This window comes from Borostomias antarcticus, assembly GCF_949987555.1.
Source record: "Borostomias antarcticus genome assembly, chromosome: 21".
Lineage (NCBI taxonomy): Eukaryota > Metazoa > Chordata > Actinopteri > Stomiiformes > Stomiidae > Borostomias > Borostomias antarcticus.
This window is the reverse complement of record NC_140254.1, coordinates 12,080,714-12,152,802: the sequence shown is the minus strand read 5'-3', so window position 1 is coordinate 12,152,802 and position 72,089 is coordinate 12,080,714. Positions and strand designations below refer to the sequence as shown.

Here is a 72,089-nt window from a genome sequence, read left to right as displayed (position 1 = left end):
CTAGTATGTTTAGAGCAGGTCCAGTATGTTTAGAGCAGGTCTAGTATGTTGAGTGCAGGTCTAGTATGTTTAGTGCAGGTCTTGTATGTTTAGTGCAGGTCTAGTATGTTTAGATGCAGGTCTAGTATGTTTAGAGCAGGTCCAGAATGTTTAGAGCAGGTCTAGTATGTTTAGTGCAGGTCTAGTATGTTTAGATGCAGGTCTAGTATGTTTAGTGCAGGTCTAGTATGTTTAGAGCAGGTCTGGTATGTTTAGATGCAGGTCTAGTATGTTTAGTGCAGGTCTAGTATGTTTAGATGCAGGTCTAGGATGTTTAGTGCAGGTCTAGTATGTTTAGATGCAGGTCTAGTATGTTTACATGCAGGTCTAGTATGTTTAGTGCAGGTCTAGTATGTTTCGATGCAGGTCTAGTACCTGTAGATGCAGGTCTAGTATGTTAAGATGCAGGTCTGGTATGTTTTTAGTGATTTTAGCACGGTGCGATGTTAGACATGTTTCCTGCCCTGGCTGTGAGCTTGGCTTCATAATGCAGTCCATAATAAACCCCCCTCACCAGCCTTTCTACCCCATCCATCCCTCCAGCCTCCCTCCTTCCTCCCCACTCCACCCTCAACCTCTTCCTTCTCCTCCCCTCCTCCCCCCTCCACCCCTCCCCTCCTACCCCTTCAACACTGCCACCTCCGTTCCATCCTCCCTCCATGTCCTACCCTCCTCCTCCTCCCCCCTCAACCCCTCCCCTCCTCCCCCCTCAACCCCTCCCCTCCTACCCCTTCAACACCCCCACCTCCTACCTCTTCAACGCCCCCCTCTCCATTCCATCCTCCCTCCATGTCCTACCCTCCTCCTCCTCCCCCCTCAACCCCTCCCCTCCTCCCCCCTCAACCCCTCCCCTCCTACCCCTTCAACACCCCCACCTCCTACCTCTTCAACGCCCCCCTCTCCATTCCATCCTCCCTCCATGTCCTACCCTCCTCCTCCTCCCTCCTCCCCCCTCAACCCCTCCTCTCCTCCCCTCTCAACCCCTCCCCTCCTACCCCCTCAACTCCTCCCCCCCTACCCCTTCAACACCCCCACCTCCTACCCCTTCAACACCCCCACCTCCTACCCCTTCAACGCCCCCCTCTCCGTTCCATCCTCCCTCCATGGCCTACCCTCCTCCTCCTCCCCCCTCAACCCCTCCCCTCCTACCCCCTCAACCCCTCCCCTCCTACCCCTTCAACACCCCCACCTCCTACCCCTTCAACACCCCCACCTCCTACCCCTTCAACGCCCCCCTCTCCGTTCCATCCTCCCTCCATGGCCTACCCTCCTCCTCCTCCCCCCTCAACCCCTCCCCTCCTACCCCCTCAACCCCTCCCCTCCTACCCCTTCAACACCCCCACCTCCTACCCCTTCAACGCCCCCTCTCCGTTCCATCCTCCCTCCATGTCCTACCCTCCTCCTCCTCCGAGAGCTCCTCTTCTCCCTCTTCTGTTTCAACCTCCGTCTCCTCTCGTTCTTTCTCTGGGTTCAGAGGTCAGAGTCACTGTTTATTCAACTACATCATTACATCATCATCATCATTATGCAACCCCCCCCTAACTTCTACTACTACTACATCATAGTAAATAACAGATTAACTTCATAGGCTTTAAAGATCATTCCTACCTTCAACAGGGGCAGTCGAAGCTGTTGTTGCCAGAAAGACAACCACAGAGGCAATTAAAAGATTTCTGGGGATAAGAGATAACATCATACAATATACAATGATGATATCAAGCACTTTTATCTAATATATTTGTTGATTGTTCTAAAAACTAGTGTAGCAAAACGGACGGTATCTTGTCATTGGTCTAATTCAGGGAATCCTAGCCATCAGTCAGATCTAATCCTAGCCATCAGTCAGATCTAATCCTAGCCATCAATCAGATCTAATCCTAGTCATCAATCAGATCTAATCCTAGTCATCAGTCAGATCTAATCCTAGTCATCAGTCAGATCTAATCCTAACCATCAGTCAGATCTAATCCTAGCCATGTGAGTCCCTGCTGTACATGACTGTATGGGCTACACTGGACCGGACACATTCCTGCCACCATAGGTTATACAATCATATCAAGTGTGAAAGGTCAGGATGGTGAATTATGAATAGCACCTAGCACCTATTATACCCAACACCATGTTTTCAAAATACTGTAACAATCATTTCAAAATTGAGATTCAAAGTGAATATCAAGATCCAGGAATCATAAGTCCAGGAGGTCTAACACCAACCCCGACCCTAGTAGGCATCTTCACACAGGACTAGTATATTCTGCATAGCAACATCTGGGACTAGTTGAGCTACAGTATAGACCTGAATTCCAACCTACATAGTCAGACAACATTCCCGATTCAGAGAATCATCTCCCCCCAGCTCTGGGAGACAATCTCAATAATCACACCAGCACCGGACACAAATAATTACAAAAAAACAATGGTAACATTAGAGACAACCCAACTGAAGCCTTCTGCCTCAGCCATGTAGAGCAGCCCCCCAACAGCAGCAGACGAGCCAGCAGTGTAGACTTACCGTGACAGCATGTTTTAAAGGTCTATGTGGGGGAACTGAGGCACAGACATCAAGCAGCTAGCACACAGGGTTGGGACGTCCTTCTGCTCCAGTGGGCATGGCTATATGTTTTATACTCTCTCTGCCCCCCATGTTGGGAGGGGGCAGGACCAATCCTAACCCAGCCCCTGCTGTTTCTGCTCCAGCCAAAGCCCCAGCTCCAGACCCTGCCCAGATCCTAACCCCAGCTCTGGACCCCGCCGTCAGCCTAACCCCAGACCAGACCCTGACGACCCCCTAACCCCAGACCAGACCCTGACGACCCCCTAACCCCAGACCAGACCAGGACACAGACTCAGTTGCCAATCCTGCCCAGCCCCTAAACCTAGCTCTTAAAGGAATTCCACCTCACCATAACAGACCAGCTAGGAGAGACTCACCATAACAGACCAGCTAGGAGAGACTCACCATAACAGACCAGCTAGGAGAGACTCGCCATAACAGACCAGCTAGGAGAGACTCGCCATAACAGACCAGCTAGGAGAGACTCACCATAACAGACCAGCTAGGAGAGACTCACCATAACAGACCAGCTAGGAGAGACTCGCCATAACAGACCAGCTAGGAGAGACTCACCATAACAGACCAGACTGGTAGACAAATATTTGTCTACCAGTCCGTTTTTAAGTAGCCTACCACTAGTGCTGGTGTCGCCATTGAACACAATGAAAGTACTGCAAAATAACAAAAAAAACAACTAAATGCTAGTTAAATCTTAGTTAAATTTGGTGGAATTCCCATGTAAACCAAGTCCCAGTCCCCAGTTCAGCCTCAGTTTCAGCCTCAGCCCCAATCCCGACCTTCTCCCCAGCCCCAGTTCCAGCTCCAGCCTCAACCTCAGCTCCAGCATGAGACCTGTAGTTCTTGTTAAATACAAAAACGAGTTTTCTTCATGTATCTACATAAGCACAATAACCAAGTTAAATCTGCAGGGTGAATATTTGTGAAAGTATCTCATGACCACGTATGCTATGATTGGTGATGATATTGCATGTTGCATGCAAGGGGGAAATCTAACATAAACCAACCCTTGGACTGTGTTCTTGGTGTTTCTCCAGTTTTTAAAGTAGAATGACATAGGGAGGTGATTTCTGGGGGGATGATTTGTAAATCCAAAATTGTGACTTTGTTCACAGTGAACACTAACCTGATCAATTGTATAGTGATCAATCGTGTGTCTCCTATTATAAAATAAGTACACTATGAGTCCAGGAGTTCTAAGGTGTTCCCAGTATGCGTGTGTAATACATTCTAGCCTCAGCCCCGTGCCCTTCATTCAAATACTCCTGCATATCAGGGCCTGGATGTATCTAGACATTACCCCAAGGATGGTTACAATATGAATATTGGATGAACCAATCTGGAGGCAGTGCTGAGAGTGTGTGTGACTGCTCTACCAGTGGAGGGCACAGCCAGCCTTCTAATGACACACACCACGGCTAGCACCTGCTCACGGACTAACCCACAGACACAAGATGACAGACCACGCTTCTCTGACGAGTGGACTGTTTTCTGTGGTCTGAGAGAGAAACACACACACACACACAGACAGACAGACAGACAGACAGACAGAGGACAGCATAACACTACAGACAGTGCACTGGTATTAGTACAGTCTGGTAAGTGTATAAGAATAGTATAGTAGCAGTGTTAGTATTAGTCCAGTCTAGTAATAGTGAGGCAGTAGTATTAATCCAGTCTGGTTGCAGTATTGATACAGTAGGCAAGGTTGGTTCAGAGCTGGTGCTTCTGTGTTTGACAGCTGCATTCCTGCTGTGTCTGCCAGCTCTGGCCTCTGTTTTACACTGTAATGAATCCCTCTAGACTCTCAGACTTATTGGTCTAATAAATGATCCCTGATGAGCTGGAATGGAGATCTTCCATAACAGAAGTAATTAGCTCTACCATTAAACAGACTCTTATTGTGGTCTCTGGAAACTCGACACTCTGTCTACCTGATGAACCCCAGCACTGGCTTGTACTCGAACTAACGTTGTCCTCAATACTGAACTAACTCTGTCCTCAACACTGGGGAAGTAATGCTGTCCTCAACACTGGAGAACTAACTCTGTCCTCAACACTGGGGAACTAACTCTGTCCTCAACACTGGGGAAGTAACGCTGTCCTCAACACTGGAGAACTAACTGTCCTCAACACTGGAGAACTAACTGTCCTCAACACTGGAGAACTAACTCTGTCCTCAACACTGGAGAACTAACTCTGTCCTCAACACTGGGGAACTAACTCTGTCCTCAACACTGGAGAACTAACTCTGTCCTCAACACTGGAGAACTAACTCTGTCCTCAACACTGGAGAACTAACTGTCCTCAACACTGGGGAAGTAACACTGTTCCTCAACACTGGAGAACTAACTCTGTCCTCAACACTGGAGAACTAACTCTGTCCTCAACACTGGGGAAGTAACACTGTTCCTCAACACTGGAGAACTAACTCTGTCCTCAACACTGGGGAAGTAACACTGTTCCTGAAAACTGGAGAACTAACTGTCCTGAACACTGGAGAACGCTGTCCTGAACACTGGGGAATTAACATTGTCCTGAACACTGGGGAACTAACACTGTCCTTAACACTGAGGCACCACCACAGTCTGGGATACTGGAGACTGGTGCCTCTTATGTGACTGAAACCCTCTGGCTCTGTGAGGCCGGTGCTCTTGGCTCGGAGCCTGTTTTTCAGGACCCCTCTATGTGTGTTTTAGAATGACTAGTGTTAGTGGCCTCAAAGCCATTGCAAAGCCAAAGCTGCCTTTAAAGAAGGGTTCATTCAGAGTAGAGGGGTGGACAGTGCCATTAATGGCAGCTATCTAGTATTGTCAGTGTGTAGTCAACAGAACCATGCTGTTTACATGTGCTGCACTCGTAGGCAAGAGTACTCTGCTGCCCCTCCTCCTCTCCTGTAGATCGCAGTAACAAAGCTGACACACAGCCTATCATGGGGTTGAGCGTAGCGCTGGAGGACATATAGAAAGAAGGTCTTATTATGTGTTATGGAGACTGTTAGCCATTTGCCAAGATAGCTCTTAGCCAGATCCGTGTCCCTCTCCTCCCCCTGTATGACGGCTCTCTGGCCGGGGACAAAGGCTTCCTGTTGAGCTGAAACCACCTCAGAGCCAAGCTCAGATTAGAGGCTGCTGGTCTGCTCAGGTTGACCAGGCACCTCCTCTCTCCCTCTCTACTCAACCCAAACCTTCCATCAAATGAGCTAGAGTAGAACAGAATAGAATAATATTGAACTTTATTTGATAGTTGAGAGTTGAGAGTCACAGTAAGTCTCCCCTTTCTTCAAATGAGCTTTGGGTATCCTTTCAGATACCAGCCATGGTCTTACTGTACCTCAGGAGGTACTGCCCCTGGAGATGTCAACACTAACCCTGACCTCAGGAGGTACTGCCCCTGGAGATGTCAACACTAAACCTGACCTCAGCAGGTACTGCCCCTGGAGATGTCAACACTAACCCTGACCTCAGGAGGTACTGCCCCTGGAGATGTCAACACTAACCCTGACCTCAGCAGGTACTGCCCCTGGAGATGTCAACACTAACCCTGACCTCAGGAGGTACTGCCCCTGGAGATGTCAACACTAAACCTGACCTCAGCAGGTACTGCCCCTGGAGATGTCAACACTAACCCTGACCTCAGCAGGTACTGCCCCTGGATATGTCAACACTAACCCTGACCTCAGGAGGTACTGCCCCTGGAGATGTCAACACTAACCCTGACCTCAGCAGGTACTGCCCCTGGAGATGTCAACACTAACCCTGACCTCAGGAGAGGTACTTCCCCGGTGACGTCAACAGAGTAGGCTACTAACAGCCCCTGGAGTCAACGCTAAGTTTGTAGGCCAATGTCAACCAATATGACGCATCAGCAACAAAAGCTCTCCAGTTTGATGTAGTGTTTATATGCTCTTACCAACCTCAGCCTGCCTGGCTGTGAGAGTGTGATTCCATTGGGGAACTCCTCAACCTCTGGCTGATCCGTCCAGTGCATCCTAAAACTAAGGCTGCATGTCCACCGGTGAGCTGTATACTAGCTGAACAGCGCCAAGCTTCTTAGAGCGCATGAGAGCTGGAGTTTAGATCTGGCTAAGCTACCGATTAGTGATGGGCATTCCGGCTCTTTTTAGTGAGCCAGATCATTTGGCTCAGCTCAGCAGTAAGAGCCGGCTCTTTCGGCTCCCAAACGACTCTTAATTTTATAAATTGTGCCTTTCATATTTAAGCCAAATTTAACACTGCTTTGACCTATATCACTTAAATTATTAGATATAATTATACTAAACCCTAAAATTTCCAGAATACCATAATTTTACATCATGTTTGGTATAAAAAGATTGCATGTGAAAACATCAAACACTATTACACATGTTTATTAAACGTTTTATTTATACAAATCACTCAATCAAATGGAACACACTCAATCAAACGGAACACATTTCCCAGCACAATGTGGGAACCTACTGCCTCCTCCTTTACAGCAGTAGCTTTCTAAAGAGACACCACTTTCCACTTTAACAGAAAAAGCAGGTAGAGATGTCTTAAAACCTGGATAAATAAAACCAAAACAACCTGCATCAAGAGATAACACTAGTGGAACTATATATTTTTGTCTTTGATCTATCCATAACAGTCAAATAACATAAATAACAAATAATAAATGAATAAAATAAAAAATGACAACATGCAAAACAGCAGCATCCATCTGTTTTAGTTGTATCTATCAACTAACAAGTATCTATTTATCAGCTACCTTGTGAAGCGCTTTTTGCATTCGTGCTGTGAAAGGCGCTATATAAATAAAGTTTACTTACTTACTTACTTACCTACAGTCTTGTATTAATTTAAAAAAAAAAAAAATCGTCTCTCAGTCGGGACTCGGGAGCCGGCTACCATCGTTCACTTAAAAGAGCTGTAGAGCACATAGAGCCGTACTGTCACTTAAAAGAGCCAGCACATAGAGCCGTATCGTTCACTTAAAAGAGCCAGCACATAGAGCCGTATCGTTTACTTAAAAGAGCCGGCACATAGAGCCGTATCGTTCACTTAAAAGAGCCAGCACATAGAGCTGTATCGTTCACTTAAAAGAGCCAGCACATAGAGCCGTATCGTTCACTTAAAAGAGCCGGCACATAGAGCCGTATCGTTCACTTAAAAGAGCCAGCACATAGAGCCGTATCGTTCACAAGAGCCGGCACATAGAGCCGTATCGTTCACTTAAAAGAGCCAGCACATAGAGCCGTATCGTTCACTTAAAAGAGCCAGCACATAGAGCCGTATCGTTCACTTAAAAGAGCCAGCACATAGAGCCGTATTGTTCACTTAAAAGAGCTGGCACATAGAGCCGTATCGTTCGCTACCGACTATTGTTCTATTAATACATCCATGCGACCGACCCATCACTACTACCGATGTTTAACACGTTAGCAACAAGTGTCATGTTTTGGGAGACTGCAGGTTAAGTTAAGATAGCTAGCTAATGTTAGCTAGTGCTAATGTTCGCTGTCTCTGCAGTTACGCCAAAAAACAACCGTCCTCGTCGTCACAACAGCCTTTTACAGCCTGGGCTCTAGCCCAAACAGTTCAACTTTTTTCAGATGCAAAAAAGCCTAGAGATCATGGCACTATAGCTCTTAGAACACACCTCTCATTACCTATTTTACAACAAATAGGTCCGATGTCGCAATCTGATTGGTTAAAGCTATATGAGATATCTCAGCACTTTGGCGGCCCCCCTGGTCGTCATAAAATCGGCACTGTGTTTTAAGAACCACACTTCCCACAATTCCCCAGTCACTCGCTGTAACGATGGGAAAAAAATATGATAACATGGAGCAGACTGGATTGGAAGATTGTAGCTACTTCAATGGACTTTCTGGAAGGATGGCTTCAATGCAGGTAAATACCGGTCTTCTTTCTTTTATGTGCCTATGACCGCAGCACGACCCGTGGTATATTGGCCATATACCACACCCTCTCATGAGTTATTGCTTCATTTTAAACGAGAAAACAGCGCCAGCTCGAAAATACAGCTTGCCGGTGGACACACACCCTAACTCTAGCACACTCAGTGGAGAGTGCTAACGGTGCTAACGTTTACACGCTTCCCACAACGTTCTTCCTGGGCCAAGAATGACAGCGTCGTGACTGGGCTGGATGTGCCACTTTCCACTTAAAGGTAGCGCCCTTCTCACAGCTATCATAGCAGCCATCAGAGCGCAAAGTTTGAAACCTCCTGCAAATTAAAGTCTAATATTTCTGCAACGGGTCTGGGACTCTTCCGGCGTCCTCCTGAGTCTTTGGGAAATAACGGGGGGGGGGGGTTACTAATGCACCAGGATGGGGTCAGGCTTCAGTGCGTGGTTGGGGTGGATCAGACATGGTTGTGGGGGGGTTGCTCCTGTGAGGGTGGGGGGTGTTAGGTGGGGGTGGTGGGAAGATGTGAGAGGGGTCAGAAGGAGTGTGGGGGGGAAGTCAGGCTCCAGTGACCGTCTCTTTTTTTTTGGCCGCACCACTCCGGGCTCCATAAACCTGTGGAGGTCACCTGGGTCAAGGCTGAGCAGTCAATCCCAGGCCTTCTCCCTGGCAGTCTACAGGCCTTTGTCCTGGGCTGTTTGGAGGCTTTGTCTCGGGTTGCCCCCCACCCCCTCTCCTCCCCATCCTGCCTGCCTTGCTGGGCCTCCATGCTGGATCCGGACCACCAGGTGTAGTGGGTGTGTAACACGAGAGGTAGCTGAGCTCCAGGGACCCTTTGCGGGCAGGCGTGGAAACTTAAGAGCCTCTAAACAGCTTTTCTGGGGTTGGGTCAAACGATCTACTTCACTGGGTCACTTCAAACCCCCAAAGCTGAGAACACGATAGCCTCACCTCAATATCCCTCTCTCAGTCTCCCTGTCTCTACTCCCCTAAATACCCCCTCTCTATCTGCCTGTCTGTCTCTCTATCTGCCTGTCTGTCTGTCTGCCTGCCTGTCTGTCTGTAGAATACAATAGAACATTTATTTTACTATATGTAACAAAAAGTACAGGTACATTGGAATTCTTGTTATCGCTTGTCCTTGTTGTCCTTGACCAATATTTTATCAGCACTCATTTATTTATTTTATTTTATTTAACCTTTATTTATCCAGGCAAGCAATTAAGAACAAATTATTATATACAAAAGCAGCCTGAGGAAGGGGGGAATGGGAGGCTGAAAATAAACATGTTATGTACACATCATTTACATCAACAATAATATACAGTAATATACAAAAATAATGATACGAGAGGTTAAGTATAAATAGCATCATAATAGGTGTGTGTGTGTGTGTGTGTGTGAGAGAGAGAGAGAGAGAGAGAGAGAGAGAGAAAGGGGAGAGACAGAGAGTGAGAGAGAGAGGGAGACAGTTTCTCATTCCAGTCCTAGGTATGCAGCTAGACATTATAAGGTTCCCAATCTGGAATTTTACTATCTGTATCCAATCTACTATCTGTAGTCTAGCAGGTTTATTAAATTGTCTGCCTGCCTCCCTCCCTCCCTGTCTGTCTGTCTGCCTCCCTCCCTGTCTGTCTGCCTGTCTGTCTGCCTGCCTCCCTCCCTCCCTCCCTCTCTCCCTCCCTCCCTGTCTGTCTGTCTGTCTGTCTGTCTGTCTGTCTGTCTGTCTGTCTGTCTGTCTGCCTGTCTGTCTCAGAGTGTGACCTCACAGATGTCAGTATACCAGGTCTAGTTGTTCTGTAATCTGTTGGAGCAGGAGTCTCTGTGGTTAAGGGTCTGTCTGGTTAAGGGTTTGTCTGTGTCCGGGCTAGCCTGTCTGGGTTAGGGCTAGCTTGTCTGGGTTAGGGCTAGCTTGTCTGTGTCAGGGCTAGCCTGTCTGGGTTAGGGCTAGCTTGTCTGGGTTAGGGCTAGCGTGTCTGGGTTAGGGCTAGCTTGTCTGGGTTAGGGCTAGTCTGTCTGGGTTAGGGCTACTCTGGGGTGAGAGCTAGGCTATCTGGGTTAAGTGTGTTAGGGCTAGTCTGGGGTTTGGACTAGCCTGTAAATTAGTAAGTACATTTTATTTATATAGCACTTCTCACAAAGAGGACTCACAAAGTGATTCACACAGGTTAAAATACATACAAAGAATCAATAAACACAGGAAACAGTCATAGACATACAGTCAAATTAATTTATACAATTCCTGTCTAAACAAAAGCGTTTTTAGCTGCTTCTTAACAATGTCCACAGAGGCCGCAGCTCCCAAGTCCCGAGGAAGAGCGTTCCACAATCTAGGCGCCACAGACTCAAAGTCACCTCTGGTCTAGTCTAGGACTAGCCTGTCTGTCTCTCCTCTGTACAGATCACATGAGGCAAAGCAAGCCCAGCAGGAAAGACCGCTGTTCACTTGAAATGAAAGTGAAAAAAGCCCTCACCTCATCTTTACCAGAAATGGGAGTGACAAATTGTTATTGCATTACTGGAAGTCTTTAAAAATGTGTGGGGGTTGGTGATTCATCTTACCCAGCGACCCGACAGCGGATATTTATGGGTGTCATTCATGCCTAATGCTTCTGGAAGATGTACAGTTGTATGTGTCCCTTGTATGTTTGTTCGTTTAATAAGAAATAGAGCTTTTGAATTATTGGGGGCCAAGCAGCGAAGCTGCGTAGGCCACCACTAAGTTTCTACCTTTTCTTATTTCTTTCTTTCTTTCTTATTATTCCTCTGCCATTGTAGTCTATGGAAGCCCATAGAAGCGTATGGTAGAAAGTTATGAAAATTGGCACACTCATTCGGGACAGTGCCCTGACCGTCCTCACCAAGTCTCATGTCCAGACCTCACCCTCTCTAGCGCCACCAACGTGTCAAAGTTGGAGGTGCATTTATGCATGTAGCTTTTCTTCAGCAAGTCCAATTTTCAAACTTCAGGTGTCCGTCAATTCCTTGGCTCAAGCCGGATTCAACGCACTCTATGACGTCATTGTGGCCATCTTGACTTCTCCGCCATTTTGAATGATGTGCAAATCTTTTAAAATGTATCTCCTCCTAGGAACTTTCACCAATCTGCACGAAAATCGGTGGATGTCATCTATACAACAATATCTACAAAGGATGTACAGGGATTTTTGATTATCCATTGCGTTCGCTCGTGACAGCCAATCAAAATTGGCAGAAAAGCTGCAAAACAGGAACTGGGGTCATATCTCAGTAATGTTTTAATCTATCAAAACCACATTTGGCACACTCATCCGGGACACACCCATGACATCTGTCACCAAGCCTCATGTTGACATCTCGTGCACTCTAGCGCCACCAGCGTGTCAAAGTTGGAGTTGCGTTTATGCCAGTAACTTTTGAACTGTATGTCCAATCTTCTAAATTATAGTAGCAATGGATTCCCTGGCTCATGCTGAGTTCAAAACACCCCATGGTTTCATTATTACTTCATTTGTTTGATTGCAGAATGAAAGGACACTTTTTGTCTTCTGCACAATTTCACCAGTTTCAGAGTGGTGAAAGGCGCATTTTGGAAAAAGTCACACATTTTCTAAACTGCCATCCCTCTTCTAATTCTCACAGCTCATACACATTTTATATATCAAAACGTTCACACGACTCTTGGGATTCATAAAATCAAAAAAGCTAAGCTCTTCGATGTATATTTTTCACTCTGTGACAGTTCGAATAATGACTCCCCCCCCCTCCATTGAAATCCATGGATCCACACTCTAGAAAATGACAGAATCAGTTTTAATTTTTCTAACTCGTCACCTCTCCTACACTTCTGAAGACCGAACGACATATTATACATGGAAATGTTCACATGATTGTCTGGATTCTGAAGAAGTAAATAGTTGAGCTATGCTATGTATACTTTTCGATGTGTGCCAATTTAAACGACGACACCCCCCCCCCCCCCTCTCACTCAACCGAGAGGAAGCGACCCTTCCAGCTGACATTAATTAAGTGCTCAGGACTCAGACTCAGATTGGGATTCAGCTAATAGGTTAGCGAAGGCTAACATGCCTTGTGGACTAGGGTGATTCACCTTCGTAACATCCGGCGTAGCACAGTGGTTAGCAGGTTGGCCTTGCAAGCAGCAGGTACAGAGATCGAAACCGGTTCAACCATATGTCTGACTTTCGAAAATCTCAGGCCCATTCTTGACCCTTGTCAAACATGTCACCACGTCAGTCTAGCTGATTCCTTGTCTGCTTGCAGTTAAAATGCTTGGCCCCCACATTCCTGCTTGCAGGTATATTTACTTATATGTTTGATGCTTTGATTTATTCAATCATTCTTGCTTCAGCTTGCTTCATCAAACCTGTGTTAGTCAGAGACTGATTGGGGCGATCATGTACAGTAGGATCCTCATTACATTTTCTGATAGAAAAAAAAGACCCGGAAATGTGGACAAAGCACAAACTACAAATTGGCAGACTTTAGTTCTCTATAAGAAAAGATACATTTTTGTTGTCCCCAAGGGGAAAATTGGAGATGATTATGCAGTAGGCTATAGCGTTCCAGTATACATTTGTGCATAGTGTTCAATTGTTTGAGTGTTGTGAAGTGTTGGTTCAAGTGTACATTAGTGCAGAGTCTGTTGTTGTCTATTGTATATGTGATGTGTTATCTATGTGTCATCTAGATGTGCCATAGGTGATTATGGAGCAAGCTATCCTTTAACAGATGTGAGTGGGAGACCCCAACACTATCATCAACACAGCAGTGATAGGCCTGATCACCAACAATGATGAGAGGGTCTACCTGGAGGTGAGGCTCCTGACCCAGTGGTGTCAGGAAAACAACCTCCATCTGAATGTCAGCAGGACGTTCAGGAGAGGAACTACACCCCTCTAATCATCAACGGCACCCCTGTAGAGAGAGTGGACAGCTTCAAGTACCTTGGCGTCCAGATCACCAAGGACCTGTCATGGTCAACACACATAGACACTTTGGTGAGGAAAGCACGTCAGAGACTGTACCACTGAGAAAATTCAGAGCATCCCACCAGATCTGACAGAGTTTCTACTCATGTACGATTGAGAGCTATAGCATTTACATAACACACCCATGCCCCCCCATTCCAAGTTTATTTATTTATTCATATCCATATATAGCATGTACATAATCCATCCAGAGCGGTATCTATCTTATCTTACCCCTATCTTTATACTGTATAGAAATGGTACTTTGTGTAAGTCGTACATTTGTAACTTATAGATGTGTAATTTGTAAGTAGAGTATTAGAGTGTATCTGTATTGAGCATAATCTTGGAGCCGGCAGCAACATTTCACTGTGACTGTACACCGTACATTACATGTGACAAGTAAGGAAATCTTGAATCTTGAGATGATTATGAAGTGGTCTATCCTTTGGCATACGGTAGATGTGTTATAGATTTGTTATAGATGATGATTGAGTGGAACTGTTGTAGATGATTATGGAGTAGGCTATCCTTTAGCCACACACACACACACACATAAAATTTAACTGACAACTCAATTTTATTCTTTTTTCTGTGTACATAAAAATGAAATTAGCATTGTCTATACAATTGTTATTTCACAATTTCCCACCAAATGTAGATCTTTTACATTATTTTCTACAGAATTCAATTTTTTAATCAATGACATAAGGCATGAGAATTGTCACAACCTAGAATGTAATGTATGTACACTTTGTTGGAAAAATTACCTTGTGCTTCTCATAACTTAACCAATGAAGAGCTGAGAGTCAATTAAGTTATTGTCAGTGAAGTTATCGTCAATGTAGCAGCTGCTAGGATGACAAAGTGCCAACTGAGCTTTGAGTTGAAGACTGAAATAGCAGTACAGTAAATCATGTAACAGCAAGAGAAAACCTAGAAACCTACAACCTGTGAGACCGCTGTGAAACTACCTTTCTAAGATCGATCTAACCCTAACCCTCTCTATCTAACCCTAACCCCCTCCAGAAGCTATGATATCTTAGTGCTAGCTTCAGCCTGCCGAGCGAGGTCCCCCAGGCCTTTGGGAGAGAACACACAGACCATGTTATCAACTCACTGGCTCATAAGCCGTGGCAATATGGACAGAACAACGTGCTTCATGATGAAATATCAAATTAGTCTTGGAACAATGTTGCAACACAGAGCGGTGAGAGTTTTAATATACACCAAATAGAAGAATAATTTAATCTGAACCCCACAGCCCTAGACAGACCATCACCGTTCAGGAATAGATATGGCTGGGAAATTAAAAGAACAACTTAAGTTTGAAGTTTTGATGCAGTTAGTTATTTTGGTTGGCCTTCCACTGTGGCGGTCACCATGATGGCTCTGCAAAAGAGACCAGAGTCAGATCACACACTTTGTGTACAGGTGGAAACAATCACAGGTGCATATAGTCACAGGTGCAGCTCTAGTCACAGGTGGTGGATGTATTGACAGGTGATGGATGTATTGATAGGTGTATGAATGTACTGAGAGGTCAAACCAAATCAAACTTTATTTGTATAGCGCATTTCATACACAGATGCAACACAATGCGCTTTACAGAGAGCGATGGGGGGATGGACATTGGTCCTACCCTATATATTCTAGAGGGACGCAGGTGATGGATGTATTGACAGGTGATGTATTGACAGGTGAGGTACAGGTGTAAGGATGTACTTGCATGTGCATGGCTGTAATTATTACCTATAGAACTCTCTGATTTCCCAGTGGGCTCCTCCCATATGGCTAGGACAGGGTGCCAGCATCAGAGTCTAGAGATCAGATTGGTTAGGTTTAGCTTGTGATGAGATGAATATTGAGTAGAACAGAAAATATAAAATGTGTGAATAGTCAGACAGGCTAGCTGCGTGTAGTAACAGGCTAGTTGTGTAAAGTAACAGGCTAGTTGTGTGTAGTGACGGGCTAGCTGTGTGAAGTAACAGGCTAGTTGTGTGTAGTAACAGGCTAGCTGCATGTAGTAACAGGCTAGTTGTGTGAAGTAACAGGCTAGTTGTGTCTAGTGACGGGCTAGCTGTGTGTGGTAACAGGCTAGTTGTATGACAGGCTAGTTATGTGTAGTGTAGGGTATCTGTGTGTAGTAACAGGCCAGTTGTGTGAAGTGACAGGCTAGCTGTGTGAAGTGACAGGCTAGTTTAGGTAGTGTAGGGTATCTGTGTGTAGTAACAGGCTAGTTGTGTGTAGTGTAGGGTATCTGTGTGTAGTAACAGGCTAGTTGTGTGTAGTGTAGGGTATCTGTGTTTAGTAACAGGCTAGTTGTGTGTAGTGACGGGCTAGCTGTGTGTAGTAACAGGCTAGTTGTGTGTAGTGACAGGCTATGTGTTTGTAGTGTAGGGTAGTTGTGTGTAGTGTAGGGTATCTGTGTGTAGTAACAGGGTAGTTGTGTGTAGTGATGGGCTAGCTGTGTGTGGTGACAGGCTAGCTGTGTGTGGTGACAGGCTATGTGTTTGTAGTGTAGGGTAGTTGTGTGTAGTGTAGGGTATCTGTGTGTAGTAACAGGCTAGTTGTGTGTAGTGACGGGCTAGCTGTGTGTAGTAACAGGCTAGCTGTGTGTAGTAACAGGCTAGCTGTGTGTGGTGACAGACTAGCTGTGTGCCCAGTGGCAGGGTGGACGTGATCTGGACCTTACCCTGTGAGGCGCCCTGAGTTTTGTCATCTGCTTGGTCTGGTTGGTCAGGGACATCAGGTACGACAGCTATGGAAGGGAAGTGACACGGTTCTTTCTCTACCAGGCATATAGCATCACATCTATATCCTGCTCTACTGCATTCCACTAGTCTGCTGTTCCATCTCACTGTCTTCCTCATAGTTTAAATGTTCTCCTCCTCATACTCATCATTCCTCAAGCTGTGTTTCTTTTAAAATGAAAGGAGCTTCCTGGAACGTTCGTGTCAGACTGGACTTTTCACATACCATCCATCTTGTCATTTCCATCCATCTCATCAGACTTCACCATCTCTGTTCAGACAAACAAAACACTTCGTCAGAGGACCCACAGAGAATAATCTGATCAACAAGATCAGCCCAACTAGAACCAACTCAACTAAGAACACCCGCCCAAAGACAAAACTAACTCTGTACGTGCCCTCCTAGACAAAACCAACCATGTTCCTGTCCCCCAGCTATCTGGTGGTGCACCTTACCGTCTGAGTCTAGAACTGTCTCCTGCTCCTTGTCGTCATCCTCATCTGAGAAGGGAAACCGAGAGGCCAGCGTCAGTAGCGTAGCCAGAAATTACCCACCATGCCTCAGGGAGAGGGTTCTCACAGGCACACTTCACTCAAAATACAAATGATCTTGTTGTGGAAACAGGGTATCTGGTCATCATTCTGCTCCTGTACAGAGACACCTGTCTGAGTGGACTGGACTGAGAGGCTAACCGCTAGCCGGTGTGTTGGAGCTGGACACAATCCTACCTGTGTTTGAGTCTGAGTCTTGTGAGTTGGACTCTTCCTCAAGGTCTGGGGAAAAAAAGATGTGGAAAACATTACTCCAGTGTCAGGGACTGTCTTACAGGTGACCAAGACAGGATTGATTCTGACCCCTCTCTCCTACTAGAGAGACGCTAATTCACTAAGCCAAAACCTAGACATTGGGTTGGTGAGCCAATGTTTGGTCTCAGTGCTGGTGGTCACCAAACAGCTCCATTGGGTGAGGTAGATAGTGTTCTAAATGGCAGTCAGCAGTAAACTGAGGTGACATACCTCAGGCCACTCCCTCCTGTGTGTGAGTGTTTGTCTGAGTGAGTGTGAGTGTGCCTGAGTCTGTCACACTGTGAGTGTGTCTCTGTCAGGAGGCACCATAGTCACAAGACGTTTGGTAAACAAGGCTGAGCCATTCCCGGACAAACACACTACCTATGGTGTAGTGAGAGCTATGAGGTCATACCTTCAGACTCCTCTGATTGGCCATTGCTGTCCTGGTCCTGGTCAGGAGAATCACTGTCCTTGTTGGCTGTGCTCTCATCATCATCCTCATCCATGCTCATGCTATTGCTATCTGAGTCTGCCTCTGACTTGCTCTCATCCTCACTGTCATCCTTACTGTCATCCTTGCTGTCTGACTCTCTGAGCTCTACTTCGCTCATTTCCTCCATGCCATCCATCCTGTCTGAATCTGCTTCACTCACCTCCCCAGTGGAGTCGTCACTATCCTGCTTACTGTCGTCTTTGCTGTCTGACTCTGCTTCACTCTCCTCCCCAGTGGAGTCGTCACTGTCCTCCTTACTGGCGTCTTTACTGTCTGACCCAGAGTCGCTCTCTTCTCCCTGCTCCTCCGGCTCCTGGCTGCCTGTCTCATCTCCTTCCTCTGGGTCCCCCTCCTCCTGCTTCCGCCCTGATACCCCCTGATCTTCACCACTATCTTTAGGCTCCTCCTCTTTCTCTGGCTCCCCCTCTTTCTCTTGGTCCTCCTCTGAATTAGACTCCTCCTCTTTCACTGACGCCTCCTCTCTATCTGGCTCCTCCTCTGAGTTAGGCTCCTCCTCTTTCATTGGCTCCTCCTCTTTCACTGACTCCTCCTCTGGGTTAGGCTCCTCCTCTCTCTCTGGCTCCTCCTCTTTCTCTGGCCCCTCCTCTGAGTTAGACTCCTCCTCTTCCCCCTTCATTGCTGCTGCATCCTCGTCTTCTTCGCCGCTTTTGCTCTCCTCGTTTTCCTCCCCGCTTTTGCTCTCCTCGCTCTCCTCCCCGCTTTTGCTCTCCAGAGTCTTGTCAGCGTCTGCGTCTTCTTTGCTCTTGCTTTCTGCGCTGTCTGCATCCTGGTCACTGCTGTTGCTAGAGTCACTGGCTGCAGACAGAAGAACAGGTTAGGAATACTGTAGTGTTGTCATATAGAGTGGCAGCCTCGTGAGACCATCCGGATCTACAGTAGCGAGCTCCAGTAGCGTAATTTGCATAGGGTGGGTATTGCAGCGGGAAAAAAAACGGACGGGTTGAGTTGAAGCACATAAAACGTTGAAGTCCGCCAGTCAATGACTTTTCCTAAAAAGGTGTTCTGTTGCACCCCCTAATAAATATATTCAAGATCATTCAAATAAAAAATGATCGTGTATGTTTTTTAATTTATACTTATATTGGCCGCCAGCCGTTCAATGAACGACTATAAGGAATGCGCAGTTTCGCGCTATGTATAGCCTATTATATGCACAGTTTCGCGCTATGTAGGCTATTATAAATAAGTATTATTCATTGGGGGAGCTTGGACTCGCTGGGGACTGGTGGAGAGACGTATAGTCTACAGAGCCTCCCCAGACACGACATCCTCCAGTTGGCTGAAGAGCTGCGCGCCGAGTGGATGGCATCCAAACAGCCACTGGCGGCGCCCCTTGCTATGTCCACAGAAGACTACCCAAAAAAAAAAACCTGCATGGTGAAGACAAGCTGCAGCAAGAACAGAACTGTCTACCAATGCACGAAGTGCACCAAAGCTGTCTGTGGCAATTGCACTGCCAAGGTGCAAAGGATGTGCGAAGTGTATTTGAGCTGCCGCCTCAACCGCGCGTAAGAGAAGAGCGCATCAACTCGTGTATAGCCTACAACTAGTAGCCCATAGCCAATAAAACAGCTTATTGTTTTATTCATATATCAACTAGATAATTAGATAATTATTAATTTTATTAGATAATTATTAAACATTGAAGTTCTATGCTGCATCTGTAATCACAAGACGCATAGGCCTAGCCTACCGTAAAAAGGGATGAGTTCTCATATATTAACTTAGATCATTATTAATTAGATAATTATTATGTATCTACGTTCTATGCTGCATCTGTACAGTAGGCTACTGTTTTATTAAGATCCTTGGCCAAAATGCTGTTCTTGTAGCCGTTTCATTTATTTTTTTCCTTTTGTGAAGTGTAGGCTATATTTTTGTTAAAGTGCGAAAATAACATTTTTTTGTGTTATTTTAATGCCATATAGTAATTTCCTGAGTAGTATGAAAGGACAACATTAAGCCTTGAGTTGTACAGTACAATCCTAAGACCGTATACCGTAAAATACGATGTGTTCTTATGCTACGTCCATTGAATGGCTACTGGACGATATAGTGAGCTGCAACGGTTCTAGTGTTAAGGAACACGTCTTTTGTGGAAAATCGTCTTATGTAGAAATATGTGTATATAGCTCCAGTATACCACAGCTATATGTTTCAGTTGGTACAAATTAAGATAAATTCAATAGGCTATTTTAATGAATATATTATTAGAAACATATTTTTGATTGACAGACAGGCTAGGGGCCCCTTTGAGGTGAAAACCCCCCCCATGGGAATAAAAGTGAATCTACGCCCCTGGCGAGCTCACATTCTGTTTCTGTCTGGCATTCTACCCATCTACAACTTTTATTGTGGGCGGGAGCACTTGCCTTGACAGACTAATTCCTTCAGCCAATCACGTCACAAAACAAATTTGCCAAATCTAGTCGGAAGAATGGCACAAATGTATTTTCCTCTGAGAAACTGTGCATACTCTTGTTCTGTTTAATTTTTATTATTGAGTCTATTTACAGCTAGAGATGCACCGATCCACTTTTTTTCAGTTCCGACCCGATTCCGATACCAGAATTTGTATACCTGCCGATACCGATCCAATACCGATACCAGCGGTCTTTTTTCTTGAATTATTATTTATCATTAACTTAATTATTATCATTAACATACACTTTATACATTTTGCACACACCATATTATTACTGTATTGCTACTGTACTGCAGTGAACTGTTTTTATTAGGATATCTTGTATCTTGTTGATGAGGAGCCAAAACATAATTTTACTCATCAATTTTACCTACTTAACATATGGCTACTTGTATATTGAAATATTGCCAAATAGGTGCATTTTGGAAATCCTCCACCACTGTCTAGTGTAACCAACTCAAGCAGCCATGCAACTATTTTTTTAATATTCAGCATAACGTTTGTTTCGCACAAAACGTTTGCGAACATACGCAAACAGTCTGAAAACTAGGTAGCTTGTTGAGCTAGACACTGTAGGGAAATGTGAATTATATCCTGATTGAATTAATGAATACCGGATCTTGAGATGTTCGATTAAGTTAGTTGTGTTGTAACTCGAAGTTTTATCACCACCCCTCAATACATTGACTTTGCAAATAGTCAGTATAGGGAGGGAAAGTAATCTCATCGCCCCCTAGTGGTAGTGTTCCTAATGCCGAGAGAATGAATGGGATTTCTCATAGCACATTTCCTGAAAAATTATATCTCGGTCTACATCGAAAAGTTAGTAGAATGCATTAAATATGATATACTTGGAGACACTTTATTTATTCTGGTCATCATAGTTAATTTTCAATCACAATCCGAATTATGTATATATTTTTTGTAACGAGGTGGTAAAGAACTACATGCGAGCTTGCTGACTCTACCAGCTAACATCTAACACGATACAACCAAATTACAAATCAGTACACCTACGAAAATGCCGATATGCATTGCATGGCTGGCAGAATACTTCAGCAATAACAAGTGCATCCCACGTGCTGACAATCATTTTAGATTTGGCCATGTAGAAAAATGCCGCTATTCGCAGGGGGAGCCGTTGGGTGTCGCCAGGGCTAGCATGAAGGGTCATATCATGTTCCGGTGAGTTAGCATCATAAGTGAGCCTATTACGGTTAGGTGTTAAGGTTATGGTTACGGACCAGTAAGAATAGCCACCTGCGGATCAGACCAGCTAAAACCAGTCTGACCAGCTAATACCATCCTAACCAGCTCACGTTAATAGGAGGCTTTGGTTATGACATTTCACAACGTAACACTGTCCATATGCAATTCAACTCAACTTATTATTCGTATCCATCTTTCTAGCTCTTTGGGATCTCTTGGAAATGAGTAGAATTTGCAACCATTCGTCTCATACCGATGGGAGCAATCTGGCGCAAAGCACAGCATTTTGCTCATGAGTGGCATATTTAAGCGCGCCCGGCTTTGAAGTCCATTTATGAAACGAATGGAGCAATTTCAAAAAAATTGGAAAGAAGGCGAAATACTGTTTGAAATTCTCACAGTTAGTATGTTATTACTGTAAAGACACTCACAAGTATTTGTTTTGATAACTTCACCGAAATGGCTTCGTAGTAATTATTAGAAAATCCGGTCTATGGGAGTTTACATTGAAACTGCTCTCCGATAGGAACAAATCCGCTAGGGGCGCACGTTTTCACTTTGCCTCCATATAGTTAGCGTGAAAAATCTCACAATGGGTGATCCTTTGGCTCGCTCCCTGTTTGCTCCATGCATAGCTTGTTGTGTTTACCGCAGAGTGAGCAAGTTGGTTGCGCATGATGTCACATGCTATGCACAGCATAGAAATGGATAGAATAGATTGGTTCCTATGGATCGGGCCCATTGCCACCGATATCCGATCTATTCATTTATTCAATATCGGGGCCGATACCCGATCTACATATCGGATCGGTGCATCCCATAATAACTGCATGTTAACGTTGCTGCTCGTTGCTTAGGTAGACTGTTGTGCCAGTGGCCTGAATTTCATTTTCACACATCAACTACAGGAACCAATCAGGGGCTACGTTTTACTGGGGGGCAGAACAGCAGTCAGAACACAGTCCCTGATTGGCGCGGTCAAAGAGAGTAATCTTTGTAGATAGGGGGAATGCCAGACTGAGCTGCAGAGAGAAACTGAATGTGAGCTCATGAGATCAGGATGGTCTCACAAGGCTACTAGCCTGGGACAAAATTGTTAACATGAACAAAAATGTTAGACGGCCATTCGCTACTAAAAACATTGACCACTAGAGCACTTTACTTCAGTAACAAGCTGAAGACGTGACATCACATCATATTGTAGGCTCTAATCAAGGCTACATTTATCCATTAAACAAAACATCAAGCTTTCATTTACATAATTTTTTTTCACTCCATTGTGGGAAAAATGAATGAGATTTTCTGTAAGGAATTGGATGTTACATCTGATAGAATTTCAGAAAAACAAAATGACAACACACTTTGGTTCTCTATGTTGAGCAGGTGGTCCCACCAGTGCCATACAAGTGCTATTACTGGATTGGTCATTGAAAATCAGTACAAGGTTTTGTTACCTCTGCTCCAGTGACAGCACAGGGCGGGAGGTAATGTTTTCAGTGGCGTTAGGTGTTCGTTTGTCTGTTAGCTTGATTATGCAAAAACTACTTGACCGATTTTCACAAAACTTGGTGGAAGGGTGTGGCATGGGCCACCTTAGAACCCATTACATTTTGGAGTGGATCTTAATTATGGGGTCCATAAGCCGCCCAAACATGGCCAACCAGTCACTTCCATTCATTTTTTAGACCAGGTTTACGATAAAACTACCAGACTGATTTTCATGAAACTCGTCTCAGAGAGCACAGACCTCAGAGAGCTCAGACCTCAGAGAGCTCAGACCTCAGAGAGCTCAGACCTCAGAGAGCACAGACCTCAGAGAGCACAGACCTCAGAGAGCACAGACCTCAGAGAGCACAGACCTCAGAGAGCACAGACCTCCACCGAGTTTCATGAAAAGCGGTCTGGTAGTTCTTGCGTAATCCTAGTCCAAAAAATGAATGGAGATGAATGAATGACTCAGAGGAATAGATTAATGAGGTGATAACTGAATCTGATTGGCTTAACATGATACGTCTCTCCTTCAGGATATCAGTAGGACCACTGTAATAACCTGGCCCTAACCCATAATTCAACTAGAAATGGTACTCAGAAAGTACAGACCTCCACCCATGAATGCATTTTGTGGCTCTGTGCGCGTGCACGTGCGTGTGAGCAGGACAAGTTTGGTATCGCTGCATTTGTTAGGTCGAGAGCTTTATGTCAGTCCAAACACCGTGTCTCTGTGACCTTCCCACGTCGAGATATGGCTGTTTCACCCCCCCCCCCCCCATTGACAATGAATGTTGAATGAATGAAGTCCAAAAAACGAATGGAGTTGAATGGTCGGCCACGTTGGGCGACTCGTGGACCCGCCCTGTGATCCGCTCTAAAATGTAATGGATTGTAAGTTGGCCCATGCTACACCCCTCCACCAAGTCTATCTCCCATACCGTCACATCCTTCTCCTCTGAGTTGCTATCTGCCTCATCTGAATCTGCATGGAGGACAGTCAGGGTAGTGTGGGGTTAGTGCACACTCAACAAAGACACTCAGTTGGCGTTGGTTGGGGCAGTGTGCAGGTATCTTAAAAGACTGAACTCTTCTTCTGTCTTATGTACTGACATGCTAGACCAGACCTGTCCCTCCCTGTAGCTGAACCCTGTCTGGGATGTCTGCCCACCTCCCTTGTTCTCTGTAAAGCGCATTGTGTTTCCTCTGGGTATGAAATGCGCTATATAAATAAAGCTTTGATTGATTGATTGATAGAGCACTTTGGTTTACTGCTTTCAATGGTTGAGTGAGACTGGATGTTGCTTTTGGGGCCTTTCCACACCACCTGAGATATAATAGGGGACAGACTGATTCAGACGTGTCACCTGATGCATCAGGAGAGCTGGTGCTGTCGCCACCTGGTGGACCAGAGGTACAAAAGGAACAAAACGTAATTTGCTGCAGAGTAAATTCAGGTAATGTCCAATACCTGGAGCTGCTTGGAGCAGTTACCTCCTCACTCCCAAATAAGCCCATGGAAGAATGTTGCTGGTTGAATATTTTTACAAAATGATTGGAGGTGAATGGTTGGCCGTTTTTGGCCGGCTGGTGGACCCGCCCCTGTGATTCGGATCTGCTCCAATTTGTAATGGGTCCTAAGTTGGCCCATGCTGCACCCCTCCACGGACTGTCATGAAAATCAGTTTGGTAGTTTTTTACGTAATACTGTTAACAACTAAATACAGACGAACAAACCCAGACAGCGAAAACATGACCTCTCACCCAGCTGCCGCTGTCGCTGGGGCAGAGGAAAGAGGGGACCGGAGCTGGGAAAAAGGAGCCTAGTGGCGGACACTCGCCAATACTTTACTGAAAAAGGAGCCTAGTGGCGGACACTCGCCAATACTTTACTGGCCTTACCCTCAGAGTCTGAGTCTTCTTCAATTTTATCTGCATCTTCATCCCCTTTCTTGGCATCTAATGGGTAAATAAAATAGTGTAAGTTGTTATCCAGTTGTGGCTGTTGTGTACTATAGTCTATCTCCCATAGCATCCCCTTACCCATATCATCCTTCTCCTCTGAGATGCTATCTGCCTCAGCTGAATCTGCATGGAGGACAGTCAGGGTAGTGTGGGGTTAGTGCACACTCAACAAAGACACTCAACACTCAACGTTGGATCGGTGGGCCATGTTTGTTGGTGACTGTTGGTGTTGGTTGGATGGATGTTTGTAGCAGTGTGCAGCTGAATTTTAAACGTCCAACATTCCAACAACAACTGCCAACTTTAGAATATTGAGTGTTGTTGGGAGTTGGTTGGTGTTGGTTGGGGCAGTGTCTTAAAAGATTGAACTCTTCTTCTGTCTTATGTACTGACATGCTAGACCAGACCCGTCCCTCCCTGTAGCTGTACCCTGTCTAGAGCACTTTGGTTTACTGCTTTTGGGGCCTTTCCACACCACCTGAGACTTAATAGGGGACAGACTGATTCAGACATCTCACCTGATGCATCAGGAGCACTGGTGGAATCGTCCACCTCTCCTTCTGGAGCGCTGGTGCTGTCCCCTGTCTCCACACTGCTGTCGCCATCTGGTGGACCAGAGGTGGATGGTCAGGGACAAAAGGGACAAAATGTAATTTGCTACAGGGTAAATTCAGGTAATGTCCAATACCTGGAGCTGCTTGGAGCAGTTACACCCTCACTCCCAAATAAGGCCACAGAAGAATGTTGCTGGTTGAATCTTTTCACAAATCTTTTTTTTCTTTTTCTTAAACTGATATTGAATCGACACTGAATTTTAGAAAGTGCTAATTGACTGTTCCCTCGCGATTGATCATAGCAATATAAAAATGCTAATGTTACAATTCTACATATTATACCTTTAAGATTAAATGCTGTCTCTGACTGTGGTCATGCTTCTTTTCTTTCTTTATTTTTTTTTTACCACACCGCCCTTTAGTAATCAGTATGACAAGGAGCTGAGATGACCACACATGGATCACAAGGAAGAGGAGGCAGGAATGTCTGTTAAACATCAGTATGTTATCTTGATCCTTTCAACACACCTCCGCCTCTTCTACAAGGAAGCGGTATAGCGTAGCACGGCCTACTGACGTCTGTGAATGTACCGCTGCCTCTACAGGGAGGAAGAGATGAGGAGGGAGAGTGGGGGCTAGATATGTCTTTTGCGGGTTAGGTACAGCTGGGGTGTAGAGTGAAGAGGAGGTTAGGGCCTAGGAGGTGGAACGACTTTAGGAAGAGGGACACACTAACCTGGCATATCAGTGGGGTCTGAGGCATCTACGGAACCTGGAAAACGCAGCGTCACAGACAGGTTAGCCTGGCTCTGCTGCTCCAGAGATAGAGGAGATAAGGAACATTGACATCTTCATTCTTTCTCTCTGTTCTGTATTCCGGTCTCCTTGAATTGCCTATGACCATCGTTTCCTTGTTCCGCGATGGACAGATGGGCAAGTAGGCAGTAGGAAAGGTAGACAGACAGCGAGATGACCAAGCAGAGAGACTGACTGACTGACTTACAAACCGCTGACTGATCACTGACCTGCAGACAGACAGACAGACAGACAGACAGACCTATTCCATACCTGCTTTCTGCTCCCCTGAATTAGCTTGATCAGCTGTTTCTGTGGAGTCAGACACCAGAGGACACATGAACGTCTGTCTGTACTAGACAGCTTTGTTTACACTGTCTGAAAATATGAGCATGATTTACTGTATGTAAAAGCACAGACCGTCAGGCAGATCTTTTGCTACAGGGCTGATGGTTGGGCCACCTGACAAAGTGTTACAGAGTCCTTAGTCAGTTGGGGAAGAACACGAATAATGAATCAGAAAGCAGCTCTGTGCACAGTTGTGTCTTACCGTCAAGGTGCTCCAGCAACGCGGCAGCTCTCTCTGAAACACACAGGGGAATGTCAGGAGTCTAGAATTATGTTGGTACAGTTCTGGAATGAAGGCAGCACCACCCAAAGTTACTCTAGGAGGAGGGTCATTCCTCTGAATGGGATCAGTGTAGGCTACTATGCATCCATACTTGTTTTTATGACTATTTACGATGTTGATGGGACAGTTTCAGTCATTTTGATTAAGCGAAATAAACTTTTTCCTAATGGCGTGATATATGACGATGAACACATTTCCACTTTACCTTCGTTTTCGTTTCCATCTGTCGGAGAGATACAGAGAATGATTAGACAAAGAGTGTTACAACCGACTCTGCCATGCTGTCAGCTCCGCCTGCCGGAACAGAGGGAACACTACCCTTTTGTTCCCGTCAGAGGAACTTGGCTTCTTGTTTCACTGCCATTGTAGACTAGAGGACCCTATTGTGAGCCATAGAGATTAGGTTGTATACATCGCAAGTGGTTCACGTTATGTAATTTTTTTTTTGTATTCATACTGTGTCTAACGAGTTGAAATAAAGGTTTGAAATTAAATTAAATACTGTATGATTGCTTAACCCTAGTTCTCATACCTCACTATTAGTCACATGAAAAATAATCATCTTTAAAAAATAATTCTTTACATCATATTTGAGACATAAAGTGTCCAACGTACCCTACATGCACATATTTGAGAGACAGACACGGAGCTGTGTGGCTACTGCCAAGGTTAAACGTCCGCTTACCGGCGATTGGAGCTGAGAGAGCAACTGCAGCCAAGGCACAGATCAGTGTGGTAATCACAGTTCTGAAAGGACACACAAACAAACACCTGTCACCTTTATGAAACACATGTAACTGCCAACTCTGTTGTATAGAAGACCAGTGACATTTAAAGTATTATGGATTTTAGTGTTGTATGGTAAGTAAGTAGGCGGATTGCGCTATACAGATAGAATATCAAGGCTACAGCTCAATGACCTGTGGAGAAAATGTCAGTAGCTAATGAGCACCAAAAGTTTTTATGGGGACGTCAACAGCTGAAACATGCTGTCCCAGTGACCACCGTCATGCTCTCTGGTGAGGACTATGTTGAAATGGACTGTGAAAAGTGTAGAGATTATGAGTCAAATCTAATCTGTAATAAACATCTCTGTTTACAATGATGATAACATATGGAATGACCATTTTACATGTTCTGTTCTCTTCAGTTCCTATCCCTTCACCATTACTGACTAAACGGAATGTGCTCAAGTCTCTTTGTGATGGAATCATTCTTAACATTTACAAGAACAAATATGTGAATCACTTCAACGTGGTCAATTAATCAGAACTTCTATACTCAAATGTGAATAGAGGCAAAGGGAGCCTTACCGCGACAGCATAGTGGCAGGTAATGTAGCAAGCGCAGTGACACTCAGGTATCTGTCTAGAGTCCCGTACGTCTGTAGCCTGACTGGAGGAACAGGAGGCTTTTTATAGTGTCACTACACCCTCTCCTCCTGGGGGCAGAGCCATTCACCCAGGCTCCGCACGGAAGCTCTTCCCATTACAACAACGCAACAATTCTCTATTTACAATCATCTGTTACTGCTCACTTACCACAACATCAAAATAACATTGTAACCACAACATTAAACCTACATAGGTTACAGGTTGGTGAACTGTGATTTAGATTTAGATTCAGACAACTTTATTGGTCCCAAGAAAGGCAATTCATTTGCAGTTTATACCCCATCCACACATAACTTAAAAACTGACAGCCATGGTTGTTACTGTATATATCAGAGATAGCAGATCAACATACATAGGTCAATACAGGATAAACAATGAGCAGCAGTACAAAAAAATAGGTAAATAAAACATTTTATAGTTCCTGCAAATAAATAATAGTTTTGTGTAAAATGGCTACTGTCAGGAGCTGTTTGGGGCCTGAGGGCATCACAGTGAATTCACTGGATGTTTTCAACATTACATGGTGAACTGTGATTGTTAACGTTGCAGGGTGGTGAACTGTGATTGTTAACTTTGCAGGGTGGTGAACTGTGATTGTTAACGTTGCAGGGTGGTGAACTGTGATTGTTAACTTTGCAGGGTGGTGAACTGTGATGGTTAACGTTGCAGGGTGGTGAACTGTGATTGTTAACGTTGCAGGGTGGTGAACTGTGATTGTTAACTTTGCAGGGTGGTGAACTGTGATTGTTAACGTTGCAGGGTGGTGAACTGATTGTTAACTTTGCAGGGTGGTGAACTGTGATTGTTAACGTTGCAGGGGGGTGAACTGTGATTGTTAACGTTGCAGGGTGGTGAACTGTGATTACTGATATTGCAGGGTGGTAAACTGTGATTGTCAATATTGCAGGTTGGTGAACTGTGATTGCTAATATTGCAGGGTGGAAAACTGTGATTGTTAATGTTGCAGGTTACTGAACTGTGATTGTTAATGTTGCAGGTTACTGAACTGTGATTGTTAATGTTGCAGGTTACAGAACTGTGATTGTTAATGTTGCAGGTTACTGAACTGTGATTGTCCCTCTGCATAATTAACAAAGGTATGTGGTCAGGCAGGAAATGCAGCTCAGATTGTTTTTCTGAACCAGGAAACTGCTGTGAAATGCTTACAGCCCAAAGACATCCAGTAAATATGTCCGGCTAAGAGAGTGGACTGGTTCATCAGCATAACTAAGCACAAAACACAAGTCTTTCCTTAAAGGAGTAGTAAAGGGAAAATCATGTTTAGCCCTGTTTTAAGGTTACTTATGATCATATACAATGGTTCAGATCAAAACGTTGACAAAACTAGCACTTTTGAGAAAGTCTGATAATTGCTCTACCACTGTTTTGGTCATACAATGGTTGTGGGTGGGCACCTTGAAAAATCTTTCAAAAACATGTTAAACTAGCTAGTTTGCGGAAGTTTACACACATATGTGCTGCGACTAAATAGTTATATGATAAATATTTTAAAAAGCCTTTCCAGATGAACTAGAATCTTACTTTATGGCGAATTATATGTCAGAACACCAAATAACACCTTGTGAGTTTATTGTCTTTGAAATTGAGAGTTTAGTTTTGTCAACATTTTGATCTGAACCTTAAGTGCTAATCAGTTAAGATCATAAGTAACCTTAAAACAGGGCTAAACATGCATTTTCCCTTTACTACTCCTTTAAGGCTCATCTGACTACACCTGTTCTGACAGAAATAACCTGCCTGCGTCCCGTTGAAGATGATTAACAGTGGCTATGTACTGTGGATTTAATGTATGTTTTGACCAAACATCTGAATGAACATGGGACATTTTTTTGAATTTTTGAACATTTGAATTGGCTCCTATAAATAAGCAGATGTTCAGAAGCAACTCTGGACTCAAGCCCTACCCTAACTCTAACCCTGGCCCGAACCCTAGCCCTGGCCCGAACCCTAACCCTGGCCCGAACCCTAGCCCTGGCCCGAACCCTAGCCCTGGCCCGAACCCTAACCCTGGCCCGAACCCTAGCCCTGGCCTGAACCCTAGCCCTGGCCTGAACCCTAGCCCTGGCCTGAACCCTAGCCCTGGCCAAGGTTCTAGTAAGGGAGAGGGTAGGGGAATCATCGGCTGAAATGTTTTTGAAAGTTCAGCTGCTATAAACCAATCAGTTTGCAAAAATATATAAATTAAGTAAATGTTGTCACATGCAACAATTCACATTGGGTTGTGATGATTATGATGATATGATGTGATGATTATACAGTATTTGGTTTGTGAGATCTTGACATCAGGGTAAACAGGCACAAAGAGTAACTTTCCTATCTTTATTATCTCATGTGACCTTGTTACTTACACCATACAGCAACCCCACAAACAAATAAAACAAAAAGTTAAAAACAGTTCTGGCACAAATGCAAGAACTGAGAAAGCTCTGAACGTGAAATGTGAAGATGAAACTGCTGTCTGCTTGTAGGGTTAGGGTTAGGTTTAGGGTCCGGGTCTCTCTTCAACAGATCACATGCGTTCTGAGGCGGTAGATTCACATGCCAACTGCAACTGCATGGAAACTAGTTTCATAGAGGAACCCTACCTTTACAAAGCAAAACAAAAAAACAGGACCTCGACCCTTTTATTGAGCACACAGTGAGAGTGATTAGAACACGCATGATTATAAATGACGTGATTAGAACACGCATGAGCGTCCAACAACACACACATGCTTTCTTCAGGGGTCACTGGTGGAAGTTGTTCCCGGCATGTCTTCCATCCAAGCGTCCTCCTCCAGGGGAGCCAGGAGCAGTGGGCAGCCATCGTTCATGGGGCCCGGGGACCAAGTCCAAGTGCTCAGTCAAGGTCCTGGTCAGGGACCGGGTTGAAGAGTATCTGTTTTTTCGTATTGGGTTCTTTGGGAGGAAACCCTTGCAAACACAGGGAGAACATGCAAACTCTGCACAGAAAGGCCTGGAGACCTTGCTGTGAGGTGACAGTGCTAAGTACTGCACCAACGTGCCACACGTGAGTGATTTGGGGGTTCAGTGTCTTGCTCAGTGACACTGCTGGGATTGAACCGGAGTCCCTGCGTTCCCCAGTCAGCCACTCTGCTTCCTGAACTACGTTCCGCCCAAAGCTACGTACCAACTCCCTTTATGACCCTGACGGTCTCCTCTCTGACAAGGCAATAGTAATAAATGAATAAATGTATAAATAGCGTAATACATGGACTGCCAAAGCGATGTACAATGGCCTCTCATTCATTCACACACATTCAAACACGCAGCTGCCATGCAAGGTGCTAGCCTGCTCATTGGGAGCAATTTTTGGCTTCAGTGTCTTGTCCAAGGACACTTCAACATGCAGACAGGAGGATTTGGGATTCAAACCATCGACCCTACGATCACTGAAAGACTACCTCCTGAGCCACAGCCTGCCCTGGTAGGGGAGGGTTAGTGCTTCTATTCACATGTTTGGGGGGCTTTTCCAGGCCACCTCACACAACAGCCTGTTCGCCACGGCAACAGAGAGATTTGTCTCTTTCCTGCTCCATTCAGCGCTGATTCAGATCTCTGGAAAGCACCGCTGTTTACGCTACAGTGATGCTGACGCCAAGACCTGGGAAGTTCCTCTATGCACCGTCCCACATACACATGCTAGTCTCTCAATGGACGCGGTGCTCGGCTGGCATTATCAAACTATATACAATACATATAAGATGGCGATCTTATTAGCCTGGGAAAAGGGTGGAAATAGGAATTAGATGAGTTTCAGATCTGAAAGTACCGGAGTCCCCTTCAAATCTCATCTGACTGCCGCTAATTCACGCCCCAGTTAGCTGAGGACAACATTTCTCTTTGTTCATCTGCTCCTCACTGATATCAGAATTATCTTTAGTGGTTATACACTCTTAAAAATGATGTGTTTTTTTTTTACCCACTAATGTGTCTATATAAAATAAACAAATATATACAAATATAACACAAATTGTGTAGTCCTTATATACAGTAGACACATTAGTGTGTAAAAAAACATCCTTTTTAAGAATGTAGTGACACGACAATGTGAGTAAGAAGATAGTGTGCTACTGTCGGTCACTGAGGTTTGGATATTTAACATAGTTGTGGTGTCTTAATGTCACATGTTTCACTTGTCTTAAGAGAGAGAGTCAATTGATAATTTTAGGAAAGTATTCATAAGTATGCCTTTCCTTAACCTTAATTTAGCTTAAATCCACTGACCCTTTGCTATAGACAAATATCACCATTTGATCTTTACCTGTGTGAGGAGCTCAAAGCTGGCCTTGTGTGGACAGGGGAACATAACATGTCTCTAACACCAAGGAGATCAGTGGTGTCTGAGCAGATTATTATAATTTTTTATTTTATTTTATAAAAATAAATCAGGGACAGTGCACATTAATCAACATCACAATCAATATAAATGCGCCAGGGTTAGCTAAAGAAACTAATTTGCACCTGTAGTCCCTGAGCAGGAAGACAATTGAGAGATACATTAAAAGTTATTCATACAAAACGTAATACAGCAGATATCAGATAACATATCATTAAAAGACAGAAGAAATACATTACACTAATCATATCCATACCCAGATCCACCTGCCCCAGCGGTACTCTGGGAGTATGGGGCGGTACCACACTTCTCAGACCTGGGTTTGTAATGTTACCAAAGGCTTTACAAGAACCCATACTCTAGGAGGTAACACCAGGGACCCAGCCTAAAACCTAACTCTAAAACTCACGATGTAGCACCAGAGACCCAGCCTAAAACCTAACCCTTAAACTCAGGACGTAGCACCAGAGACCCAGGATGTAGCCCCCACCAGGCCTGGGACCAGCCGCAGGGCCAGAAATATCCTGCACAAGTGCTTGTCAGTATTTGCAAATAAATTTGTCTCAGGTGTGATACTGAAGTAATTCCAGCATTTCCATCATGCTAGATGAAGACTTGTATTACAGGATTCCCTCCTTGATAGAGTGTGAATGTGAAGGACAGAGCAGACATTTCCTTAGTCGAGACTGCATTCCCAATAAGAACATCACAACCAAAAGATTGCGTGGAATGTTCAAATCTTAAGAATCTGTCAGTCAAATATCAGTTACAGGAACTCCTCCTGGTGCTGTCAGGTAGACTAATGAGCGTGTGAGATTAAAAAACATTCCTCATCTCACCTGTTCTGCCAAATCATAAGAACAAAGCATTCTTCTGCTTCTACAATCTCACCTGTAGATCCTCTACCACCTCAACTACACAGGACCACACAGCCATGTCATATACCCATGAAAACTATGTCATATACCCATGAAAGCTATGTCATATACCCATGAAAGCTATGTCATATACCCATGAAAGCTATGTCATATACCCATGAAAGCTATGTCATATACCCATGAAAGCTATTTCATATACCCATGAAAGCCCTTGAGAGAGAGTACATAACGCTGTGTTGAACCGAGAGGGGCAGAGCGCCTGTAATGGGGCCATGTTAGGACACAGCGGCCAGGGGCGGAAAAGAACCCTGAATCACCATGACACCTCTGTGGGAGCACAGCGGTAACTTCTGGACAACTGCACATATTCAGCCAAACTCTCTCCATTGATCTGAGCTGTTTTTCTCCACAGGGGGTGATGGAATGCATGCAAACTGCTGCTGATGAGCCCAGCTGCCCCCCGTTGGGCGGGGGGGCAGGGGGACGGCCGAGTCCAGCCAGGCAACAGAACACTCAGCCGCAGTACCTCACATGAACCGCAGGGGGAGCCACCAGATGGCCTGCTCACGCTCACTGCTGTTTCTGAGAGGCTTGTGAATGACACAGCAAGTTCAACAGCCCCCAATAGGTCCAGGCTAACATGTTTAACTTGTGTAACAAGTACGGATACAGGTACAGTCCATTGGAATTCTTGTCATCGCTTTTCCTTAAAGTATCTTATCAGTGCTAATCAGTTCCTCATTCCAGTCCTAGGTACTCAGACATGTAAAGGTTCCCAAACTGGCAATGATACATGTTGTTACATCCATCCCTCTCTCATTAGTAGATGCTGTACATGTTGTTATTACATCCATTCCTCTCTCATTAGTAGATCATGTACATGTTATTATTACATCCATCCCTCTGTCATCAGTGGATTTTGTACATGTTATTATTACATCAGTAGATACTAACATGTTATTATTACATACATCCCTCTCTCATCAGTAGATACTGTACATGTTATTATTACATCCATTCCTCACTCATTAGTAGATACTGTACATGTTATTATTACATCCATTCCTCACTCATTAGTAGATACTGTACATGTTATTATTATATCCATCCCTCTCTCATCAGTAGATACTGTACATGTTATTATTACATCCATTCCTCACTCATTAGTAGATACTAACATGTTATTATTACATCCATTCCTCTGTCATCAGTAGATACTGTACATGTTAATATTACATCCATTCTTCTGTCATCAGTGGATAATCTACATGTTATTATTACATCAGTAGATACTAACATGTTATTATTACATCCATCCCTCTCTCATCAGTAGATACTGTACATGTTATTATTACATCAGTAGATACTAACATGTTATTATTACATCCATTCCTCTGTCATCAGTAGATACTGTACATGTTAATATTACATCCATTCCTCTGTCATTAGTAGATACTGTACATGTTATTATTACATCCATCCCTCTCTCATCAGTAGATACTGTACATGTTATTATTACATCCATCCCTCTGTCATGGGCAGGAACTCTGCATAAGACAGTCGGTTTAGACAACATCACTCTGTTCTCTTTAGACGGCATCACTTTGTACCATGTCATGGTTCTGCGGGCTACTGTACTTCCAGAGCCTGTGCGTATTTGCAGTGCTACTTGAGAACGTGCCGGAGGCCCCTTTCTGTACTCGGCTCCTCTATGCTAAGGCGGCTATGCACACCATTAGGGAGCTGTTTATCCCTCCAGCAGGTGGGAGTCAGAGACACCATTAGGGATCTGTTTATCCCTCCCAGGTGGGAGTCAGAGACACCATTAGGGAGCTGTTTATCCCTCCCAGGTGGGAGTCAGAGGGGAGGATGTGGGCACAACTCGCCCAGGAGACGGCAGCTTCGTCAGGGGGATGCCCGGGCAAGGCGACACCAGGATTTAGTCAACCATAAAAGGTCATTGAGTCTGGGGGAGCCAGACTGAGTGTTGTTTTGTCCCATACCTGTGTGTGTGTGTGTGTGTGTGTGTGTGTGTGTGTGTGTGTGTGTGTGTGTGTGTGTGTGTGTGTGTGTGTGTGTGTGTGTGTGTGTGTGTGTGGCTATAAGGGCGAGGATTATGGGTTGGTCAGGTCTGAGAGGCTGGGAGTCTCCAGGTCTAACCTTCTAGTGAAACGGAGAGTGGCTGGCCGCCCGGCCCCCTGGGAGGAAGGGCATGCTGGGCCTGGCCAGGGGAGCGGAGGCCCCGGGCCCCTGGGAGAGAGGGCATGCTGGGCCTGGCCAGGCGAGCGGAGGCCCCGGGCCCCTGGGAGGGAGAGCATGCTGGACCTGGCCAGGCGAGCGGAGGCCCCGGGCCCCTGGGAGAGAGGGCATGCTGGGCCTGGCCAGGCAAGCGGAGGCCCCGGGCCCCTGGGAGGGAGAGCATGCTGGACCTGGCCAGGCGAGCGGAGGCCCCGGGCCCCTGGGAGGGAGAGCATGCTGGGCCTAGCCAGGCGAGCGGAGGCCCCGGCCTCCTGGGTGGATGGTTCTCTCAGTCCTGCACCAGTAGAGAGGCCCACATCTGCTACCTGATGATTAGGTCTACTGCACTGGTTTCTCAGTACAGAACACTATTGTATTTATCCTGCTGAGTTTGCTCTGAGAAACAGGAATGCCTCCTCTGCCAAGGGTGCGCCACTTCTCAGACTGAGCGTGAAGCCACTGCCTGGGGCTGTGATCTACCCACAGTGCACCTCTACTGCCTGGGGCTGTGATCTACCCACAGTGCATCTCTTCTGTACTGCCAGGGGGTGGATTGTAGAGCGTTCATAGAACAATAAGGGGAGAAATCCGCACTCTCAAATAGGATCGAACAGCTTTTAATGCACAAACACAGCAGTGTGTCAGTCCACCGGCCTTCGTCAGCATTTGACCCATATATATATAGATAACCACCAAATTAACTCAATACATCACCCCAAAAAATTATACAAACCCATAGGAAATACATTATAGACAGTACAGTATTCAATACATATGGTATTACAGAAAACATTGGAATATTAGCTCCTCATTTCATGAGTAGGGCGTGAATCCAACATGCTTCTCACTGAAGGAGCCAGCGGTCCCTGTATTGCTGGTGATGAATAGTATTTTTTTATGGTGATTATCTATACATACAGTATATAGGTCAATTATGCCTAGGCGGTGTAAACCTTGATCTACATACCTGCAGGTTTGCTGTTCTACCAGAGGCTCTGATCTACATACCTACAGGCATTATTTCCATGTCTTTATCATTCTGGGTGTCAGAGTTTCCTGTCAATCTCAGCGCTCAATCTCACTTCCTGTTGCAGTTGATGAAAACAAGTACTGTAGGTCAAGTGTAACTTTGCTGACAGAAGTTTATTCAGGAAGTTAAGAAGACAGAGAGGTTAATATATTCACATCTGGATATTTATCAGAAAAATGTTATACATTTGTTAAATACTGTGTGTATAAAAATTATCATTGGAGAAATCGAAAGAAACACTTTTGATCTGAACACTGGCTGTGTGTCAAGACAAGAATGGTGTACTAGAGGCTGGTGTACTCGAGGCTGGTGTACTAGAGGATGGTGTACTAGAGGCTGTCCGCTACAAGCTATGGTAAGGCTGAGAGGTACAGTCTTCAGGCAGGCAGCACCAGTCAAACATATCACCATCAAGTCTGACATTCTCACATTTGTTTAGCGTTCGCCTGTAAAGAGTGAAGAAGTTAGATAGTCAATGCAGTATTTGTATTGTTTCCCCTCTTAACTAAAGCTGGTTTTCTTTTGTGCGGTTGTCACTGTTGTTTTTAGCCCCACACTGCCACCAGCTGGTCAATGGCTGTAACAGCAGGACTGTGACCTGGTCAGCTCCATCAAAGTACTTGGAGCCAAGAGCTACGATGCCCCTATCAGGAGAACACCGTCTCTCTACATAGAACACCGTCTCTCTAACCCTAACCCTCCTGTTTTATGTGCTTCTGGTGTAGGAATGAAAACCCCCACAGTGACAGAACATCAATGTGATATTTCTGGTTCTATAGTCAACATGGATACTGTCATCCTGAAACAGGGAGGACAGCTAGTTGGCTTGAATCAGGCTGGAGGATTAGGGTTAGTGTGAAGCCCTAATGCCGGCTGGGCTTACGGACAGGATTCCAACGTTACTTATGAAGGCTGGTGCTATAAAGCCTGTACAGTCATGAGCTTTATTCCAAGAGAAACATCCATGAGTTTGTGTTGAACTATATCATCTATGGTACAGACTTGTTTGTGAGGGCCTGTTCCCAACAGACTGTATAGCACCAGTTTCATCAGGGGGTTCCACCACGACTCACAAGATTAGGACTGTTCTAGGATCAGCTAAAGTCAAGGACGTGTCTCCGCGTGTCTTTGTGAGTGGTCACATCTGGCGGCCTGAGGGTCTGGATCTTCTCTTAGTCGACGGGGACTTGCTCCGATTTCCAACTGTCTTTTGTGACTTTGAAGAGCGGGAGAGGATTCGTTTTCTCACTCCTTCGTCCGAGTCTGGACTTTCATCTTCTGAAACACATTTAATTCGTCTGTGTGATAGATCTGTCATGACACACCTCCACACCTCACACACATCTCCACACACACCTCCACACCTGAGTGCAGATGTGTGTGTAGACGTGTGAGCTGTGGAGATGTGTGAGCTGTGTGGAGATGTGTGTGAGTTGTGGAGGTGTGTGTGGAGATGTGTGTGAGGTGTGGAGGTGTGTGTGGAGATGTGTGTGAGGTGTGGAGGTGTGTATGAGGTGTGAGGTGTGTGTGGAGATGTGTGTGAGGTGTGGAGGTGTGTGTGGAGATGTGTGTGAGGTGTGGAGGTGTGTGTGGAGATGTGTGTGAGGTGTGGAGGTGTGTGTGGAGATGTGTGCGAGGTGTGGAGGTGTGTGTAGAGATGTGTGTGAGGTGTGGAGGTGTGTGTGGAGATGTGTGTGAGGTGTGGAGGTGTGTGTGGAGGTGTGTGTGAGGTGTGGAGGTGTGTGTGGAGATGTGTGTGAGGTGTGTAGGTGTGTGTGAGATGTGTGTGAGGTGTGGAGGTGTGTGTGGAGATGTGTGTGAGGTGTGGAGGTGTGTGTGGAGATGTGTGTGAGGTGTGGAGGTGTGTGTGGAGATGTGTGTGAGGTGTGGAGGTGTGTGTAGAGATGTGTGTGAGGTGTGGAGGTGTGTGTGGAGATGTGTGTGAGGTGTGGAGGTGTGTGTAGAGATGTGTGTGAGGTGTGTAGGTGTGTGTGAGATGTGTGTAGACTGTGGCCCTCTTACCATCTTGATCCTCAACACTGTTGGCAGCGCCACCTAGTGGAGAAGAGAGCAATCACCGCTCAGTAACACACTGTAACTCTGTCTCCCACATCCCAACCTGGAGGTCCCAGCACCACACAGGGTGTTCCAGTAGAGACTTACCATGTCCATTCACCACATTCGTCTTAGAAGCTTCAGGAAGACAAAATAAACATTTCAGACATTCATCCGTGCGCTGTTCACAGACAGATCCATGTATGTTTCAAAGGTGAGAATAAGCATGGTATCACTTAACTCAACTCAACTCAAACTTCATTTATAAAGCATGTTTAAAACGACTAAAATCGACTAAAGTGCTGTACAGGTAAGTGATTTTTTTTTTTACAACAAAGACACAACCATACACGCAAACACAACAGTACCCACGAATACAACAATACACACACTAGCCTGGGAGTCATGCTCAACTAGAACTGAAGGCCAGGGAGAAAGAGTGGGTTAGGTGGGTCACTCACTCTCTGGAGCTGGAGCTGCCTCTGCGCTGGTGCTGCTGGGGTCTAGAGAAGACAGGCCTGTGTTATCACCTCTCCCTAAGGTATCACCTCTCCCTCAGTTATCACCTCTCCCTCAGGTATCACCTCTCCCTCAGTTATCACCTCTCCCTCAGGTATCACCTCTCGCTCAGTTATCACCTCTCGCTCAGTTATCACCTCTCCCTCAGGTATCACCTCTCCCTCAGGTATCACCTCTCGCTCAGGTATCACCTCTCCCTCAGGTATCACCTCTCCCTCAGGTATCACCTCTCGCTCAGTTATCACCTCTCCCTCAGGTATCACCTCTCCCTCAGTTATCACCTCTCCCTCAGGTATCACCTCTCGCTCAGTTATCACCTCTCCCTCAGGTATCACCTCTCCCTCAGTTATCACCTCTCCCTCAGGTATCACCTCTCCCTCAGTTATCACCTCTCCCTCAGTTATCACCTCTCCCTCAGGTATCACCTCTCCCTCAGGTATCACCTCTCCCTCAGGTATCACCTCTCGCTCAGTTATCACCTCTCCCTCAGGTATCACCTCTCCCTCAGTTATCACCTCTCCCTCAGGTATCACCTCTCCCTCAGGTATCACCTCTCCCTCAGGTATCACCTCCCCCTCAGTTATCACCTCCCCCTCAGTTATCACCTCTCCCTCAGGTATCACCTCTCCCTCAGTCTCCTCACGCTCACAGAGCCTCATCAGGTCAGTCAGAAACCAAAGTATTCTTACCTGCTGCTCCTCCATTGTAATAATATGGTTCATCTACCAAGACAAGGCAGGGACAAATGCAATTACGACGACAGTTACAAGTTAAGTACACATTTACACCAACACCACAACGACAACTACTACACAACTCTCCTAACCCTAACCCCAGCTCTTGAATTCAAACTTTCAACTTGCCTGTAACCACAGCCGGCTCTAGGCAATGTTGAGTCTTAAGGGAGAATAGTGTGTGTGTGTGTGTGTGTGTGTGTGTGTGTGTGTGTGTGTGTGTGTGTGTGTGTGTGTGTGTGTGTGTGTGTGTGTGTGTGTGTGTGTGTGGAGGGGTGTTCAGAGAACAGAGAGTATGTGACTCAGTCATTATCATTTAGGTGGCCAATCCACTGTGCAATCTCTGCCTCCTCAACCCAGTCCCCGTGGTTCCCCTGATGGATGCAAGGTCCCAGTGTGGTGTGGTCTGCTTGTAGGCAGTCTGCCCTGCCTATAACAGATTCTATTTGTGCCATTTTACCTGTCAACACTGTGGACAGTGGACACTGCAAAGGACTGTCCTGACACTAGAGGGCAGACTAGGACAGAGAGTTAAATAATCCTCGCCTGACCCCACCGCCAGCATGCAAACCCTCCCTCCACCCCACATAGACCAATGAATGATCTCATATCCCTGGACTGCTCACACCCATCCAATCAGATGACCACATGCTATTTCAAGGAAAAGAGGACAGAAGGATTTTACGTAGCAAAAGAAAAAATAGTATTGGTGCCTCAGTTTGCTCACCATTGGTCCGGTCAGGAGAGATGGCATTCATGCTCTCTGTGGGAACAGCAAATAGAATGCTGGGATCAGAGGTTCTAGAACACTGGTTAGAGGTCAAAGTTCTACAGTGTTCTGAGGCTCAGCTGGTTAGTTAGCTGGGTGGAGATCATGAGCTGATTGGCTGGTCAGTAAGGAAGCTCACCAGTAGGAGCTTCGTCCGAGGTGGAGTCCTTGTCTGTTGGCAGAGAAGAGTAGGGGTTATAGGGCATGAGAGGGGTTGGCAGTTACATTAAGGCTACTATAGTTAGCTTGAGGACTTATGATTACCTGTGGACATGGCTTGGATACTCCCATCTAAAGTATCTCACACAAACACACACACACACACACACAGACACACACATTGTAACCAACCACAAATGCATACTGTAACTGTGTATTATATCTATATTTTCCTTAATCAAACAAAAATGTGTTCTGTTTTCAATTAGTGAATGCAGTATTGGTTAGGGTTAGGGCTTTATTGGTAATATGATTAATTATATTACTGGAGTAAATCCAACTACTGTCATTAAACCTACATGGGTAGGATTTTAAGTATTTAAATACTTCTGTATTAGTATGATACATTGAGATACATAATATACTGTATAATATAATCATATAAACATAATAACAAACTATTTGTCTGAGATTTAATCTGATGAACAACACAGGCACCTCAAACTGCTCTAACCCCAACCTAACCCAACCCCAACCCTAACCCAACCCTAACCCCAAACTGCTCCAGCAGATCAGGCCTCAGACAATAAAACTGAATTCACCTTCACAGTCACATGGAAAAACGACACATTGTCACTTTAAATGTTTACTATTCTAACACACTGCCACTCTTAGAGATACCCTCACTCTTAGAGAGGTCCTTGGTTCTGTATTGTCTTGTCATCTACTGTTGGTGTTGAATCTCACCATTAGCATCAAGGTCAGCTTCCACCAGCAGCACTACCAGTGAGCAGAACATGAGAAGATTCCTGGAACACAAAGACAATCAGAAGATTAATTCACTCTTAATGTTGTGTTTGAGACACCCTCACTCTTAAAGATACCGTCTCTTCTAGAGATAGGAACTCCTAGAGATACCGTCAATTTTAGAGACACCTTCAGTTTTAGAGATACTGTCACTTTTAGAGATCACTTCACTCTTAGAGATACTGTCACTCTTAGAGATGCCCTTAGCCTTCAGCCCCCAAATCTGAATTTTCCAAATGTGATTTAGGGTCTGGAAAGGCTCTCGTCCAGAGTGATTTCTCGGTTGGAATTCCAACCAGGCCAATCAGTGTCCTTTGAATACGATGACGGAATTAAACTGTGCGATGTGATTGGTTAGGGGACGAACTAATCGCTGAGGACTCCTGCGGCAATGCCCATCTCTGAAAACGGCTGCAATGGGCGCCTGTTCAGACTGAATAATGAAGTGAAACGAAATGGCAATTCAGTCCGAGGGTCAGGCTAAGATACCCTCATTCTTATAGATACTGTCACTCTTAGAGATACCCTCGCTCTCTGCCACAGCTTCTGGATCCACAAAGCATCAGCTATCCTGATAACCATAACCCTGTAGACAGACAACAGCTGAACAACAATAAAACTGACAGAACAGCAAACAAATAGAGCAGGACAGAACCAGAGAACATTGGTCTGACTGACGGATGTGTGTCCGTCTGTTCTAGACAAAAGGGACCTGCTTCCCATTCAAGCAGACAGACTCATTCTGTCTGTAGCGGAAAACCCACTTCCATTACGAACTGACTCTGATAAATGTACTCTTTTGTCATTGGCGTTTCCTTCTAGAAAATCAGCAAAGATAACAGCACAGTGAGGGGTGAGTTTGATTGAAATCACCTGTGTGCTGTGAGAACAGAGAGGTTCCTACCTGGTCAGCATGCTGAGGGGGGTCTGCTTTACAGTACAGCTTCAATATTGCTCTCCAGCTGTCCCTCAGAGCCAGAGCTGGCTGCTTTTATACCCCGCCGGTGCCCCCTGGAGGGAGAGGGGCAGATCAGCGCCCCTCTCAGGTGACATTCATAGAAAGGCTTAATGTAAGGATGATTATGGCTGCTACCTGTTCTCTAGGGGGCAGCTCTGTCCCTGAACTGATATGGTTACATTAGACAGCAACAGCTACTAGACATGTCCCCCAGGAACACACACACACATACTCTCTCTCTTACACACACACACACACATACAAACACATAGACACACACACAAATGCACACAATCACACGTACATACATACATACACACACACACATGCACACACACACACGAGCACAAACACACACACTCTCTCTCTCTCTCTCCCTCTCTCTCTCTCCCTCTCTCTCTCTCCCTCTCTCTCCCTCTCTCTCCATCTCTCTCTCTCCATCTCTCTCTCTCTCTCTCTCCCTCTCTTTCCATCTCTCTCTCTCCCTCTCCCTCTCTCTCTCCCTCTCTCCCCCTCCCTCTCTCTCTCTCTCTCTCTCTCTCTCAAACACCCACACACTGCTCTTAAAGGTTGTGTGGATGTGTTGGGGAACCCCCGGGAGTGGGACAGTAGGGCAGGTCTGACAAGGTCAAATGAAATGGTCTGATATTGTTCCAAAAACTTGGTGAAATGTTACAATGATCTGATTCATTCAAACATAATCCTGAGAACCTAGCTTCCACAGATGGACTTGATACACAGTTCAAAGATTGTATCAAACTTTAACTAAACTCACTGCTTGGCTCAGGCACATCTTAGTCCGCCTGAGTATTCATTTTCTTCTACTCTAACCCTCCTACCCGTCGGATAGACTGGAATCATTGTGAAGTGTTAGTCCAGTGTGTGTGTGTGTGTGTGTGTGTGTGTGTGTGTGCTCGTCTGTGTCTGTATGTACCCACTGCCCCTCACTGGACCCTACTCATAAAGACTGCATCCACACATTGTTCTGAAAGCAAAGTTGGTTCCTATGGTTAACCCTGGCCCTAACCCTAGCCCTAGACCCAGCCCTAGCCCCAGCCCCAGACTCAGCCCTAGCTTCAGCCCTGGCCCCAGTCCTAGCCCTAGCCCCAGCCCTAGTCCCAGTCCCAGTCCCAGTCCCAGTCCCAGTCCCAGTCCCAGTCCCAGTCCTAGCCCTAGCCCTAGTCCTAGTCCCAGTCCCAGTCCTAGCCCTAGCCCTAGCCCTAGCCCTAGCCCCAGCCATAGTCCCAGACCCAGTCCCAGCCCTAGCCCTAGTCCCAGTCCCAGTCCTAGCCCTAGCCCTAGCCCTAGCCCTAGCCCTAGCCCTAGCCCTAGCCCTAGCCCAAGCTATAGCCCCAGCCCCAGCCCTAGCCCTAGCCCAAGCTATAGCCCCAGCCCCAGCCCCAGCCCTAGCCCTAGCCCTAGCCCTGGCCCTAGCCCCGGTCCTAGCCCTAGCCCTAGCCCTAGTCCTAGTCCTAGTCCTAGTCCTAGTCCTAGTCCTAGTCCTAGTCCTAGTCCTAGTCCTAGTCCTAGTCCCAGTCCCAGCCCAAGCCTGAACACTGGCCTGGTGTGTTTCTCACTCAGCCAGGGCTCAGAGCCGCTGCCAGACCCTGGATGTGCGTCCTGGGCCGTCACTCGATCCCCCGGCTCCTTTGCTCTTTATCAGAAGGAACAAATGCCAATGGAAATGAACTGGCCATCCTCAGACAAGACAGGAAGTGTAAGCTTTCCTGTGTTTGTATGGTGCTCGTCTCCGGAGCAGAGTCTGGGGTCCAGCGGCCATAAAGAGAGAGAGCAGCCTCCCCTCGTAGAGTTACCTCTCACACGTCTCTGCCTGCGGTATTCAGCCCTGCCGGCCTCGCTATCAAAGGGCCCCTCTGTCTGCCCACTAAAAGGATTTCTCTCTTTAAGTGTAAAAGGATAATTAGGGCTCCTCTCCCCCATTCTAGCGCGCCTGACCGCTGCATTTTACTCTTTTCAAGGCAAACAGTCGTCTGGAAAGTCTTTGAAAGCTGGTAAGGTCAGATTTACATGTTTATAGAGAAGAAGCCTGTGAGTGCACTGCTACAGTACAGTTCCACTACCGCAACCTTCTCTCCTACAGCTCTAACCTTTAACTTTTCAGTTCTGTTACCCCACCCTCCAGTTCTATTACCCCACCCTTCAGTTATATTACCTCACCCTCCAGTTCTATTACCCTTACCTTCAGCTCTATTACCCCACCCTCCAGTTCTATTACCCCACCCTCCAGTTCTATTACCCCACCCTTCAGTTATATTACCTCACCCTTCAGTTCTATTACCCCACCCTCCAGTTATATTACCCCACCCTCCAGTTATATTACCCCACCCTCCAGTTATATTACCCTTACCTTCAGCTCCATTACCCTAACCTTCAGTTCTATTACCCTAACCTTCAGTTCTAGTATCCTAACCTTCAGTTCTACCCTATCCTACAGTTGTGATATTGTTCAATAGACAGAATGCCCTGGCTAAGAAAGAAGACCATAGTCATGACAGCGTATCAGTTTCCGTCTGACAGAGCTCAATCTGATGTGATGACACCTCTGCAGCATAGCAGGACACCCTGGTGGACTCAATATCCAGCTCTCCATCAACATGGAGCATTACAGCATATGACTAGCACATACCAGACAGGATTTATGGGAGGTATTGGATGACATTTTGGTATAACGTATCCTGTCTCCGGGACAGTAACGTGTGGACAGGCCAGCTACGACCTGGAGGCAGAGTATGATCACTTCAGCGTTAACCCTGTGTTAATACAAGACTACTAACACAGTGGAAGATGACCTCTGACCTAACCCTAACCTTAATCACTGTGGGCATTGAAAGGAAAGAGACCAGATACAGGTACAGTAGGGCCTATATCACATAGTCCAGATTAGTCATGGATGCAGTCTACTCGTCTAGAGTAGGCCTATGGTTTGACACACATGCCCTACACTGGGGTGATCGAGATTATTAAGTCACTCTGTGGTCCTACCATCTGTTACAGTAGGCTACATCAGGCACACCAAAAAGTTTAAACCCAGTAGCGAGAGGACTTTCCCAAGCTGAGCGGCGCCCACTGGAGGCGTGGATGAACACACACCGCACCTTCCCGACAGTTTCCTGCTTTATCTCAAAGTGGGTGCAGGAGTGAACTATCGCCATATTGCTATCCAGAGGCTGCGAGAGGTAGAATATTGCATATTTTAATCGCAACTCAACTAAAAGTCATACAGAATTAGCTACTAGAGAACTAGGTGGACTTCACCGCTCCTAACTTTATCATGCGCGTAGCATAAGCTCGCTAGTCTGTGACTGTTTTTGATATACTGCTAGCTAGCTAACGTTAGCTAGACTAGACATAGGCTAGCTAGCTACTAAAGTTAGGCTAGCCCTGGGTCTGTAGTGAGATAGGATGGCTCTCTCTGACTAGCTCTAGCTCTAACTATGCTCTAGCTCTAACTATGAACTTAGCTAGGTTAGTGCTACTAACGTTAGACTGGCCACCATGGCTGAATGGGTAACCGTCTTAACACTAAAGTATTTTATTCCAAGCGAGGGGTATCGTTTGTACTACGCTTCATTCAAGCTCTCTACCCCTACTGCGTTCTGTCTAGATAGGCTAGCTGAAACACAAGTCTAGCTAGGCTGTGCATATGCTAGCTAGTATAGGTGGACAGTGCCAGTGCTAGCTAGGTATCCTAGCTATGAGTTTGAGCTGCGTTGTGGGAACGTGTAGACTAGCAGCCAGTGGGCACGGCTTGCTTCGAAGAGGCCAGTTGGAAAATTGTTGGAATCCAGCTAGGCCAATGCTATGATTAAATAATTGATTCAATCAATCATTTTACAAATGCCATTGGGGTAGCTTTGCGGTTCAGTGTTGGAGTAACTGATGTAGACATTGGCTGCAGACCGCTAGAGGAAGGTAGGACTCAGGAGTGAACCCAGATTCCGTCTTCAGCACCTGTGTGCAGTTTTACAGGGCTACAGGTTCAGGTCTAATCAAGTCACCAGCTTTGCATAGACACACGATTTCTAATATTTTAACAATAGAATAGAAGGTTCATTTGCCATGTGTAATACGTACAGGTGTATTGGAATTGTTGTAATCACTTATCATCACAGTATCTAATCAGTGCTAATGAGTTCCTCATTCCAGTCGTAGGTAGACATGGGGGGGGGCTGTTGTGGAACCTGTTGGGGTGGTTGGTGTCTTTTGTGATGGAGATGGCCTTCCTGCAGCTGCGTTGGTTGTAGAGATCCTCGATGGCTGGGAGCTCCACACCGATGATCTTCTGCTCTGTCTTCACCCCCCTCTGGATGGTTTGCCTGTCGTGGGCGGTGGTGTTGCCGTACCAGGCTGTGATGCCTGCAGTCAGGAGGATACTCTCAATGAGGCTGTGGTAGAAGTTCACAATCTCCACAGGCACCTCAGAGAGTAAGAGGCGTTGTGCCTTCTTTAGGATGGTTCTGTATGTGTAGTGTGTCCAGGTCAGGTCATCAGAGATCTGTAGCCCTAGGAATTTGAAGTGGCTCACCCTCTCCACTTCCTCCCCATTGATGATGATGGGGGGGGGTTCTTCCTCCTCTCCTGAAGTCCACAATCATCTCCTTTGTCTTGTTAGTGTTCAGGGTCAGGTTGTTGTCTTGACACCATGTTACTAGGTCTGACACCTCCTGGAGGAAGGCTGATGTAGATGAGTCATTGGGGGAGGATAGGTCTATCACAGGGGTATCGTCCACAATCTTGATGGTTTGATTGCTGCTGTGCTTGGTTGAGTAGTCATGGGGTACAGTGAGAACAGCCTGGGGCTCAGGCAGCAGTCCTGCGGGACACCCCAAGTTTTATAATGAACATACAAATTGTTCTGTGTGCTGCAGGTTGTGAGTGGAGGAACTGATCATGTCTGGACCAGTCACGAGTCGCTCCAGGGTCTACCCTGACGTCAACACACAGAGACCCCGCGAGTACTGGGATTACGAATCACATGTTGTAGACTGGGGGTAAGTGCTGCCTGAGACCCTACACACACACACACACACAAACATACACACACACATACACACACAAACACTCATATACACTGCGCCACATAATACCAGTACTCTGTTCACATGCATAGGGATCTAGGATTTTTGCTTTCTGAATAACATGGATGGAATCGCGGAATCTAGACATGAAAACAGATTTCAGACAAACACGGAAAAGCACAGAATTGAGAGATTGTGAGGAAAGTGAACTAAAATTCATGAACGTTTTAGGGTTTCCCTGTGTTTGGTCTGGCTGCTGGGAGCTCCACACCGATGACCTTCTGCGCTGTCTTCACCTCCCTCTGGATGGTTCCGTCTGTGTAGTGTGTCCAGGTCAGGTCATCAGAGATCTGTAGCCCTAGGAATTTGAAGTGGCTTACCCTCTCCACTTCCTCCCCATTGATGATGATGGGTGGGGGGGGGGGCTTCTTCCTCCTCTCCTGAAGTCCACAATCATCTCCTTTGTCTTGCTAGTGTTCAGGGTCAGGTTGTTGTCTTGACACCATGTTACTAGGTCTGACACCTCCTGGAGGAAGGCTGATGCAGATGAGTCATTGGGGGAGGATAGGTCTATCACAGTGGTGTTGTCCGCAAACTTGATGATTGGATTGCTGCTGTGCTTGGCTGAGCAGTCGTGGGTGTACAGTGAGAACAGCCGGGGGCTCAGGCAGCAGCCTTGCAGGACACCCGTGCTGATGTTCAGTGTGAATGAGGTGCTGCTGCCTATCTTCACCACCTGTGGTCTGTCAGTGAGGAAGTCCAGGTCCAGTTTCAGAAGGAGCTGCTCAGGCCTACGCCTCTCAGCTTTGGGACCAGGATGTGATGTGCTATAACAAGTCATAATGGTGTCAGTGTGTGATGTGTTAGGGTTGCTGTAACCATGGTGATGTGTGCTACAGGAACCAAGATGACTACCAGCTGGTCAGGAAACTGGGCCGCGGGAAATACAGCGAGGTGTTTGAAGCCATCAACATCACAAACAACGAGAAAGTAGTCGTCAAAATACTCAAGGTACACACTGCTTCCACTTCCACCAGTCACCCCTGGCTGTTCACTCTGACCCCTTGGCTCCACTGGGTCCGTCAGCATCAACTATCAACCATCAGACGCTGAGGAAATTAATCCATTGTAATTAATGACAGCGGCTCCACTGCAGCCGTTGTGTTGCGTTCGACGCCAGTGTCCGACGTTAGAGAACGGATGTAGTGAAGTCAATGGGTAGTGGAGTTAATGGGTAATCCAGGTCTGCCAGGACTACAGCAGAGTTTCTTCTAGACTTCCTAGGTGTTATTATGAATTATTATTATTATTATTATATGATTATGCTCCTGCTCCTGCCCACTGATGGCTTTCCTAAGCGCGTAGTCCAGGGCGACAATGAAGAGAAAGGGGGCAAGAGTGTCCCCCTGTAGCACCCCTGTTAGGATGTTGAACTCCTCACTGTTGCCATCCGGGGTTACCACTCTGGCTCTTGTGCCCCTGTATGGCCTCCTATGGCCCAGAGTAGGTTAGGAGGGACTTTCACCATCACGCCTCTGTGTATTGAATCAAATGCTTTTTTGAAATCAATAAAACACAGGACTGCTGTTAGGTTGTTCTTTTTCACCTCCTCAATGATCCTCCTTAAGGCCAGGATGTGGGCTACGGTGGTCCTTCCTTTTCTGAAGCCATTTTGGTTCGGTTAGGCTAATGCCACGATAGTTGTCTGGCTTAGACAGATGTCCAGATTTCGGCACCGGGATGATGTTGGAGAGGGACCATATATCAGGCTTGATGTTTTCTATCAGAGCTTGGTTTCAGATCTCCAATATGATGTTGTTGAGATCACAGTTCTTAGGGACCTCTGGGGGGATCCCATCCGGCCCAGCGCTTTTCCCTTGCTTCAGAGCGGACTTCGCTGTGGCAAACTTCATAGCTGTAAAGGGGCCATCGTCAATCACAAGATTTGTGAGGACTGCAAGTATTTCTTCCTCATCTCCTTCCACTGTCGGGTGTGTGCCTAGGAGATCCAAGAAGTGGGTGAACCAGGAGGCCACTCTCTCCTCTGGGCTGCAGCCTGCTAGTTGTCCCTCCCTCCACCTCTTGCGCCCACTCATCTCGATACCACAGCAAAACCACTGCCGTATAATTTGTAATAATGATGTACAGTAGCCAACTAGTAAAATAGTTAAGGCAGAGGGAAACCAAGTCATATTCTAGTCTGGTGGGTCTACACACACTTCCATTGTAGACCCCACTAATGCATGGCTGACTCCTGCTGGTCTCTGTGGGTCATAGAGTAGCAGTCGCCATACTGATCTCAGCTTGTCCTTCTTGCAGAGGCATAACATGATCATGTGACGTGATGCAATTGAGCTCTCATACCACGTGTGTGTGAAATAAATGTAGATCAGATTTTTTTATTTTTTTTATTTGTTTTGGAATTGGAATGAAAGGGGTTTTGTTGACATCCCTAGTTTGTAAATGACAGGAAACCTGGGTTGAGTCCAGTGATGTCAAGTGAGTGATGAAGCATTACTAGTGAGTGTCACTATGACATGGTTAGGATTATGCGGGGCTCACACTGCAGGATTTTTGGGCCGATTTATCCCCGATTCACCCCTCCCGACAATCGGAGGAGAAATCTGGTCTGGGATGTTGGTCGGTACCGATGTTCGGCCCAGATGATCTTGTATTGTGAGGGGTTTACAGATCCAATCTTAAAAATTCAGATCGGCTTGCAGACCCATCGGGGCCGCCCCGATAATATCAAACATGTTGTATATTTAAGATTATTACGTCACTACTTTACAAGCGAGGTAGTGTTTTGTTCACCCTTGGGCAGGATAATATCCTGTAGTGTGTGACGAGCCTTTATTTTCAAATCTTGTCCTGTTTGCATGTTTGAGATTCACGAGAAGAACCTCTGTTAAGATTTCCCTTATGTCCGTGATCCCACCCGATTTGGAAACCGGTTGGTATTTTTAAGATCCTGTAGTGTTGAGGCCGGCGTTAGGGCTGACGGGAGTTACACCAACACAGCCTGTAGTTCGGGTCATGCTCAGGTCCATGCTGCCCTTGTTTTTCCGTGTTCCCAACGTTGTGCTTTGTCTGTGTTTTCAGCCAGTTAAGAAGAAGAAAATCAAACGAGAAATCAAGATTCTTGAGAACCTGCGAGGAGGACCCAACATCATCTCCCTCCTTGACATCGTTAAAGACCCAGTGGTCCGTTAACTGTTCTGTCCTGCCCCTGTTCTCTCTGTCCTACCCCTGTTCTCTCTGTCCTACCCCTGTTCTCTCTGTCCTACCTCTGTTATCTCTGTCCTACCCCTGTTCTCTCTGTCCTACCCCTGTTCTCTCTGTCCTACCCCTGTTCTCTCTGTCCTACCCCTGTTCTCTCTGTCCTACCCCTGTTCTCTCTGTCCTACCCCTGTTCTCTCTGTCCTACCCCTGTTCTCTCTGTCCTACCTCTGTTATCTCTGTCCTACCCCTGTTCTCTCTGTCCTACCCCTGTTCTCTCTGTCCTACCCCTGTTCTCTCTGTCCTACCCCTGTTCTCTCTGTCCTACCCCTGTTCTCTCTGTCCTGCCCTTGTTCTCTGTCCTACCCCTGTTCTCTGTACTGCCCCCCAACCCCCATACCTCACGTCCTGTCCGACGTCCTCTTGTGTTTCAGTCCCGGACGCCGGCGCTGGTGTTTGAGCATGTGAATAACACAGACTTCAAGGTGAGACTCAGTCTTATCCAGACGCACTGGTGCTTTTAAATGGATCAAGAGAATCCAGAAGAGAACCAGCACTCACCAGATAGACAGTCTATCAGTATGGTCAGTATAAACAGTCTATCAGTATGGTCAGTATAAACAGTCTATCAGTATGGTCAGTATAAACAGTCTATCAGTATAGTCAGAATAAACAGTCTATCAGTATAGTCAGAATAAACAGTCTATCAGTATAAACAGTCTATCAGTATGGTCAGTATAAACAGTCTATCAGTATAGTCAGAATAAACAGTCTATCAGTATAGTCAGAATAAACAGTCTATCAGTATAGTCAGAATAAACACTCTATCAGTATAAACAGTCCATCAGTATGGTCAGTATAAACAGTCTAGTCTTTAAAGTTTTAATGGGCAAACGGAGGCGTTTGGGCCTTAAGTCATCATCAGCACCATCCAGTATAAAGACTGTATTGTCTATCTGGTGAGTGCTGGTTCTCTTCTTTATCTACTGCATCTCCCTACCGGCACCCGTGACTGGTCCTTTAAACCAGGAGTTGTGTGTACTCACGTGCTTCACTGCTCTTAAATGGATCTCACACACACACACACACACACACACACACACACACACACACACACACACACACACACAATGTACACTCATTGTAACAATGTTTTGTTTTGTATTTCTTCTGCAGCAATTGTATCAAACACTATCAGATTATGACATCCGATTCTACATGCATGAGATCTTGAAGGTAAGACTGATGGAGGTGCTCTGTTAGTCAGGAATACTTGAGTGTTTACTGACTGACTGTTCGCTGGCCAGCGATGGGAGTTAAAACCACTTCCTGGTTGGTAAGACAAGTATTGTGTGAGGAATGACGTCAGTCCTACACTTGTTTGATTGAATCGTAGATGTGTTTTGCGCCTCTTATCTCTGTAAGGTAGGAGGCACCATCATAGATTGTCGCATCTGTCGCAATGTTGCACTGCATGGAAGCTTCTGGAAGGACTTTTCAAAATGTAAACAAAGTCAACAACGCCATGGAGAGAGAAGCTGAAGGGTCAGCTAGGTTAGGTGTTCCAGACTAGAGTGTCGGCCAAACTATCAATTCAAAAAATGTCTGTCATTTTTGTCTGAGGTGTGACACTTGTGTTAATACCAACCATACATTGCTGTTTAGCGTGTTGCTGTTACAGTATATCACTGTTGGCTGGGCAGATATATGAATTAGCTAGTTCAGTAACTGGTGAATTGTGTCTGGATCACTGATGGCATCTACTCAGGTCCTTATTACCTCCAGACTTGTCCATATCCACCTACTGGTTTATATCCTACTGGTTTATCCACCTACTGGTTTATATATACTGGTTTATATCTACTGGTTTATATCCATCTACTGGTTTATATATACTGGTTTATATCCATCTACTGGTTTATATCTACTAGTTTATATCTACTAGTTTATATCCTACTGGTTTATCCACCTACTGGTTTATCCACCTACTGGTTGATATCCATCTACTGGTTTATATCCATCTACTGGTTTATATCTACTGGTTTTGGTTTATATCTACTGGTTTATCTCATCTGTTTTCTCTGTGCTGGTTTGCAGGCCCTGGACTACTGTCACAGTATGGGGGTCATGCACAGAGACGTCAAGCCCCACAACGTCATGATCGACCACGAACACAGAAAGGTACCTCCCTCCCTCTGCTCTCCTAGCCCCGCCCCCCTCCCTCCCTCTGCTCTCCTAGCCCCCCCCCCCCCTCTGCTGTCCTAACCCTAACTCCTTGGAGATGTGTATTTACTGTGTGCGTGTGTGTGCGTGTGTGTGCGTGTGTGTGCGTGTGTGTGCGTGTGTGTGCGTGTGTGTGCGCGTGTGTGCGCGTGTGTGCGCGTGTGCTTGTGCGTGCGTGTGTGTGGTCAGCTGCGCCTCATAGACTGGGGCCTGGCAGAGTTCTACCACCCCAGTCAGGAGTACAACGTCAGAGTGGCGTCTCGATACTTCAAAGGTCCTGAACTACTGGTCGACTACCAGGTCGGTCACCCTGATCCTCTGTCTCACCCTGACCCCTGAACCCTGACCCTCTGTCCTACCCTGAACCCTGACCCTCTGTCTCACCCTGACCCCTGAACCCTGACCCTCTGTCTCACCCTGACCCCTGAACCCTGACCCTCTGTCTCACCCTGAACCCTGACCCTCTGTCTCACCCTGACCCCTGAACCCTGACCCTCTGTCTCACCATGACCTCTGAACCCTGACCCTCTGTCTCACCCTGACCCCTGAACCCTGACCCTCTGTCTCACCCTGACCCCTGAACCCTGACCCTCTGTCTCACCCTGACCCCTGAACCCTGACCCTCTGTCTCACCATGACCTCTGAACCCTGACCCTCTGTCTCACCCTGACCCCTGAACCCTGACCCTCTGTCTCACCCTGACCCTCTGTTCTACCCTGATCCCTAACCCCCCTCTCATCACCTGACTCACTCTGTGGGTAGACAGTGTTGGTAGTGATACTGTGTCTATGGGTGTATAGTGATGGTAGTGATGCTGTGTCTATGAGTGTATAGTGATGGTAGTGATACTGTGATGCTGTGTCTATGGGTGTATAGTGATGGTAGTGATGATGGGTGTATAATGATGGTAGTGATGCTGTGTCTATGGGTGTAGTGATGGTAGTGATACTGTGTTTATGGGTGTATAGTGATGGTAGTGATACTGTGATGCTGTGTTTATGGGTGCATAGTGATGGTAGTGATGCTGTGTCTATGGGTGTATAGTGATGGTAGTGATACAGTGATACTGTGTCTATGAGTGTATAGTGATGGTAGTGATGCTGTGTCTATGGGTATATAGTGATGGTAGTGATGCTGTGTATAGTGATGGTAGTGATACTGTGTCTATGGGTGTATAGTGATGGTAGTGATGCTGTGTTTAGTGATGGTAGTGATACTGTGTCTATGAGTGTATAGTGATGGTAGTGATACTGTGATAGTGTCTATGAGTGTATAGTGATGGTAGTGATGATGTGTCTATGGGTGTAGTGATGCTGTGTCTATGAATGTATAGTGATGGTAGTGATGCTGTGTATAGTGATGGTAGTGATACTGTGTCTATGGGTGTAGTGATGGTAGTGATGCTGTGTTTAGTGATGGTAGTGATGCTGTGTCTATGGGTGTATAGTGATGGTAGTGAGTGATACTGTGGCTATGAGTGTATAGTGATGGTAGTGATATTGTGTATGGGTATATAGTGATGGTAATGATGCTGTGTCTATGAGTGTATAGTGATGGTAGTGATACTGTGAATAGTGATGGTAGTGATACTGTGTGTGATAGTAGTGATGCTGTGTATAGTGATGGTAGTGATGCTGGGTATAGTGATGGTAGTGATGCTGTGTATAGTGATGATAGTGATGCTGTGTATAGTGATGGTAGTGATACTGTGTATAGTGATGATAGTGATGCTATGTATAGTGATGATAATGATGCTGTGTATAGTGATGGTAGTGATGCTGTGTATAGTGATGGTAGTGATACTGTGTATAGTGATGGTAGTGATGATAGTGATGCTGTATAGTGATGGTAGTGATGCTGTATAGTGATGATAGTGATGCTATGTATAGTGATGGTAGTGATGCTGTATAGTGATGGTAGTAATGCTGTGTCTGGCCTCCTCAGATGTATGACTACAGTCTGGACATGTGGAGTTTAGGCTGCATGCTGGCCAGTATGATCTTCAGGAAGGAACCATTCTTCCATGGACACGACAACTATGATCAGGTAAGACTGACACACACACACACACCCACACACACATACTAGGATGAGATGAGAGCATCTAACACTAGGGTTGTGTTGACTTTCGTTGTCTTTTATTATTGTCCTTATTCAGCTCTGCGTTGTTTTTTTTCAATAAAAGACGGCACCCAATGTCTCACAAAATACCACACAGTCCAGTGTCCCTTTGTTCTTATGTACTCCAAATGAATCTCTCCAACACGGGATTTGAGCGACAATCAAAAGCTGTTTAATTACAGAAGGTTTAGCCCACAAAAGACGTTGGGATCTAGTCTAGTGTTCAGCTGACCTGTCTGTATGGTTGTCTAACCCAAATCAAAGCGTCTGAGCTCGAGCACAGTTCTTATGGTTCGGGGGCATTCCACCCCCCCCCCTTCCCTGATCAGACTGGTCTGGTCTCTCCTGTGGCTTAAGGCCTTGTAGCGAGATAACCGGCCGATGGTTCGGCACCCAGGTCTCTATCTCTAACCACAACAATTGCTGTTGTCCACAGAATGTACCAATAATGGAAAGTCACCCTTATCTCATAAGTATATGGAAGGGAGACACAAAACTCTGGCCGGGGTCCATCATTATGATGATTGACCCCTGAGTGTGGCTTTATCATAATTAGAAACGGCTAAGAGGATCAGGTTAAACCATGACATTTCTCGGAAAACAGTCATTTTCATCAGTTGCAACTAACAACTGTTCTGATAATGTATTCATCTGCTGATTATTACTTCAATTAGTCGACTATTAGTTGGAATTGTAAAAAGCTTATCTGAGGCAGATGAGGGCTAGCCACAGCCAAACGTTCCCAGCAGAATCACTGGATCAGGTGTGACTACCTGGCCTGGTACTGGTTGATCAGGATGACTATCTGACCTGGTACTGGTTGATCAGGTTGACTATCTGACCTGGTACTGGTTGATCAGGTGTGACTATCTGACCTGGTACTGGTTGATCAGGATGACTATCTAACCTGGTACTGGTTGATCAGGTGTGACTATCTGACCTGGTACTGGTTGATCAGGTGTGACTATCTGACCTGGTACTGGTTGATCAGGATGACTATCTGACCTGGTACTGGTTGATCAGGTGTGACTATCTGACCTGGTACTGGTTGATCAGGATGACTATCTGACCTGGTACTGGTTGATCAGGATGACTATCTGACCTGGTACTGGTTGATCAGGTGTGACTATCTGACCAGGTACTGGTTGATCAGGATGACTATCTGACCTGGTACTGGTTGATCAGGTGTGACTATCTGACCTGGTACTGGTTGATCAGGTTGACTATCTGACCTGGTACTGGTTGATCAGGTGTGACTATCTGACCTGGTACTGGTTGATCAGGATGACTATCTGACCTGGTACTGGTTGATCAGGTGTGACTATCTGACCTGGTACTGGTTGATCAGGTGTGACTATCTGACCTGGTACTGGTTGATCAGGTGTGACTATCTGACCTGGTACTGGTTGATCAGGTTGACTATCTGACCTGGTACTGGTTGATCAGGTTGACTATCTGACCTGGTACTGGTTGATCAGGATGACTATCTGACCTGGTACTGGTTGATCAGGTGTGACTATCTGACCTGGTACTGGTTGATCAGGTGTGACTATCTGACCTGGTACTGGTTGATCAGGATGACTATCTGACCTGGTACTGGTTGATCAGGTGTGACTATCTGACCTGGTACTGGTTGATCAGGTGTGACTATCTGACCTGGTACTGGTTGATCAGGATGACTATCTGACCTGGTACTGGTTGATCAGGTGGACTATCTGACCTGGTACTGGTTGATCAGGATGACTATCTGACCTGGTACTGGTTGATCAGGTTGACTATCTGACCTGGTACTGGTTGATCAGGTTGACTATCTGACCTGGTACTGGTTGATCAGGTGTGACTATCTGACCTGGTACTGGTTGTAGCCGGGGCTAAAAATTAGGGGAGGCTGTAGAATCCTATACTATCAAAATATCTATATATAAACTGTCTACCTGCATTCTTAAACTAACTTTACTGATTTAAACTAGAAGGCGCTAGCAACCATCATCAGGCGACCTCCATGGCACTGACATTTATGTGGACAATAATTAATTACTGGGGCAGAGGGAACAGAATAATAATGAACTTTAATACAACAGCATAAACAAAATTAACACAATAAAACATACACAGTCCTAAGATAAATCCTATGACTAAAACCCATCTAAATGTCCTATGTCTAATCCTAGCTAATGGTACTCGCTGTGTTGGAGCTCCCTCTTGTGGGGGGAAGCCGGAATTGCAGGGGGATGATGAGTGATGTTCTGGTGCGTGTGGTCCATACGGGAGATGGCGGTCTGCGCTGTCCTCTCTACTGTCCAAAGACGACTCACGTTGGCTGGTCTTTGCTGAACGGTGGACCCAAACAATCCCAAGTGACCGTCTCTCCTCCACTGAGGTCCAAAGTCCAACGTTGAATTATGTACTTTTGCTGCAGACCTCAGTGAGGTCCGTGGCTTCAACGTGCGCTGGCTAATAGCTATCTGCAGATCACTCCAAACTCTCGCTATTAACTCACTCCAAATTACTCTCACTGAGCAACTAATGACTGTCTGAAACGATAGTTACTCAAATAAACTGTTAGCTAGTTAGGTATGTGCTGTAGGCAATGCTGTATGCATCCACCTCTAACCAATAGTGTTTGGAGTTCGACGACAAGAAAACGTGAGAACACGTGACAGAATGATACACGGTTCTACAGTGGGAACACGTGACAGAATGATACACGGTTCTACAGTGAGAACACGTCACAGAATGATACGCGGTTCTACAGTGAGAACACGTCACAGAATGATACGCGGTTCTACAGTGAGAACACGTCACAGAATGATGCACGGTTCTACAGTGAGAACACGTCACAGAATGATGCACGGTTCTACAGTGGGAACACGTCACAGAATGATGCACGGTTCTACAGTGGGAACACGTCACAGAATGATGCACGGTTCTTCAACAGAACGAAATAAATAAAGTAACAAACCAATACGAATGTGTGTGTTGGGGGGGGATGGGGGGGGGGGCGTATCTAAACCACGTTTGAGTGATAAATTATACGGGAGGGGGGACTGGTACTGAAATTACTCCACTTATCTTTGCTATATTTAATGCCTCTAAGGGTGCTTTCACACCTGAAGGTCCGGACCAAGTGGGTGAAGTTGCAACATTGTTGCATTTTTGATTGATTTGGTTTGCGTGCACATTGCACCTTTTCAAGTGCACCAAACTTTCCAAACAAAGTCATGTGTTCAAACCGGTCGCTCGCCGATTGGGCAGAAGCGGGATCATGAAGTCAGGAACTCCTTATGTCAAACTGTGTCACAAAAATAGCTAAAAGTCAATTAAGAGGAGGCAGTTTATGAATACAAAGATCAATATTTACCCCAAAGTAAAGATTTCCCAATTACTCGCATGTGAAAAGCACTTGTTCCATCGGAGGGGATCATTCTGTTGCTCTACACCGGCTGCTTGCATTCAGCTGTGATGGTTAGAAATTCTCACACGCGCAATGTGTTGTTCAAACTCTCTTCAAGGTACAGCGCTGCATGCATCAAAGTTCACACATCAATATTCTACTTGTGCAAAAATAAAGCATCATACCCACGATGCTCATTTTTTTTATTCACTTGAACTTCCTATAGGCTATTTGGTCCCGGGGACTCTGGGGTTGCATTCACACCTGTGATGCTGCGCACCAGGGTTCAGTTGAGGTGAACCAAGACGCATGTTTTCAGCGGGACCAAAAAAGCTAATTCGCAGAGTTCGATGCACGTTCACACCTGTGAATTTGCTGCGCACCAAAATTAAAAGTCTGAAAGTCTGCACCAAACAACCCTGGTGTGAATGTGCCCTAAGCCTACCAAATTATACCCACTTCTGAGCCTTCATGACACTGGTGCTGCCCCCTAGTGCTGACCACCTGTCATCTCTCCTGTCCAGCTGGTGAGAATCGCCAAGGTCCTGGGAACAGAGGACCTGTACGACTACATCGACAAGTACAACATCGAGTTGGACCCTCGCTTCAACGACATCCTGGGCAGGTGGGCGCCTCCTGGACCTCAGGCCTCTGTGGGTTGAATAGGGTGTTTGTGTGTGTGGGTGTTTTTGTGTGGGTGTGTGTGTGTGTGGGTGTTTTTGTGTGTGGGTGGGTGGGTGGGTGGATGTGCGCATGCTTGTGTCTTATAAACTGTAACTTAGCTGTAACTGTATGTATGTGTGTGTATGTGTGTGTATGTGCGTGTGTGTGTGTGTGTGTTTACAGACATAGTCGTAAGCGGTGGGAGAGGTTTGTGCACAGTGAGAACCAGCACCTGGTGAGCACCGAGGCTCTGGACTTCCTGGATAAACTCCTCCGCTACGACCACCACGTCCGTCTGACTGCAAGAGAGGCCATGGACCACCCCTACTTCTGTAAGACCCTCTACTACCCCTCTAATACCCTTCTACTACCTCTCTAATACCCCTTTACTACCCCTCTACTACCTCTCTACTACCTCTCTACTACCCCTCTACTACCCCTCTACTACCTCTCTAATACCCCTTTACTACCCCTCTACTACCTCTCTACTACCCCTCTACTACCCCTCTACTACCCCTCTACTACCCCTCTACTACCTCTCTACTACCTCTCTACTACCCTTCTACTACCCCTCTACTACCCCTCTACTACCTCTCTACTACCCCTCTACTACCTCTCTACTACCCCTTTACTACCTCTCTACTACCTCTCTACTACCCCTCTACTACCTCTCTACTACCTCTCTACTACCCCTCTACTACCCCTCTACTACTCCTCTACTACCTCTCTACTACCTTTCTACTACCCCTCTACTACCTCTCTACTACCTTTCTACTACAACTCTACTACCCCTCTAATACACTTCTACCTTTCTACTACCCCTCTACTACAACTCTACTACCCCTCTAATACACTTCTACCTTTCTACTACCCCTCTACTACAACTCTACTACCCCTCTAATACACTTATACCTTTCTACTACCCCTCTACTAGCCCTCTACCACCTCTCTACTATCCCTCTCCTACCTCTCTCCTGCCTTCCTCCCAGCTCTGGATTGTGGGGATACAAGCATGCAGGTTCCTCCACATGGAGAGCGCTAGACTGATGCTGTGTTCCTTTAGTGTGGGAAGTGGTGGGGTGGGAGAGAGGGAGAATGACCTCGGAACAAAGATGGACGTTAGCTAGCTTTGTTTTCCAAACCAGTAGATAACAACACACTACGCGGTATTTTGCGTATACAAAACATGTAGCAAACGTCCTTAGATAAGTTAGGGAATACTGTGTGTACGACTGATTTAATGAGACACAAATAAGACAAATGTTCCTGACCTCCAGAGCAACCTGGGGGTAGGGAAGAGTGGTACGAGTTCATGAGTGGAGAAAAAAGTGGAGAGGGGTGTTCCAGTTAAAGCTGAGTAGTATCACGTAGATCACAAGTTCCCGGGCCAAATGGAACAGAGCATGAGAGACAGGATTGTGATCTGAACCACTGTTGGATGGGTGCATGTAGATCTGTGGTTCAGCGTCTTCCTTCTTCCTCGTGGGGGTTAGGTATTGTGTCCTCTCCTCCCCAGGCTCGGGGCCGACGGGCTATCCTTTTATCACCCCGAGTCTGGGTGAGGGGTCACCCGGGCTATATATCCCGAAGAAGTAGAAGCGTCTTCCTTTGTAAATAAAGGGAAATGTGAATGAATGTGTAACCCTGTGTCTCTCTGTCAGACCCTGTAGTGAAGGACCAGGCCCGGCAGGGCTCCACCGGCTCCACGCCAGTCAGCTCCTCCAGCATGGCCACAGGTATGATTGGATGATGACAAGTTGGGTTAGGGGTGTGGCCACTAGGGGTGTGGCCACTAGGGGTGTGGTTACTAGGGGTGTGGTTACTAGGGGTGTGGCCACTAGGGGTGTGGCCACTAGCTGTGTGTCAAGAGCCCGGTATTTGTATTAAAGGAGTAGTAAAGGGAAAATGCATGTTTAGCCCTGTTTTAAGGTTACTTATGATCATATACAATGGTTCAGATCAAAACGTTGAGAAAATTAGCACTTTTGAGAAAGTTGATAATTGCTCTACCACCGTTTTGGTCATACAATGGATGTGGATGGGCATCTTGAAAAATCATTCAAAAACATGTTAAACTCGATTTCAAAGACAAGAAACTCACCGAGGTGTTAGTTGGCATTCTGACATATAATTTGCCATAAAGTAAGATTCTAGTTAATTTGGAAAGGCTTTTTAAAATATTTAGCATAGAACTATTTAGTTGCAGCACATACGTGTGTAAACTTCTGCAAACTAGGTAGCCTAGCAACATAAACAATAACTTCCTGAATCCCCTCTGCGGATTGATCTACACATCTACGGTCGCTTCAATACAAGTCAATGGATTTCATAAAATGATCAATAAAACCCTACAGGATTCATACTTTGCGGCGAATTTGATGTCAGAACACCAACGGACACCAATTACCCCCTCGGTGAGCTTCTTGTCTTTGAAATCGAGAGATTAACATGTTTTTGAATGATTTTTCAAGGTGCCCATCCACATCCATTGTATGACCAAAACGGTGGTAGAGCAATTATCAGCTTTCTCAAAAATGTTAGATTTGTCAACGTTTTGATCTGAACCATTGTATATGATCATAAGTAACCTTAAAACAGGGCTAAACATGCATTTTCCCTTTACTACTCCTTTAAGATATAAAAATTATTTATTTTAATATACTTTTTTTTGTTCTCAAATACTTTATTTATTTATTTATTTTTTATTGGAAAATGGAATCAAGCATGTACAAAATCCAAGTTCCAACACAAATTTTTGCTTTTCTGCCTGTTTGCGGTGCGTTCAAACAACAAACCAGAACAGCAACACAACCCCCCCCCCCCCCAAACTCTCAGAGAATAAAAGAAGAAAAAAAAAAAATACACATATTACACACATACAAAAAATACCCCCAAAAAATGACAAAATAAATAAAGCACACATAAAAAGTTAGTAAAATGGTATCAAATAGGGTGTTTTGTTAAATATTCACATGAAAAAATATAGGGAAAACCCCACTATGTATGCTAATTCCGAGCAGCGTATTGTGATTCTGTACCCCCCTAGTGGGTCCAGCGGTCCTTGGTGGTGTGGCTAACCCTGTTCTCTGCTCCAGGTATGACCTCCATGGCGTCGCCTCAGCCTCTGGCCAACATGGCAGGCTCTCCTGTCATGCCCTCCCCCAGCGCCATGTCAACACAGGTCCCAGCAGCCACTGGGGCCCAACCCTGAAGGGGGGGCAGGGGGGGTTGGATTGATACCCCCCGCCCCCAAAACAAACATTTTTCCGACAGGAGATGCTGGGCTCTCTATGCAAGCTCAGAGCTGCGCCCGTCTGCAGGCTCCATCTTGACGGTGTCTAGAAGTGCAAATCCAATGTAGAAAAGCAAAATGGATAATAAAATTAATTTTATATGTCCCTAAATTATGTTTATTTTATGTTATGTGAGTTTGTTGTTCCACGTTGCACTTGTTAGTTGATGCTACTACAATGTCATGGGAATATTTTGTAATTGAGTAGAGTGACAAATCTTGTTTATAAAATTAATTCAAAGATCTCATTTTGTTTTTCTACCAGTGTTCTACCAAGTGTTTAACGCTTAATTCTAAATGGAAACAACGAGCTGAAGATATGCCGAAGTTCACTATTCAAAAGTCCAACAACTTGTTTCCTTTAATCCAAACGATACATATTGCAATTCAGATCCTTGGAGAGAAACACGCAGGTTTTCAAGCCAAAGGAACCCGGAGTACAAACATGCACAGGATTTATTCACTCAGACAGGAAGTTGTTATGGAGATTGGATGTCGGTGCTGATAGGTGGAACCCATCATTCAACGTCATGAATATAGATATGAATATCGTCATGAATATAGATATGAATATCATCATGAATATAGATATGAATATAATCATGAGTATAGATATTAATATGAGTATAGATATGCATATCATAATGATTATAGATATTAATATGAGTATAGATATGCATATCATCATGAGTATAGATATTAATATTGTCATGAATATAGCCGTTTCCAGGGAAACAGAATGACATGGGAAGGTGTTTGAATAGACAGACATGGTCAGGAGAGCAGAGCAGTTCAACCAACAGTAAGACCGCTGAGCTGAGGTGGGGTCCATCCCCCAAGCCATGCTTTCCTGACATACAGTACAATCCTGTCTCACCTCCGAGAGAGAACTACAGAGGAAGTGCCCAAGGAAATTAAAGCTGGGGACCGAGTTGTCCTAGAGAGAAACATCTGTCCTGCCTGGCATGGTCACAAGCATAATCAATCATTCCTAATCACACGAGCTATTACCCTGTCTGGCTGGCTGGCTTGAGATGGGGCGGCTGTGGCTCAGGGGGTAGAGCGGGTCATCCAATGATCGTAGGGTCGGTGGTTCAAATCCCGCCTCCTCCTGTCGAAGTGTCCTTGGGCAAGACACTGAACCCCAAATTGCTCCCAATGAGCAAGCTAGCACCTTGCATGTGCAATGCTGTCGCCATTGGTGTGTGAATGTGTGAATGAGAGGCCATTGTAAAGCGCTTTGGATAAAAGCGCTATATAAGTGCAGTCCATTTACCATTAGATATCTGAGCTACTGATGGAGGGAAAGCAGAACTGTGCGCTTGTGAAGGTCCAGCTGCCAGCTAGTGGTCAAGGAGCCGTCCAAGGAATGCATGGGTAGTATCTGGAGATCCTGACCCTGACCGCCATCAGAATCTATCAGGCAACAAAGCTGACATTATCTGTCTGAGATCTGTTTTCCTGTCCTGGAGAGAGAAACCAACCTTGTTCTCATGTCCCTGACCCCTTACACTCCATGAAGAACAACTCTACAGGCAGCGTTTGAAAACTTTTATTATTTCTGTTCAACCAGAGAGGTCTCTTCAAAGCAGCTCCTAAGCACAAACACCAGTAGTAATATGGTGTCTACAGGGCACAGATATTCAACAGAGCACAGGGCAGGAGCTGTGTGTGAGACCCAAGGCCCACACACTAGAAACTACATCTCCCAGCTAGGACCTTCATAACAGCACAACGCTGTAACTTGGTTATTATTTGAGGTGTCATTGTGTGTGTGTGTGTGTGTGTGTGTGTGTGTGTGTGTGTGTGTGTGTGTGTGTGTGTGTGTGTGTGTTAGAGGTCAGTGAGACACTCTGAAAGACACCAGCATGTGACTGGAATGGAGCCACTCAGTGTCCTGCAGTGTTCATGTCCCACCTGCTAGGATTGTGTGTCGTCTTCACAGTCATATGAACATGTCCATAGTTCTCTTCATGGTTATATCACATTGTTCGGGTTGAAAGTGCATCATTTTTGGTCTCGCATTATCTGGTTTGGGCTGTCAGCTTAGTCTCTGGTTGGAGGCGGTTGGGCTACATGATGAAGCACTTGTTGAAGAGTTGAGGGTATTTGAAGCGCAGTTGCTGTTTGGGGCGGTATTTCTCCAGGTAGGTCAGCTGCTTGCTATTGATCGCCCCCCTACGCTTCCTAGGACAGAGACAGGGGGGGCGGGGTAACTCCAGAACAGGGGAGGGGGGGGTGCAGACAGACGTGTGGAGAGAGGAGAGAGGGAGGGAGGGAGACTCACTGTCTGATGAGCTGAATGGCATCCTCATACTTCATCCCTCGCTCAATCAGCGCCACAGCAACCAGCACAGGCGCTCTAGAATAACAGAGAGAAAGAGAGAGAGAGAGAGAGAGAGAGAGAGAGAGAGCAATGAGTACAGGCGCTCTAGAATGAGAGAGAGAGAGAGCAATGAGTACAGGCACTCTAGAATGAGAGAGAGAGAGAGAGAGAGAGAGAGAGAGCAACGAGTACAGGCACTCTAGAATGACAGAGAGAGAGAGAGCAATGAGTACAGGCGCTCTAGAATGAGAGAGAGAGAGAGCAATGAGTACAAGCGCTCTAGAATGAGAGAGAGAGAGAGAGAGAGAGAGAGCGCAATTAGTACAGGCACTCTAGAATGAGAGAGAGAGAGAGAGAGAGAGAGAGAGAGAGCAATGAGTACAGGCGCTCTAGAATGAGAGAGAGAGAGAGCAATGAGTACAGGCGCTCTAGAATGAGAGAGAGAGAGGGTTTGGGGTCCTGTCGTCATGCTGTCCACCGGGGGGAGTACCAGCACCACCATCCGCTTCCCCCTCCTGCCCTGGAAGTAAAGGATTTGGAATGACAGTTTTCTCCATTGTTAGGCTTCACAATGCTAGTAGGGTCTAGAACCTCACTTTTGTGACCATCCTCTGGCTAATGTTTTGATGATTGATTTCAGTTCTATGGACCTTTTTTTTTTATTAGCCCCCAGCCCACTCCCAAAAATCCTGCTTTTTTTTGCCAGAGGATCAAATCCAAAATATACCTCCTGGCGCCATCTTAAAATATAAAATTTTGAACCAAAGAACCTAGAATCATGTATGTTTGTGTGTATGGTTGTGTCTTTGTTGTTAAATTCTAAATAAAGTTTGTGTTGAGTTGAGTTTAGCCTAGGACCACAGGGCACCCAGCTACCATGTGTGGCCACGAGGAGGCACTGTAGAAGTATGGACCCACAGTGTAGTAGTGTATGCTAACCTGTAGTGCATGCTAACCTGTACTAGTAACCTGTCCTGTATTAGTGTACTAACCTGTAGTGCATACTAACCTGTACTAGTAACCTGTACTAGTGTACTAACCTGCCCAGACCTGCAACACAGTGCACAGCCACACAGCAGCCCGGCTCTTCCAGGAAGCGTCTTCTGAGGAGGCTGAGCCAATCATCTACCACCTTAGAGGGCGGGGGGGCGCCGTCGTCAAACGACCAGTCCTGTAGGGGGCGGGAGATACACAACCATCGATGACCAGCATCCAGATAATATGAACCTGACCAACTAATAAACAACTACTATCCAGACAACCTTGATCTCACCATGACCAGTCTACCATCCAGACAACCTTAACCTGAGCATGACCAGTCTACCATCCAGACAACCTTAACCTAACCATGACCAGTCTACCATCCAGACAACCTTGACCTGAGCATGACCAGTCTACCATCCAGACAACCTTAACCTGAGCATGACCAGTCTACCATCCAGACAACCTTAACCTAACCATGACCAGTCTACCATCCAGACAACCTTGACCTGAGCATGACCAGTCTACCATCCAGACAACCTTGACCTGACCATGACCAGTCTACCATCCAGACAACCTTAACCTGAGCATGACCAGTCTACCATCCAGACAACCTTGACCTGACCATGACCAGTCTACCATCCAGACAACCTTGACCTGACCATGACCAGTCTACCATCCAGACAACCTTGACCTGACCATGACCAGTCTACCATCCAGACAACCTTAACCTGACCATGACCAGTAACCAAATAATAGCTAACTACTCTCCAGACACTAACCTTAACCTGACCATGACCATCTGTACCATCCAGATAACCTTAAAGTGTTCAACATACTTGCTTATGCGTAGACAAAGGCGTATTTTGCAGCGAGTCAATCGCAGCCTGTCCTACCCTCCTCTCCTCTCCAGTGATGGGGTCAGGGCCGGTTCTCACCAAAACAGTGATGCCGTGCTTCTCCAGGGGACTCTTGTCATAGGTCACCTCACAAACACGCACCACCGTCATCACTCCATACTTCTGCAGGTCCTGTAGGGGTGTCAACAGGGTTTACAGGACATAGCTTAATGCATATGTGTATGTATATATACGTGTGTATGTGTATATATATATATATGTATATATACAGTATATATATATATATATATATATATATACACGTGTGTATATACTGTGTATGTACGTGTGTATGTGTATATATACGTTTATATATTGTACGTGTGTATATATACATGTGTATGTGTGTATACATGTGTATGTGTGTATACATGTGTTCTGCCATCAACCTGACAAGGGACTACAGATGAAAATTAGCCTGTTGGCTATATCTGGCATATTTACATTTATGTATGTATTTATTTAAATACATGTGCTGTCCCTATTTTAAATAAATAAACTAAACTAAAAATGTGTTTATATACGTATGTGTATGTATGTGTGTATGTGTATATATACGTGTGTGTATGTGTATATATACGTGTGTGTATGTGTATGTATACGTGTGTGTGCGTATATATACGTGTATGTGTATATATACGTGTGTGTGTATGTATACGTGTGTGTGTATATGTATACGTGTGTATGTGTATATATACGTGTGTGTGTATGTATATGTGTGTGTGTATATGTATACGTGTGTATGTGTATATATACACGTGTGTGTGTATGTACTGTATACGTGTGTATGTGTATATATACGTGTGTGTGTATGTATACGTGTGAATGTATATACGTGTGTGTGTATATATACGTGTATGTGTATGTATACGTGTGTATGTACTGTATATACGTGTGTGTGTGTATGTATACGTGTGTGTGTGTATATATGAGTGTGTGTGTATGTATACGTGTGTATGTGTAGGCCTATATATACGTGTGTGTGTGTGTGTGTGTATACTGTAAGTGTATCCTCACCTGGATGAAGCTGGCTAGCGTGGTGCTGCTGGGGTTGTGTGTGATGAGGAAACGCATGTTCTTGTAGCAGACCTCCACTGGTGCTGGCTGGTTCATTCTGGCCATGGTCACAGCCCTCTCTGGTTCTAGCTAACAAGCTAACTAGCTAACTTGTAGTTAGCCTAGCCCAGCAGTTTGTGGGTCCCTTGTCTCACTCTGACCCAGGAATCAGAGTGGCACAGCAGGCATGGGAGTGGGCATCCCCCCCCCCCTAGTTCTCTAAAGCCTGGGATGTTGAGCTGGGCAGTAGTCTCCTGCCCTCTGCTCGAACGCCATCAAATACCCCAGCAGCCTGGGCCTGGAGGAGGCAGAAGGAGAAGAGAGAATGAGAGAGAAGACGTTCAGTTCAATCCAAGTGAAGCCTAAGTGTCAAAACTAAGCTTGAGCAACATAGATGCCATGGTTAGATGATCCAATAAACCAGCATCTTTTCCTCCTGGCCGCAGTCAAACATTTGGTGATGGCCTTTTAGAATAGCCTACAGGCTTAACTAGCCCCCTACAGTCTTTGGCGCGTGAGGGCTGATCGTTTACCAGGCAGACCCAACTCGCATTCTCTGTTCCTTGTAGGCTACTGGTGATTCTAAACTCCTTGCCTCATACTGACTTCCTTGCACAGAAGTCAGAGTATTGATCATCAGTATTGCCCCGACCACAAAGCAGCTGCAAACCTAAAACCTAAGACGCATGCTGTGTTCAAGTAGATGCTCCCTCCTCCCTGCTTCCCTGGTGCTGACCTCAGGATTAGGGTTAGGGTTAGCTGACCTCAGGGTTAGGGTAAGGGTTAGGGTTAGCTTACCTCAGGATCGCACATAGGTCCGTGGGAACAGACTGGACAGCCACACCAGCCAACCCTTCCAACTCCACCCCATCCAGACAACTCAGAACTGACCTGTTGAACACACTACACAGACTGCTGCTAGTCACTATGGCAACTCACTCAGGGAGACGGGCGACCTGAGGGACCCACCCATCATCTCAGCTCGGCTTAAAGCCACAGGTAGCTTACAATGCCCTAATGCATAATCACACATATTACTTAGTTAAAGATGAGTTTGTATGTGTAGTGCTTAACAGATACGATATTCACTTACAGTAGCCCACATATCTCTGTCCCTTTATCACAGCCCAGAAATATGGATAATGCTGCGTCATTCTCCATGACAGTTCTGTGGCAGGTGAATCTAGGGCCCTTGTCGACAAGCTAGCCCACAGCTAGTCACAGAAGGTAGGCCTACCTATTGAACCCCGAGGTAGGCCTACTTTATTGATTGCACAGTTACTGTAGCCTATCTATCTATAGCCCTTTGGCTCAATAGATGAGTAGTGTTGTTGTCCCTGTGTTGCTCTTCTTTATTGGCATTATGTGTTGTTGTGGCAATAATAACAAAAAATACTTAGAAGTATTTTTACTTAATCAGAAATAGCAGTGCTAAGTACTAAGTGTATAGCAGGTAAACCCAGGGGTGCTGTGTTGTGTTAATTCTGTGTCCTAGCCTGCTGAGGCAAACAATCACTCCAGCAGCCCTTTGCAGACCTGACTACATTCTGCCACCCCCAGACAGAGCTGCTGCACCGGGAGCCTAATGGCGCTGGACCCAGAACCCCAGGGCCTCATCAGAACACACACACTGCTGACTAGCACTCCCTCTGGGCTCTGCTGGAACAGGGACGGCTCTGAGGGCAATCAAGCTGTAAAATCTGTCCACACAGAAACACAAACATACAGGGACATAGTCTAAGTAGTGGTTAAGTTCAGGTTGTGGTTGTTCATTTATCTAAATTCAGCTGTGCACACCCGTTGTTTATATATGTCTGCTGTTGTCGTCCAGGGTGTGTTGCTTGCTGTCTTGTAAAATGTGGTACTTCTGATAGGCAAGGGAGAGTGTAGTGATGTATTTGTGGATACATTTGAGATTGTCCTGCTATTTTGGAGTGAGGTTGGGTGAAACGTGGATGATATAGGATATAATGAATGGATGGATGGATGGATGGATGGATGGATGGATGGATGGATGGATGGATGGATGGATGGATGGATGGATGGATGGATGGATGGATGGATGGATAGATGGATAGATGGATAGATGGATGGATGGATGGATGGATGGATGGATGGATGGATGGATGGATGGATGGATGGATAGATGGATAGATGGATAGATGGATAGATGGATAGATGGATAGATGGATAGATAGATAGATAGATAGATAGATAGATAGATAGATAGATAGATAGATAGATAGATAGATAGATAGATAGATAGGTGGGTGGGTGGGTGGGTGGATGGATACTGTAGATAGATAGATAGATAGATAGATAGATAGATAGATAGATAGATAGATAGATAGATAGATAGATAGATAGATAGATAGATAGATAGATAGATAGATAGATATTAACATAATTTATACCCGACAGGAAATCCAAAACTCAACACAAACGCACAGTGGGCACAGAAACGTACAAAAGAGGCAGTGTACAATAAAGCACAAAAAAGGCATAATATTGAAAGAGCCCTCCCAACCCCCCACCCCCCAAAAAAAATCACAGGTGGCTAAGGAGGTGAGAGTGCCTGTCTGAGTGTGTGTGAGTGAGAGGGTGTCAGTGCGTGTGTGCGTGTGTGTGTGTGCGTGTCCTATGAAGTACCATACACACCGTGGGCGTGGGAAATGTGGCGTACGGATGTCCGCTCTTGTCCAGTGTCGTCTGGGGACCCGAGTCCTTCCGATAGAGTCCCGGCGGATGTTGAGAGGCCCTAACAGTCCCCGGCGCGCAGGAGCTGTGTTCAGACCGGGCGCGGCGGGCCGCCCAGTTCGCCTAAATCTCGCCGCTGGATCCAGCGACACAACCGAAGGGGTTGTTTTAACTTGTGGCGAATTCGCCACGCAGCGGTTCGCGTGATTCGCACCGCCGGGTTCGCCTGTTTCGCGCCGCCCGTGCCACCCAGTTCGCGCAAATTGTATTGACTTTCTATGTAAACTCGCCGCTCGGCCGGAAAAATTTGCGCCCGGTGTGAACACAGCATTAGAGTTTGATTGTTTGAGAGTTTCGAGAGTTTAACATGTTTTTGAATGATTTTTCAAGATGCCCATCCACATCCTACCACCAAAACGGTGGTAGAGCAATTATCAACTTTCTAAAAAATGCTAGCTTTGTCAACGTTTTGATCTGAATCATTGTATATGATCATAAGTACCCTTAAAACAGGGCTAAACATGCATTTTCTCTTTACTACTCCTTTAATTCAGAACTAGCCTGTCGCAGAAGATTTTGTAAATACTAAAATGATGAGAATGATCGGTAAATAAATGATTGCATGTTACTACTGAGTGTTTTTTGTGAATATATATATGTAGTAACCGTTGTAGAAAAGCAATTGACCACTCAAGGCTCCGCTATTGCGTCGGGCCTAACAACGCCCCGTAGCTGTGGTAAAATCCTGTGTAACCCACTGTCTCGAGTGGTCAATTGCTTAAAGTCGCACTGAAATGAAAAAAGCATTTTCTGTCCCATTTTCATCTCAAACGTCCGTTTCAGTGCCACTTTAAGTAACACACACCTGGGACCTGGGATATCATTCCATTTTCAGTATTAATGCGCCTCCCATTTGATCCAATGCATTGTAGGCCTATCATTGTGTGATACTGAACATTCCATCCAATGCATCGGTTGCTTGGCAACCCTTTTTGTTAGAGGAACTATTTTGCTCGGCGGAATTGAGGGAATGATGCTTCGTTTTGAATAAATGTTAATATTTTACATTGCTGTGTGTTTATTTTACACTAATAGCTGTAGTAACCATTGTATAAAAGCAATAAACCACAAGAGGCCGTGTGTTAGTGATTTTATAACAGCTCAGCTCCGCTTCGCGTCGTGCCTAACAACGCCCCCTAGCTGTTATAAAATCACTATAATACACGGCCTCTCGTGGTTTATTGCTTAAATAAACGAACCGACAAGGCCCCAACATGACAAAAGACATCTACAGGAATGCATGGTGAGCGTCAGATTTGAAATTCGCCGTCCGGCATAGTCCGGTCACCCTTTTCTATATCCTTATATACGTGACCCCAGATTAGAGGAGCGGCAGCGTATCTCTGGGGTCACATCGGGGCTAATTTCAGGCTAGACGTTCACGGGTTTTGTGCAAGCATGCATCGGCATTTGCCGTTTCTGTGTAGCCTACTCGAACTGGCTAGCTGGTAACATTTCGAGAATAGGCCGACAGCTCTATTTACTGGCTTGGCCTGCGTGACAGAGGAATATGACTATTCCAACTTCGATTCGGGGAGAGACTATGCTGGAGAATGAGATGATGATGTAGAAGGCTATGATTGATGAGTGGAATGGTGAACA

General features: G+C 45.8%; 2 protein-coding genes across 2 annotated transcripts; one reads left to right on the top strand and one right to left on the bottom strand.

Annotated features, from left to right (window-relative positions):
• Nucleotides 1–45,662: 45,662 nt before the first annotated feature.
• LOC311323127 (casein kinase II subunit alpha) lies at nt 45,663–62,633 on the top strand. Its single transcript, XM_084455289.1, has 13 exons — nt 45,663–45,714; nt 47,407–47,529; nt 48,456–48,567; nt 50,659–50,760; nt 51,210–51,260; nt 51,952–52,011; nt 52,873–52,956; nt 53,188–53,298; nt 54,943–55,044; nt 59,038–59,138; nt 59,360–59,508; nt 60,838–60,912; nt 62,272–62,633. The coding sequence occupies exons 2-13, from the start codon at nt 47,429–47,431 to the stop codon at nt 62,385–62,387; spliced, it is 1,164 nt and encodes a 387-aa protein (XP_084311415.1). The 5' UTR covers nt 45,663–45,714; nt 47,407–47,428; the 3' UTR covers nt 62,388–62,633.
• A 1,907-nt stretch (nt 62,634–64,540) lies between these two features.
• On the bottom strand, nt 64,541–67,796 carry LOC311323131 (protein tyrosine phosphatase type IVA 3-like; the record flags this gene model as incomplete). The annotated part of the gene is made up of 5 exons (XM_084455294.1): nt 64,541–64,655; nt 64,756–64,830; nt 65,835–65,965; nt 66,714–66,806; nt 67,692–67,796. 5 exons carry the CDS (start codon nt 67,794–67,796, stop codon nt 64,541–64,543), a joined length of 519 nt encoding a protein of 172 aa, XP_084311420.1.
• Between the last annotated feature and the right edge of the window lie 4,293 nt (nt 67,797–72,089).

Excerpts from the sequence above, each read along its gene's own strand:
- LOC311323127 (XM_084455289.1), top strand. The coding sequence starts at position 47,429 with ATGTCTGGACCAGTCACGAGTCGCTCCAGGGTCTACCCTGACGTCAAC. Across the intron at positions 59,139-59,359 it reads TTCAACGACATCCTGGGCAG|ACATAGTCGTAAGCGGTGGG; the intron begins GTGGGCGCCTCC and ends GTGTGTTTACAG. Across the intron at positions 60,913-62,271 it reads CTCCTCCAGCATGGCCACAG|GTATGACCTCCATGGCGTCG; the intron begins GTATGATTGGAT and ends TCTCTGCTCCAG.